Below are 57,089 nucleotides of genomic sequence, written 5' to 3'. Positions count from 1 at the left end.
GCACTAACCCCCTGCACTGTCATGGGAAGAGAGTCGAAGAATTTTGGTTTATGTTTTAAATCACCACAATACAAAGACATAAATATAAATCAAAGTCATAATTGGCATTATTTTAATAAAAGAAACAATCAAAATTTCTACAATGGGCAAGTCCAAGTTGTTTCTCATCCCATTCCACTAAAAGAGCTCATGTGTTCTTTCTCACATTTAGTATGTGAAGATCTTTATAAATTTCCCCAATAAAATTTATGGTCACAGTAGGAATGCTGAAAAAGGAGCAGATTTTAGAAACACCTTACGGTGAAAATTTGGAATATCTACATTAACAGGAGTTTGGAAGAAGTTGATTCCAACCCTCATGGATGACTTTGAGGGGTTTAAGATTTCAATGGAGGAAGTGACTGCAGATGTGGTAGAAATAGCAATAGAGACTTAGAATTCCTGTGAATCATGAATGTTCTTAATGGCATTTAGAATGGTGAATCCTTTCTAGAAGGTTTTCCACTTACTTTGCCCAGATCCATCAGAGGAATCACAATCTACAGCAGCTATAGCCTTACAAAATGTATTTCTTAAATAGTAGGACTTAAAAGTCGGAATGACTCCTTGATCCATGAACTACAGAGATCCATGAACTGCACGTCTTAGCAGGCGTGAAAACAACATTCATCTCATCGTACATCTCCGTCAGAGCTCTTGGGTGATCGGGTGCCTTGTCAATGAGCAGTAATATTTTGAAGGAATCTTTTTTCCTGAGCAATAGTTCTCCACAGTAGGCTTAAAATATTCAGTAAGCCATGTTGTAATTAGATGTCCTGTCACCTGTTGTTGTTCCATTTAGAGAGCACAGACAGAGTATATTCAGCATAATTCTTAAGATCCCAAGGATTTTCAGAATGGTAAATGAGCACTGGCTTCAACTCAAAGTCACCAGCTGTATTAGTCCCTAATAAGAGAGTTAACCTGTCCTTTGAAGCTTTGAAGCCATGCATTGACTTCTCCTCTCTAGCTATGAAAGTCCTAGATGGCATCTTCTTCCAACAGAAGGCTGTTGTGTCTACACTGAAAATCTGTTGATGAGTGTAGCCCCCTTCATTAATTATCTTAGCTAGATCTTCTGGATAACTTGCTTTAGAGATGGCTTATTTTCTTAAACTTCATGAACCAAGCTCTATGAGCTTCTAACTTTTCTTCTGTGGCTTCCTCACCTCTCTCAGTCTTCATAAAATTGGGGAGTTAGGGCCTTACTCTGGATTAGGCTTTTGCTTAAGGGAATGTTGTGGGTGGTTCAATCTTCTATTCAGACCACTAAAACTTTCTCCATATCAGCAACAAGGCTATCTCACTTTCTTATTTGTGTGCTCACTGAAGTAGTACTTTTAATTTCCTTTAAAAACTTTTCCTTGCACTCACAACTTGGCTGTTTGGCACAAGAGGCCTCGCTTTTGGCTTTTGACATGCCTTCCTCACTAAGCTTAATCATTTCTAGCTTTTGACTTAAAGTGAGAGACATGAGACTATTCCTTTCACTTGAACACTTAGAGGCCACTGTTGGGTTAATAATTGGCCTAATTTCAATATTGTTATGTCTCTGGGAATAGGGAGGCCAGAGGAGAGGGAGAGAGATGGTGGAACAGCTGGTCAGTGAGCCATCAGAACATACACAGCATTTATCTATGAAGTTTGCCATCTTATATAGGCACTGTTCATGGGGCCCTAAAACAATTACAATAATAACATCAAAGATCACTGATCACAGGGACTTCCCTGGTGGCGCAGTGGTTAAGGATCCACCTGCCAATGCAGGGGACACGGGTTCGAGCCCTAGTCCGGGAAGATCCCACATGCCGTGGAGCAACTAAGCCCATGCGCCACAACTACTCAGCCTGTGCTCTAGAGCCCGCGAGCCACAACTACTGAGCCCACGTGCCACAACTACTGAAGCCTGCGCACCTAGAGCCCATGCTCCGCAACAAGAGAAGGCACCACAATGAGAAGCCCATGCACCGCAACGAAGGGTAGCCCCCGCTCACCGCAACTAGAGAAAGCCTGTGCGCAGCAATGAAGAACCAACGCAGCCAAAAAATAAAAAATAATAGAATAAATAAATTTATAAAAAAAAAAACTGATCACAGATCACCATAACAAATATAGCAATAATGAAAGAGTTTGAAATATTGTGAGAATTACCAAAATGTGACACCGAGACACGAATTCAGCACAGTCTGTTAGAAAAATGGTTGCTGGGTACAGAGTTGCCACAAGCCTTCAATTTGTAAAAAATGCAATAAAATGAGGTATGCCTGTATACATAGGTATATGTATATGTAGATATATGCGTTACATACATTTGCAGTATATATATGCAAATATTGTAAATAAAAATGTGTCTGTATTTTGAAATGTTGGTATTAGCTTGGCAAAATGTCTGTAAGGATACTTATCAAATTGTTATACTTGGAATCTTAAGGGGTTGGGATTGGAGTAGGGAAGGCACTTCAATTTTTTTTATAGACCTCAAACTGTTAAAATACATGTATATTGCCCCTTTAGTAGTAAACAAATTCATGTCATAATTTTTTTTGAGGGAAAGCATTGGGACAAAGGAAAACTGAAAGTAAGAAGTGTAAAATGAAGCCGGGAGGCTAAACTGGGAGACGTGCAAGACATTCAAACCGGAGAAAAAAGTGCTGTGGGAACCTAAGGGAAGGATGTTATAGCTGCTTGTGAGGCTGGGAAAGGTTACTCTGCACTCTAAGAAGGGGTTCTCTGGACAGAGCGTGGTGAAGAAGCCCACACACAGGGGAGACTACTCGTGCAAAGATATGAAGGAGGAAAATAGGCTGGAATGGCCCTAGTTGTGAGACGCTTGGTGGAATAATATTTTGAAATATTATTCCATCTTCTTTCTCTTTCTTCCAATATTTTGTCTTTTATCTGCTTAGATTTTTAGTACATAGTCTGCTCTGTGTTCATTGCCTCAAGGAGAATTCTGAGACAGAAAGCTGGAATATATTGAGAAACTTCCAGCTTTTGCTTTAACTGCACAAGTTCATAGGAGAATTTAGTGGATAAAAATCACTTGTGGATACAGTGATACCCTTGAACTTCTGTATTCCATGGAAAAAATACTCCTCGTGAGCAGGGAGCAGGAAAAGGAGGGTGATGCTGTGTGCACAGAGAGCATGAGTTAGAGAGCGGAGGGCCGTGCTCTCTGTCATTGCCCCAAAGGCGAGGCTGGACCAGAGGAGCAAATATTTCTTGACTCATTATTATTTTTGTATTAACAATTTTCTTTCTCTTGCCAAATCACAAAGTTACTACAATTAGAGAGACATCCTATTTTGCAGGAGATGGCTGTCTTGTTTGATGTGATTATTATAGACTTTCTATTTCGCTCTCAAAAAATGCCATGGTTTGGGTGATAAATTATAGAGTCACTAATTATCATCAACGCATATCGAATGTATGCTCTTCTTTGTGTTCTTCCACTCTTCCTTCTCCACCTTTCTCATTTTCAAAAGAATTTGAAGCATCCTTGTAAATAAATATGATAAGACAACATGAAAAGATAAATATATTGAGTTCAAAAGACCATAAAGATAGAAAATAAACTAAAACCAAGAATAACGTGAACACACACAGTGACTAATATAAGGTTTCATGTATCTAAGCTATGAACATGTATTTACCTTTAAAATTAGCAACAGGATTCATAGTAACAGTGAGGTGAAAACATCAATAGCTCAGTGCAGAACACCAACAGGAAATATTTGAGGGCCCAAAGCAAGCTAATCTGAATGAAAAATTTTTGAGTCAGAGTTTATCAGTTTTCTCGTTGATGCCTGCTGTAAACCATGCATGAAACTGAAGTGTTGGGGTGAACAAGGCCAGGTTCTAGACCTCATGAAACTTACATTCTATTAGAGGAAACAGATAATTAACGAGTAAAATCAATAATTTTATTCTATTTAACTATAAAGGAAGTAAAACTGCTGCTAGTTTTAGATAGAGGTATCAGAAGGCAAATTTTTTTGGATCCAAGAATAAAATATAAAATATGATGAAGATAATGTGACCTCAGTATCCTTTAAACAAAGTAACACTCTCTGAGAATTAAAGACTCAATCAATAAATAAGCAATCTGTAATTTAAAACCACATTCATTAGACTTACATGTTTAAAATGAACACCTAAAAAAGTTTTTCTGATTCTCTAGTTTGATTTTACATTTTATTCATTTTTGCTTTTTTATTCATTTTTCCTTTAAGAAAATATAGCTTTTCTAGAAAGCTATATTTTAAGGTTGAAGTAACAGATATTTAAACTAGAAAATTGAATGTATGAAGAAAAAATTTATTATACATCCTTACAAATTTTTTTCTGTGTGACTAATTACTTACATTTAGCTCAGCGAAGCTACTATTCCTGTGCTTTGTAGCAACTTTTTTATTTTTATGATATATTATTATTTTAGTTTTAACAGAAAAAAACTGTATATCATCATTTTAATGGTTACATACCCCTGTATCACTGTATGAGTTGTATGGATGTAGTGTTTGATTTAAAAATGCTCTATCATTATTTCAGTTAAGAACTACTTCAAGTTTTTATAATTTAATGGTTGTGCTTAGTTCTTAGCGTGAAGAAAGTTAAAAGGATTATACTGTACTGTATTTGAAATGACATAAGATGTTATTGCAAGCAGAAAACCCTACTAAGTCATTGGCCAGTATATTTGGAAATGAAATTTCTAACTATTTGCAAATAAGGATATTAAGCATTAAAATTATTTTGGGCTAAATTTTTTTTACTCAGATTTTAATCTAGACATGTTCAAGAATAATGCACACTAATTAATCTAATAGTAAAAAAAGTTATTTTACATTGCTTACTAAATATGCACACAAAATGCCAACATGTTTGACATTTTGGTGTTTGTTGATAGTGTAAACAACTTATTTATTCTATTGTTTAGTCTAGAAGTTATAAAAAGGCATGATTATTCAAATTCTAAGATACACTTTACGTTGAATCATATATTTGTTATATGTATTAAATGCATTTTCTGTCATTTTATCTCTTTATCTTTTTAAATTATAGTAGCCAATGGTTATACAATATGTAACAAGGTGAGCAGAGAATGGCGCCTAAATATTTTTCTGTAGCTGGAAAAACTTCCTTTGGGGAAAATTTTACAGACAGATCCTGCCTCCTTGGATAGAGACAGTGCTCTGTCTTTCAGGCAAATGCTCTTTTATTCTGCAGTGGATTCCCTTGGTAGGGCCTTTAATTAGGAGTTATTACTTCCTCATTGTTCCTAGTGAATCATAATGCAGTGAAATAGCCCAAAGCAGATGTTTCAGACCAAGAAACACAAGTTAAATCAGTGCAAGGACAGGCCATATCCTGAAAACAATCATTTTTCTCCTGGGAGATAATCTTAGCTGTGTATTTTGCTCACAGCCGATCAGGGATCTTTTTCCCTCCAGCCCAGCAGACTAGAGGAAAGACTGTAAGCAGGAAAGGACTGAACTTTGAATAGAACAGCACACAATGTGGGCTGGACTGTTTGTACTGCATTAATTTTATGTGTGTGTGTTCGTGTGTGTGTGTGTGTGTGTGTGTGTGTGTACACAATAAGCCAAACTTAGATAAATGTATCATCAAATACTTTGACAGTCTTCACCGGTGCACAGGACTGGACTCTTCCTTGTGGTGAAAGCACCCACCTAAAGGGAAAGGATATGTTTTCACTGTCAAGAAACCCAGGAAGTATTTAAGAGTAGGATAGGAAATGAGAAAGGCCTTAGCATTGGGAGGTGAGAACCTGCTGTCTCCTTAGAGCATAGGTAGTTGGGCCCAGACTGTAAGGTGAGAAAATGCCTGAAGCATTCAGTAATGGATGAACTGGCTTCTCTCTTGTAGAGAATGGCCAAGAGCTAGGCCTGCTTCCGAACGACTTGTTAAAAGACTTACTGAGGGGCTTCCCTGGCGGTGCAGTGGTTGAGAATCTGCCTGCCAATGCAGGGGACACGGGTTCGAGCCCTGGTCTAGGAAGATCCCACATGCCGCGGAGCAACTGGGCCCGTGAGCCACAACTACTGAGCCTGCGCGTCTGGAGCCTGTGCTCTGCAACAAGAGAGGCCACGACAGTGAGAGGCCCGCGCACCGCGATGAAGAGTGGCCCCCGCTCGCCACTAGAGAAAGCCCTCGCACAGAAACGGAGACCCAACACAGCCATAAATAAATAAATAAGTAAATTAATTAAAAAAAAAAAAAGACTTACTGAGGTATATTAAAAATTTTACGAGTTTGAGCAAAAATTGATTGGATTCAGGCAGTGCCAAACCGGAAGTGGTTAGGAGTGCTCCATGGATAGGAGCTCTGGGAGAAACTCTTATGGAGAAAAGGGGGAAGCAAAGCAAGAAAATTATTGATTGGCAATCGCTTAAAGCCTAAGCTGTGTGTGATTGGTTGTCCTTGGGTTTTGATTTTGTAATCTTGAGGCATTTACAGGCTTAGATTTTTGGTTTGCTTACATCGGCTGCCATGGCATTAGAGCCACCTCAGTCTAATAACCTCTTTGTTTAATGAGTTTAACAGACTCTAATGCAAACTGGAAGTTGCCCTAGAAGTTATGCCTTTATTTTAACTCGACACTTCAACAAATTCTAGATGTTAAAAGTCACAGCCTATTCTCAGTTGTATTGTGTGAAATAAGAGCACACAGTGTCTTCCCTGTACCAAGGCTTGAGAGAGCATCAGCAGTGTCCCCATAGAAGGATAGCTGTGAATCTTGGATACACATGAGGCAATAGCCTGGAAAACTTAAAAAGCTAGGAAGAAGCTTAGAGCTAACTTTACTAGTTGGACTAGTGGGGTTTAGTGCTACAGTACAATATAAATAAATATCACTGTATTTTGTAATCGTAGACTAGAGTGGCCATGTACATAAGGGTTCCAAGTATTCTAATAATGCACTTTCACACCATTTATTAAAAATTCTTACCAAAAAACTATTCAGAGAAGTTGTTCAAATTGGGTGCCCCCATTTTACAGATAAGAAAACAGAGACTTGGAAAATTGAAGTTACTTGTCAAGGATATACCACAAGCAAACAACATAAAGAGCTCTCAAATCCATGAATTTTGGGCCATAAATTCCATATCCATTCTACAATAAATCAGTCATCTTCATATTCTACCTACATCTCTGTATACTTCCTTGCAGTTTCATTGAAATACTCCATATATTTCTTGATTTTTATCATTCATTTATTCACCGGAATTTATTGTGACCTAGGTGTCAGCTCTCCTGCTGTCCTCTAGCTCCTTTATCCATGGAACCCGGGTCTCAGCTCCTGTTCAAACCTCCTTTCCTAAAGAATGCAGAGGCTTCAAGCCTGTACATCAAGCCAAAGATTTTTTCGTAATAGTCTCACCCAGGAGTCAAAAGAGGGGGCCTGTATTGCACATTTCATAATAAATAACTCAGAAGTTCTTATTCATCCTTTTGGATCCTCCAGCCCTTTTCAGTTTCCTATCAAAGACTCAGCCTGGCACACTCTTCCTCCTTCTAGTTTCCTTTTGGAAGGCAAGTTCCTCTCTTGGTAGCAAAAATCCCCTTTCCTAAAAGCTTGAAAGCCAGGCAGGGCAGGCTTATAAAGGCTCAGTTTGAACCCTGTAGTAGCTTTACCAGCTCATGTCCTTCACAAAGAACAAAGAGAAGCTCTCTCTTCAAGGGGTCTTCTCACCAACAGAGAGTGAGGTGCTTCCTACATGTGAATGGGAATTATCTCCCTGTGGGAAGATAACCATTGTTCAAGATGAAGGGAGAAAATAAGAGAAAGAGGTGGTGTGAGGAGATGGTTCTTTTGTGTCTGGAAACTTGTGGAAACTTGGAGGAATATGAGCTCTGCAGCACTCCCCTGGAGATGGGGCTTTGTGTCTTCGTTTGCTCAAGATGCTCTAACAAAATACCATAGACTTGGTGGCTTCAACAACAAACATGTGTTTCTGACAGTTCTGGAGCCTGAGAAGTCCATGATCAAGGTACCAGCAGATTCAGTGTCTGGTGAGGGCTTTCATCCTGGTTTGTAGAGGGACTTCTTCTTGATGTGTCCTAACATGGCAAAGAAAGAGAAAGCAAACTCTGCTGTCTCTTCCTTTAAAGGCATTAATCTCCTCATGAGGACCCCAGCTTCATGGCCTAATCTAGACCTAACTACCTCCCAAAGGCCCCACCTTCTAAACCACCACATTGGGGGTTAGGATTTCAACATAAGAAATGGAGGCACAAACGTTTAGAACACAATAGCCTTTAACCCCAGTTACCCCTCACCTCTCTCCACAGGAGGTCTGTGTGGACAAGAAGAGACCAAAGAAGGAAGAGGGGAAGGAGGAATCCTGAGGCAGTCACTCAAATGTCTGTCCACAGATCGCGCAAACAGGATAAGACATGCAAGACAATAGACAAGGAATAAGCTGTTTCCCTCAGAAAACAGTGCTCTGTAAGATTAAATATTTAGCGCATATCACATGATTTTTGTTCAGCTTCTTTTTATTTTTTCATGCATTTAAAATTAACATTGTAATGAATTAGTTAATTCTAGGGCCTGGCATGTAGTAAATATTCCATCGTGTAAATTTAATATCAGTCGAACCGTGCTTATGAGAACAAAGATAGTTTTCATTTTGCCTGTGCTTGAGCCAAGTTCTTGAAAATTGCAACTTTAGTTTCTTAAATAAAAGCAGTACTTTTCAATGTAGAAAATGAATCTAAGCAATGCCAAAAGAATGTATATTTTAAAAACCACCCATAATCCTGCCATACAAAGATGACTAACTAACATTTTTGATGCAAACTTTCTTTTTGAGGGTTGGGAAGGGAAATTTAAAGGGATTTAAACAAAGAGAAAGAAACCTATCTCCCCAGAGGCTGATTGTGGTGATAGCATCAGGAATCAAGTCAGAAAGCCATAAAAAAAAAAGTTGTTGGACCACTTTTTCCTAAAGATTGTCCTTTTGGAGTCCTTCCTTGTAAAATTCTCAAGGGGGAGAAACAGGTTTTATGAGGCCTACAGTTTATATAATCTGGGCCCTTTTTATTTAAAAAAATACAAAATTAGGCACACAAAATCAGATATAAAAGTGAGAATTATTTAGAAAGAGAAATTACAACATATTACATATTTTAAAAAGCTGGCAAATACCATAAGCATCACAAAATGCAAACAAAATGCATACTTTTATTAATAACTGCCTCACTTCTAAAATACATTTTCCTACATTTTTTGGCTGCATAGTCTTTGAGTGCCTCCTCACATAAAGCAATACTATAACACTTTAAAAAGAGACTAGGAAGATAATTCAGTCTTTTAGCACAGTTGCTTGAAATATTTTATTATTAATAATAATTTAGAAAAATTTCAGAGTCACTGTTTACAACTAGTGCTATCATGTAAAGTTTTAGGGTTGTTGTTTCCTTTGTTTATAGGCTATAAGGCTAGGACACATTTTTACAGACTAGCTTTTGAATATGTTTATTTTTAGACCAATTTTTTCTCCATTTCTATACTTATACTGTTAGATGTTGTTGGACATGTTTATAAAGTAATATGCTTCTGACTCAGGTGCTAACATCTTTGTGACATGATGTAACAGAGAAGAACAAACCAGACTCCGTATCAGATCTGTTCTTTTAGGTCTAACCCTTGTGATCTGTTGCCTGTGCTTAGTCATGCTGGCTCTGCACCTCTGTAAAACAATGTTGCCTATAACCTGAAATATGCATGATAGCCTATTCTCAAGGCTCTGACCTTTAAAGCTATAATGCTTTTCCATTCATAGAGATAAAAAGTTGCAGAAGAGAAAATACCAATTGTCTTATTGGTGTTTTACAGGAACATTGTGACCAAACCTACATGGACAGCTGCAGGAGCAAAGGATTCTGGCATCAAGAACCAGCCATACCTCCTACCCTTTTAGTATAAAAGAAGCCTGAATTCTAACTGGGTAAGATGGTTCTTTGGGACACCAGTCTACCATCTTCTCGGTCTGCAAGCTTTCCAAATAAAGTTACTATTCCTTGCCCCAGCAACTCTATTTACTGGCCTGTCATGTAGGAAGCAGTAGGAGCTTGGACTCGTAACAATGACACCCAGCCGAATTGGTATGATGGATGGTCAAAAGCCATTCCTGCACAGAGACAGCTATGTCTCTAGCTATTATGTAATAATAATATGTAACTATCCACGTAAGAGACTGTGAACCACATAACTGTATCATATTAAACTTAATCTCAATGTATCACCAACTCAACTTCCTTTTAGACAAATCTCACAAATTGCTGCAATCATTCCAATCCCACTTAACGTGAGGAAAGTACAAAGAGAACAAAGTGAAGAGAGAGCAGTCTTAGCAAATTTCAGATAAAATATTTTACTTTTGCAAATATTACAAAAAAATATTTGGCTATGGTCCCTTACAAGGCCTTGGCCAGTGGTAATAAGAGGCCCTGAAGCTTCTGCTTCATTAGCTTCTTGATAAATCCACCTCTGCCTGGAAAGTTGTGTTTTATTTTACCAAAAGCTGGTGTCCTGAAATTCCTCCCTCACCCAAAGTTGTTAACTCTTCATAGACATAGAGGTGTGTGGCACAAAGCATCCATATATCTTCATGAGTATTTGCTCAGCTAAGGAGATCTCTTTCCATACCAAAGATTATTTCAGTATTTCGGCTTATTGGACTAGTAAATTTAATAATGGATTTAAATTATGATTACATGTTTATATTATGAGGGCAAACAACAATAATAATAGTTAACTCATCTATAATAATGCTTCCCTATGTTTATATGGTGTTTTTAACTTTTCAAAGTACATTTCCATAAAGCACCATGGCTATTAACAAGTTTTACTGTCACCAGTGAAAATCTGGATAATACATGTAAATATGTATTAGTAAAAAGACCCAGCATCTCACTTATTTACATAAAACAAAACCTGCATTTACCTACACTGTGGTGATTTAATGTCTAAGCAGACTCAGCAGGAACTACAACCCCTCCCCCATGTAAATATGTGTCATTCTGTATATACAAACTACCTTGATAACAAAATGAAGACTAGATAAATAGGATTAAAAACCATAGTACATGATTTTATCTTTAGAAATATGCCATTTAAGCAATTTCAAGTATTACTTAATTAGTAATCTCTTTTATTACTTCACAGATTTAGTTATTTTATGACCTAGTTACTAATGATAAAAGTTAAAATAGTGTTATTGTATTAGTTATGAAAGAAGAACAATACAATAATTAATTATAAAAATATCTGTATTTTGACAATGGATTATGACCCCAAAAATCTAAATGGTAAGAAAATATGTGTTTTTGCCTTTCTATCTGTATCCTAAAAATTATTATAACTAGAAAGTTTTCTTTCAAAAATGTAGAAGAAATATGAAAATGAGATTTCTTATAAACAAAGACATACAATAAGTATTCTGATTTTTAAGTGAAGTTCACAATAGATCAATAATATGTTAGTTAACCAGAAAAAAACAATCAAGATACCACATTAACTGGGGGAACAGTAAATCCACTGTGTCACACTGCTTGTTGACCATGATAAATATTCTGAATCTACATTATATGACACCAAAAAGCTGTTTGTTTTTTTTATAATCAAATAGTGGACATCATTGTGTCTAGATGATTTCCTATTCAAAAAACTGATTTGAAAAGGTATTCCCTAGAAGCCAGTCTTGTATTCTAACAAGAATGTAACGCCTTTTTAAGTAAAGACTTTTTTTACCAATACACCAAAGAAAATGCTATAAACATATCTCATTCAAGTAAATTAATTAGAGTCTCACAAACTTTTTTGAAATTAAAATTAAACTTGAAAATAAGTAAATGCACTCTGACCAAAGGAGTTTTGGATTGACCCACCAATGCTTTGGGCTCAAATTTTCATTGAACTTTATTTATTGTAATTTTTAAAAAGATAAATCTCGTAGATAAATGACCAAATCTTTATTACCATCCTCTATGTGTTAAAATCCAGTTGTTTTCAATGTTAGCTATTATAACCTCCCAATACATGTATCTTTTTTTCCTCAGGATAAGGATCTTAATCTGGGTCTATAACTCACGAATCAGCCTCAGATTCTGTGAAACTTCTAAGAAAGTGGTTTATAGAGTTCATCAGATTCTTCAAATAGTCTGTGATCCACAAGGTCTCAATACCTAATGGACATCACTGGCATCTGCAATGTAAGAAAGTGAAAAACTAGAATCTAACTGTCTGTATCTAACTGAATTTTCATATTAAGTTAATTTTATGTATAGCTATTACTTGCTTCACTCAAGATAGATTTCCCTCTTCCTTCGCTGCAAACCAATCACGAATCACAGAAAACACTTAAATGAAGTATTCAGAAATTTTCACTTAGTACTTCTGAAAACTACTAAACTCTAAGGATACATATTTTTCTTTCAGTTCCAAATAACTGTGTAACAAGAGCTGTAATTTCCATTCAAAGTAAATAAAAAAAGAGTCCCAAACTGGTTTATTCATTTTTTTATACTTAACAGGCTACTTAAAAAATAAGAAACAAACACTGCTTTCTGTTTCTGTGTCATGTGTGTCATTTGCTAAAGAAGAGCCTACCTAAATATATAGTCTACCTTCATTTTTTCAACTTAACATTTCATCACTCTGTTACCTATTTCCTAAAAAGTCATTATAATTTTCTCTACATCCTCTTCTCAGCACATTAACTGTTGGTGTTCATTGATATTTAACTTTTTAAAACTGACAATTCGGAAACCACCAATGAAGTCCTTCAGGCAGGACTTCATCTTTTATGATATTATTTTTAGAGATTCACTTTAAAAGCAAAAACTTCCTATGTTACATTTTAATCTTCCTATTTGAAGATGGTACTGCCCTTCACTATGTTTTTTTGTTTTGTCTTGCTTATTCCTAAATGAATAAGGCATCTTTTGTATTTTCTTTATCACATTGAACAATATATGATTTTAGTATTGTGAAATTATCTGAACTCTGCTATATGAGAGGACTGATTAAAACCAGTTGAAATAGCTTAGAGCAGTTTATAATTTCTCTGTAACTTATTCATAAGTCCACTGTCTGGAATGACTAGAGAATATTCAGATGGCTTAATTCAGTAAGTTCCTAACGTGACATATTTCAAAAGACCAGCCTGAAAGGAGTTCTTTTTAATAAAGTCCATAGAGAAATGAGAATTTATTTGCAAATTTTAAAAAAACAGATTTTTTTTAAAAAATTATTTATTTATTTATTTATTTATTTATTTATTTATTTATTTATTTATTTATTTATGGCTGTGTTGGGTCTTTGTTTCTGTGCGAGGGCTTTCTCTAGTTGTGGCAAGTGCAGGCCACTCTTCATCGCGGTGCGCAGGCCTCTCACTATCGCGGCCTCTCTTGTTGTGGAGCACAGGCTCCAGACGCGCAGGCTCAGTAATTGTGGCTCACGGGCCTAGTTGCTCCGCGGCATGTGGGATCTTCCCAGACCAGGGCTCGAACCGGTGTCCCCTGCATTGGCAGGCAGATTCTCAACCACTGCGCCACTTGGGAAGCCCAAAAAACCAGATTTTTGACATGCATTTTATTGTATATACAAGGTGTTCAGTTCACTCAGTTTCTAGTGATATGTATGTAGATTACTTCACTGCCTCTCCTAAGATTTTCATTTGATCTCCATTCTGACTGACCTGCAGCATGGTTTTCTGAAAAGGAAATTAGTCCTTGGGGAAGAAAATCCCCTCCACTACCACCAACAGAAGAGCGTCTTCCCTTGGGATCCAGGGTCTCAGCTCTGCACTTCAAAGGTGAAATATCTCTCACCCACCACAAAACACACTAAATATCAACAGGCACTTTGCGCAAAGTTGTATCTTTTTTTTTTTTAATTCAAGAGAAATACAGAAACTGATAAATTAAAAAAATGTGGCTTAATTAGACACTCTTTTCACCTAGCAATGATAAACTATTGATTTAATATAAGAGGAATTTAATGAAATCTATAGATAATTCAAGAAACAATTTTAGATACTGATTTGAAGATTTTTTTCCTCACCCAAGGGACCAGCAGTACAGGGAAATAAAATGAATTACACCTTTTAAAAATAAACTCTATTCTCTATTAACAAACAGTGAAATGCACATGAGGGAACTGGATGAAACACTGCTTACGTCATCAGTCTATAACATTCTAGGTAAATGTGGCCCAAATAAGCAAAAGGAGCTTAAACTCTTGGCAGAATATGTTACCAATCTTAAGTGTCTCTCTCATACTCACCAGATTTCCAGAGTACTCGGGGCTCCATCTGTAGATGATGTATTAAAAGGTATCAAAACAGATTAAAAAGTAAATTGCATAATAGCTAAAGAGTTCCTATTAGAAGTACTTTTACAAATGATGCAAGAAGTTATAAATATATAATGACTTTTAGTTACATATAAAGAATTGTTTGCCTTTCTGATTAGGTAATTGTTTAAAGCATAAAGATGAAAGGAAGTTCCCCTTTCCCTCAATTTAAAATAAAAAAGGCAGTGGATATAAATAGGTGAGTCACGGAAGAGAAAAGTGGAGAATCCATATATCTAAAAAAGTTCAATCACAATTCTACTACAAATGCAAATTAAAATTAAATGCCATTTTCTCCATCAAATTAGAAAATACATTTTTGCATAAAATGCTGGGAGATGTATAGTAAAGAGAAACTCTCATATTCTGCTGATGGGATGTAAACTGGTACAATTTCTCTGGAAACAATATGGCAATATATATTATGAACTTAAAAATAGTCACATACTTTGATCCATTATTACATCCCCATCTAAGGAGATAATGAGAAATGAAATCAAAAGCAAAGATGTCCTAGTTAATGTTATTTATGTTATCAAAAATTAGGAAAGGGACACATAGTTTTTGACGGCAGGAGCCTGCTGTGTCCCCCTTTGCCTGCAAAGCATGAAGCTATTCTTTTCTACTTCACCCAAAACTATGTCTCCAAGATTTGATTCGGCACCGGTGTATAGAAGCTGAGCTTTTGGCATCACCACTCAAATATTTTTGTCTTTAGTTGATGATGGTGTTTAAGTTGGTGGTGGCTTGGGCCGTCTCTGAAAGTTACTCAGTTTCATTGGTTATCTCCTATGTATACGTGAAATATGCATGTTAATGTACTTCTGTTTGTTTTTCTCTTGTTAATCTGTCTTATGTTTGAGGGATGGAAGTCACGAACTCAGAAGGGTAGAAAGAAAATTATCTTTTCTCTCCCTCTTGCGAGAACACTGGAATCACAACTAACTGCTGAACAGTCATCGAAAGGAAGACACTGGAACTCAACAAAAAAATACCCCACATCCAAAGACAAAGGAGAAGCCACAATGAGACGGTAGGAGGAGCACAATCAAAATAAAATCAAATCCCATAACAGCTGGGTGGGTGACTCACAAACTGGAGAACACTTATACCACAGAAGTCCACCCACTGGAGTGAAGGTTCTGAGCCCCACGTCAGGCTTCTGAACCTGGAGGTCCGGCAACAGGAGGAGGAATTCCTAGAGAATCACACTTTGAAGGCTAGCGGGATTTGATTGCAGGACTTCAACTCTTGGAGTCTCCACTCTTGGCACACACAAAGTACTGTGTACATCAGGACCCAGGGGAAGAAGCAGTGACCCCATAGCAGACTGAACCAGACCTACCTGCTAGTGTTGGAGACCTGCTAGGGTCTCCTGCAGAGGTGGATGGTGGCTGTGTGTCACCGTGAGGACAAGGACACTGGCAGCAGAAGTTCTGGGAAGTACTCCTTGGTGTGAGCCCCCCCAGAGACCTCCGTTAGCCCCACCAAAGAGCCCTGGTAGGCTCCAGTGTTGGGTCACCTCAGGCCAAACAACCAACAAGGAGGGAACCCAGCCCCACCCATCAGCAGACAAGTGGATTAAAGTTTTACTGAGCTCTGCCCACCAGAGCAACAGTCAGCTCTACCCACCACCAGTCCCTCCCATCAGGAAACTTGCAGAAGCCTCTTAGGTAGCCTCATCCACCAGAGGACAGACAGCAGAAGCAAGAAGAACTACAATCCTGCAGCCTGTGGAACAAAAACCACATTCATAGAAAGATAGACAAGATGAAAAGGCAGAGGGCTATGTACCAGATGAAGGAACAAGATAAAACCCCAGAAAAACAAGTAAATGAAGTGGAGATAGGCAACCTTCCAGAAAAAGAATTCAGAATAATGATAGTGAAGATGATCCAGGATCCTCGGAAAAAGAATGGAGGCAAAGATCGAGAAGATGCAAGAAATGTTTAACAAAGAACTAGAAGAATTAAAGAACAAACAAACAGAGATGACCAATACAATAACTGAAATGAAAACTACACTAGAAGGAATCAATAGCAGAATAACTGAGGCAGAAGAATGGATAAGTGACCTGGAAGACAGAATGGTGGAATTCACGGCTGCAGAACAGACTAAAGAAAAAAGAATGAAAAGAAATGAAGACAGCCTAAGAGACCTCTGGGACAACATTAAACGCAACAACATTCGCATTATAGGGGTCCCAGAAAGAGAAGAGAGAGAGAAAGGACCCGAGAAAATATGTGAGGAGATTACAGTCAAAAACTTCCCTAACATGGGAAAGGAAATAGCCACCCAAGTCCAGGAAGCACAGAGAGTCCCATACAGGATAAACTCAGGAGAAACATGCTGAGACACATAGTAATCAAATTGGCAAAAATTAAAGACAAAGAAAAATTACTGAAAGCAGCAAGGGAAAAATGACAAATAACATACAAGGGAACTCCCATAAGGTTAACAGCTGATTTCTCAGCAGAAACTCTACAAGCCAGAAGGGAGTGGCATGATAAACTTAAAGCGATGAAAGGGAAGAACGTACAACCAAGATTACTCTACCCTGCAAGGATCTCATTCAGATTCGATGGAGAAATCAAAAGCTTTACAGAGAAGCCAAAGCTAAGAGAATTCAGCACCACCAAACCAGCTCTACAACAAATGCTAAAGGAACTTCTCTAAGTGGGAAACACAAGAGAAGAAAAGGACCTACAAAAACAAACCCAAACCAATTAAGAAAATGGTAATAGGAACATACATATTGATAGTTACCTTAAACGTGAATGAATTAAATGCTCCAACCAAAAGGCACAGGCTCGCTGAATGGATACAAAAACAAGACCCATCTATATGCTGTCTACAAGAGACCCACTTCAGACCTAGGGACACATACAGACTGAAAGTGAGGGGATGGAAAAAGATATTCCATGCAAATGGAAATCAAAAGAAAGCTAGAGTAGCAATTCTCATATCAGATAAAATCGACTTTAAAATAAAGAATGTTATAAGAGACAAGAAAGGATGGTACATAATGATCAAGGGATCAATCCAAGAAGAAGATATAACAATTATAAATATATATGCACCCAACATAGGAGCACCTCAATACATAAGGCAACTTCTAACAGCTATAAAAGAGGAAATTGACAGTAACACAGTAATAGTGGGGGACTTTAAAAACTATATGGTCATCTCATTAGATGCAGAGAAAGCTTTTGACAGAATTCAACACCCATTTATGATAAAAACTCTCCAGAAAGTGACCATAGAGGGAACCTACCTCAACATAATAAAGGCCATATACGACAAACCCACAGCAAACATCGTTCTCAATGGTGAAAAACTGAAACCATTTCCTCTAAGATCAGGAACAAGACAAGGATGTCCACTTTCACCACTGTTATTCAACATAGTTTTGGAAGTCCTAGCCATGGCAATCAGCGAAGAAAAAGAAATGAAAAGAATACAAATCGGAAAAGAAGTAAAACTGTCACTGTTAGCAGTTAACATGATATTATACATAGAGAATCCTAAAGATGCCACCAGAAAACTACTAGGGCTAATCAATGAATTTGGTAAAGTTGCAGGATACAAAATTAATGCACAGAAATCTCTTGCATTCCTATACACTAATGATGAAAAATCTGAAAGAGAAATTAGGGAATCACTCCCATTTACCATTGCAACAAAAAGAATAAAACACCTAGGAATAAACCTACCTAGGGAGACAAAAGACCTGTATGCAGAAAACTATAAGACACTGATGAAAGAAATTAAAGATGATACCAACAGATGGAAAGATATACCGTGTTCTTGAACTGGAAGAATCAATATTGTTAAAATGACTATAATGCCCAAAGCAATCTACAGATTCAATGCAATCCCTATCAAATTACCAATGGCATTTTTTACAGAACTAGAACAAAAAATCTTAAAATTTGTATGGAGACACAAAAGACCCCGAATAGCCAAAGCAGTCTTGAAGGAAAAAAACGGAGCTGGAGGAATCAGACTCCATGACTTCAGACTATACTGCAAAGCTACAGTAATCAAGACAATATGGTACTGGCACAAAAACAAAAATACATATCAATAGAACAAGATAGAAAGCCCAGAGATAAACCCACACACCTATGGTCAACTAATATATGACAAAGGAGGCAACAATATACAATGGAGAAAAGACAGTCTCTTCAATAAGTGGTGCTGGGAAAACTGGACAGCTACATGGAAAAGAATGAAATTAGAGCACTCCCTAACACCATACAGAAAAATAAACTCAAAATGGATTAGAGACCTAAATGTAAGACTGGACACTATAAAACTCTTAGAGGAAAACATAGGCAGAACACTCTTTGACATAAATCACAGCAAGATCTTTTTTGACCCACCTCCTAGAGTAATGGAAATAAAAACAAAAATAAACAAATGGGACCTAATGAAACTTCAAAGCTTTTGCACAGCAAAGGAAACCATAAACAAGACAAAAAGACAACCCTCAGAATGGGAGAAAATATTTGCAAACGAATCAATGGACAAAGGATTAATCTCCAAAATATATAAACAGCTCATGCAGCTCAATATTAAAGAAACAAACAACCCAATCCAAAAATGGGCAGAAGACCTAAATAGACATTTCTCCAAAGAAGATATACCGCTGGCCAAGAAGCACATGAAAAGCTGCTCAGCATCACTAATTATTAGAGAAATGCAAATCAAAACTACAATGAGGTATCACCTCACACCAGTTAGAATGGGCATCATCACAAAATCTACAAACAGCAAATGCTGGAAAAGGTGTGGAGAAAAGGGAACCCTCTTGCACTGTTGGTGGGAATGTAAATTCATACAGCCACTATGGAGAAACGTATGGAGGTTCCTTAAAAAACTAAAAATAGAATTACCTTAAGACCTAGCAATCCCACTACTGGGCATATACCCAGAGAAAACCAAAATTCAAAAAGACACATGCACCCCAATGTTCATTGCAACACTATTTACAATAACCAGGTCATGCAAGCAACCTAAATGCCCATCGACAGATGAATGGATAAAGAAGATGTGGTACATATATACAATGGAATGTTACTCCACCATAAAAAGGAAAGAAATTGGGTCATTTGTAGAGATGTGGTTGGATCTAGAGACTGTCATACAGAGTGAAGTAACTGAGAAAGGGAAAAACAAATACCGTTTATTAACACATATATGTGGAACCTAGAAAAATGGTACAGATGAACCGGTTTGCAGGGCAGAAATAGAGACACAGATGTAGAGAACAAATGTATGGACACCAAGGGAGGAAAGCGGTGGGGAGTGGGGGTGGTGGTGTGATGAATTGGGCGATTGGGATTGACATGTATATACTGATGAGTATAAAATGGATGACTAATAAGAACCTGCTGTATAAAAATATATATAAAATAAAATTCAAAAAAACCCATAAAAATTAGGAAAAACTTAAACATCTAACAAATTAATAATAATTAATTACTGTATGAATGTACTATAAAATTTTATTTACCTATTGGAGGTAATGTTTTGGAAGATTATTTACCAATATGAGAAGGTACTCACAATATAATGGGATGAAAAATAAGCTGCTGCATCAATGAGTTGTCAATTAATGCTACGTATACACATGGAACCCCTGTGTGTATTCAATGATTATAACAACTTCATTCTTTTCAAAAGAAAAACAATGTAAAATTATTGAAAGTTATGCAACTGTGATTCTAGACCTAGATTAATCATTCATCTATATATGACAAAAAATATTTAACGACAATAGGGCTTACATTTTTAGAACTATGCCCAGCCGTCACTGAAGATTTTAGTATTCATTTGGGATACTGCCAGCTAGAAAATTTTTTAAGTGTTCTCTTGATCTATGCCAAAATACTGAGAAGATTTATTCATAAGTAATTTGTCGATGTCAGGGATCACTCATGAGACAGAGCAGGGTAGAAGGGAATCTGATTTGAACTCTAGAAAGCACTAGGACAGGCTGATACCAGTTCACATGCTGATACCTGCTGAACTGCATAAAGGATATCATAGGTTTAGATTCTTATTTCTCAAGCTAAATGTGATGTTAACCTTAATCCAAAATGTGATGATTAGATGCAGACCTTTGCAAAGCTACAAACGTGACAACAGGGATAATATTTAAGATGCCAACGGCCATATAATTAATACAAAGGATAGAGAACGAGACACTCACCGTAGACTCCGCTTTCACTTTTATGGAAGAATTGTGTGATAGAATCCATGGTTATACTGAGTTACCTTTTTAACAGATATTCTTAAACTTCGTAGGAAAAATAGGCTCACTTTATAATTTGTCATATTTATTTTATTGGCTACTGCTAACTATTGACTGATTTGATACAAAATGGTCGTTGTATGTTAACTTGCAAGATTTACAGTGAATGGGCATATACTCCTCTTCACTTAGAGACAGAACTGCTCTAGCATTAATACATAAAAGTCTCTCAAGAATTTCCCCCCCATTTTCCTCTACCTGTTACCAGTGATAGCCAAATGTTAGAGAATCAGAATATATGCACTTAAAAGAAGCAACACATATCTAGCCCAAATGAAAAATTCAATTCCAAAAATCCGGTATTCAAACTTTAGAATCAGCTGGTTAACCTGTTTCCTAGAATCTATGTTACATTTCCAAGGGGCAGAACCAGCAGAATGTAAGTACACATATTACTGTACACACACACACACAAATGTACTATGCATGTAATCTTAGAAGAGGAAACATTTCTATTATATTCACTAGTTTTTGGATGTCACAGTCATACATATACTAGGTTGATATTTTGGGTTCAGAAGAAATAATGTCTCCTAGAAGTGCTGACATTTTTATATGTGGATACCTTTTAGGGTAAAGCTGAATTTATACATACTGCTTTGAACATAATCTGTTTTTCTGTTTTTTCTCTGAGTTAGCACAGACGGCCCACATGATCACATCCATATGTAAATCAAGGAAAGTTTGTGCTACATTTTTGTTCACTGTGGATGGATTGCTTCATATGATCTTCTGAAAGGTTCGTATATTGCCACTTCAGTTCATTAGGAGTTCTTCTGAAATGTCAGTATCACCAAAATTGAGCACAGAGCTTTTTATTTTCTACAAATGTTGTCTCAAGGTAGCATCAGCTGGATCTCAGACAAGGAAAAATATTGTTTGATTAAGCTTTGATATCTCTCATAAACAAAGGACATGAAAAAAAAAAAACCCAAAGGACAGAAATTGATCTTGTATCATGGACAGCCTGAACTGTCATAGTAAAGCTAAAGAAGATAAATGATGGTGTTGGAGTTTTAACTCATTGCTGATTGGTTTCTAGCTGCTATAAATCTTTCCTTTTAAGAATTTATCCTCGGAAAGATCAGGAAAATAGTAACAAATATATCATTCTCCAACAAATTGCTACCTATTTTCATTTTGAGTCCACAGTGCCTCCAGAAATATAAAGGTATAGAGGGGTCTTGTGTTGGAATAGGATCACTTTGTATGTGAAATAGATATTGAAAAAAATGGATATTGGAAAAAAAAAACCCTGAAGAAGGCACAGATCACTGTCAAAATATCTAAACACTGTAAATGTTTACTTAAATGTATTGAAACAATTTGGTCTTCAAAATTGGCTAAATAATATCAGGTTTTCATGATTTTTTTATTGTTATTATGTGTGTTCTGAACTATGATTTGGAGTTGTATTCTTTTTATATTTCAGAATAAGAAATTGCTCAACTATGTAGAAAGTGTGACTAAGTGTGTCTGAAGTGTATCAGTTTGTGTATATGGAGATCAAAACATATTTCTACCTTTGTCATGCATTGTCTGGTTAAATTTAGGTAAGTTATCTTAACATCTCAAGACATATTTTCCTATCTCTACAATAGAGAGCGTTCTATCTTCTTAAAAATATTAGAAAATTTTAAGACATTAAATGAGCTTTTTGAACTCGGTATTTTGGTAAAAGTGTATTATTTAGTTACACCCCACTTACTTATAAATTATTTTATAATATCTCAATTTGGGGGAATACATTTATTTTTATTTCCACATTTTCTGCTGTCAGCTACTTTTCCTGATTACATGCATGTTACAAGGAATGTTATACATCTGAAGGTGGGCTACATCCATTTCAGGATGGGGATAGAATGCATGTGTCTTACTTTTATTAGTACACCATTCTAATTACTTCTCTCTGACTCTTGGACTATAAGCCTTTCTTCTTTGGTCTGCTTCTGTTACTTAATTTAACATTTACTCAATTGCAATGAAAAAATTAAAATGTCCCTTTCCCAAATTTGCCTCTATTCTATTTTCTTAGATACATATATGTCATATTCAGCCAGTTCAGAGCAGTTATTTACATTTTGCAGCTTTATGCAATTTTCAAAAGTTTTGCATCCTTAATTTCCTGTTGGTTTAAACTGCTCCATGGTACAATGAAAGCTGAATTTTAGTGATGTGGTAAGGAGATAGTGAAGTCCTCAATTATACAGTCTCTTTGAGAAACTGAGCTCTCCTCTTCCTCCTCATTCACTGATTGTCTGAGACACAAATTATAATTTGCACATGGAAAGACCTTCAAAGTAGAATTATAATAAACATTATTACTCAGCTGGGGTGGGAGAAGTTGAGAACAGTTGTCTCAAAAACAGGATATTAATCCAATATATTAATCAGTGGGTCATGAAATCTTATCCTCTGTCTGTCCTACATGGGACATAGCTCATGCAAAGGCAGCTCAACTAATTCAAGGTTTTGGAAGAAACTTTCAAGATTTTGGCAGAAGATGAGTCTGAAAATGTTGACAAAATCAAAATTGTAGATAATTCATTTTTTCCTATTCACTTGTTTTGCTTATGAGGAAATGTAAGATCAGAAAATTGAAATGATCTACACAAGTTCTGCCAGTTTTTACTCACTTAAACCTTGAATAAGTCACTTAGTCTTTAGGATTCTAAAATATCCTTCTCTATAAAATGGGGATTTTTGTGATGGAATCTGATTCACTTCTTCTACCAATAAGGTTTTTGTGAATCCTAAGAAATTCTATACCTTTCCAGAACTGAGTTGTGTCTCATTTTCCACATAAAAATTCAGTAACAATATTTACTGAATGCTTACGACTAAGTTTTATTTGCTGCTTGCTGCCTTAGTCCCATGACATCCAGATGCAGTCAGATATGATAACAGTCCAGTTATCATATCCTTTTAAATGCCATCACTCAATAAATATAACCCAGTCTCAGAGAGGTAATTTAGGACACTAAGCTGTGTACTGTACAAATCCCATTTCTTCTCCTTCACCCCAGGATCATGACACTGCTTTAGAGTCTGGAATTGAGATGAAGCTTCTTCACCTGTACCTAGAATTGGGAATAGACCCTAGAGGTGATGGGGCAAGGCAAATACCATTCACTGGACAAAGTCATGGTTTGTAGACAAGGAAGATGGCAAGTCCAGGCACCAAAGGCAAACTGATGTACAGGTCACAAAACAAGCATTTTAGAAGAGATAGAGATGGGATAAATCTTAATACATTTTGGATATCTGTGATGTATAGAAAATGGGTGGGGAGGTCACCTGATGGTGGCAGGGGAATGCTACACAGGTGGCACTGACATGTCCTTTCATGGGCTAGTAGGCTTTAAAAACCATGAATGGTGTGGACAGTGGGTGGCAAGTCCAGTTCTTTGCTTTTCTATTTTCTGTACTCTTACAATCTTATTTCTTATTGAAAACATTTCACCTGTCTTATCGAAAATGTTAACAGAATCAATATTTTCTTGCTGAGGTAAATAAAAGAAGACATTTAATAGTATTAATAAGTAGTTACCATGTGTTGAGTGCTTAGTATGACCTAGCCACTGACCTAAACAGTTTGAGCACCATATATTAGTTATGAAGTAGTAATGATTTATTTACACTTTACACGTGATGTAACTAATTTTTGGCAAGGTTATATGAACATCTCTTTGTAATAAAGGGAGGAAAATCATTTTAATGCCTATGTAATTACACCCTCTGTTTGTGGTTTGAAGTTTCTGTACCATCTACCTTTTGAAGGGATATTCTTCAGCATGAGCAGGCATGATGTAAGCATGTGGATTGAATATGCACTACCTTTATCACTGGGGTTTGCTGACCCTTAGGTCAAAATTTTACCAAGAAGACTGAAAATATGAGAGATCATTTAGGGTAATGAAGGATTCTTATACCAAGTTAGGTCACAGGGGCTTCCCTGGTGGCGCAGCGGTTAAGAATCCACCTGCCAATGCAGGGGACACGGGTTCGAGCCCTGGTCCAGGAAGATCCCACATGCCACGGAGCAACTAAGCCTGTGCGCCACAACTACTGAGCCTGTGCTCTAGAGCCCACGAGCCACACTACTGAAGCCCGCGTGCTACAACTCCTGAAGCCCGTGCGCCTAGAGCCTGTGCTCTGCAACAAGAGAAGCCACCACAGTGAGAAGCCCGCGCACCGCATCGAAGAGTAGCCCCCGCTTGCAGCAACTAGAGGAAAGCCCTCGCACAGCAATGAAGACCCAACGCAGCCAAAAATAAATAAATTAAATAAATAAATAAATAAATAAAAGTTAGGTCCCAGGAAATGATTTTCAAGTCTGGAGAAAAAAATTGTCTTTTGTGGGGCTGGGGTGGGGGTGGAGGAGCAGGAAGGATTCATTTAAAGTGTCTTGGAATGATTATTATGAGGGAAAAAAAGAAACAGTCACATCTGAGACTGGATACTTGTGCCAATAATAAGAAATAGCTGTCTGTCCCAAGAATATGGCATTTGTCATTAGGAAAAAACAAAAGACAAAAAGGAAATGGTATTAACCTAAATAAAAAATATTTATAATCAAATGTTTGGCATAATTGAGTAAGCGTGAGAACTGAATAAAATTGCCAATATGGCAGTTTTTACTGGGATGTAATTGGAAGACTTAACCATCCTTCAAATCTTTGGATTTGCATTCCCACAGTTTCAAATTCAGGGCACCAGATTAAAAAAGTACTCCCTCTGTTTTTCTTCCTTAAGGAAAAAGTCTAGTGTTAGACTCTACTTACGATCCAGAAGTTGGCAGAAGGTCAGATTTCTCAGTGCTGTATGTTTCTATCTGCAACATCATCTGGAGGAGGTATTTGACACCATCCACAAGGAAAAGCTAAGATTTGTGGTAGGCAACATGGCCTCCTCTTTGTCAGCTTGTCTTCATGTTATCCTCATGTCAGCAGAATTTATCACAGGGATTACAGTAAATGGATTTCTTATAATCATCAACTGTAATGAATTGGTCAAAAGCAGAAAGCTAACACCAATGCAACTCCTTTTCATATGCATAGAGATGTCTAGATTTGGTTTGCAGATGGTGTTAATGGTAAAGTTTTTTCTCATGTTCTTTCCACTCTTTTTTTTTTTTTAAGGATTGATTGATTGATTGATTGCTATGTTGGGTCTTCGTTTCTGTGCGAGGGCTTTCTCTAGCTGCGGCAAGCGGGGGCCACTCTTCATCGCGGTGCGCGGGCCTCTCACTATCGCGGCCTCTCTTGTTACGGAGTACAGGCTCCAGACGCGCAGGCTCAGTAGTTGTGGCTCATGGGCCTAGTTGCTCCGTGGCATGTGGGATCTTCCCAGACCAGGGCGCGAACCTGTGTCCCCTGCATTAGCAGGCAGACTCCCAACCACTGCGCCACCAGGGAAGCCCCTTTCCACTCTTTTATAGAGTAAAAATTTATGGTACAGCGATGATTTTTTTTGGATGTTTTTCAGCTCTGTCAGTCTCTGGTTTGCCACCTGTCTCTCTGTATTTTACTGCCTCAAGATAACACACTTCACCCAGTACTGTTTTCTTTGGCTGAAATTCAGGATCTCAAAGTTAATGCCTTGGCTGCTTCTGGGAAGCCTGTTGACCTCCGTGAGCATTGCAGCTCTGTGTGTCAAGGTGGATTACCCTAAAAATGTGGATATTGATGTCCTCAGGGATGCCATGCTAAAGCGGACTAAACTCAAGACAAAGCAGATTAATGAAGTGCTTCTTGTCAACTTGGCATTAATATTTCCTCTGGCCATATCTGTGATGTGAACCGTTATGTTATTCATTTCTCTCTATAAGCACGCTCATCGGATGCAAAATGGACCTCTTGGTTTTAGAAGCGCCAGCACTGAAGCCCATATTAATACATTAAGATCAGTGATAACATTCTTTTGCTTCTTTATTTCTTATTTTGCTGGCTTCATGGCAAATATGACATTCAGTATTCCTTATGGGAGTCAGTGCTTCTTTGTGGTTAAGGACTTAATGGCAGCATATATCCCTCTGGCCATTCGGTTATAATGATCTTGAGTAATTCTAAGTTCCAACAACCAATCAGGAGACTTCTGTGCCTCAGAAAGAATCAATGAAGAGGAGGATCAATGTAAAATATTTTGTACTTCCTTGTCATGGTTTCAATGGACTTGTGTTTTGTTTTTGTTTATTTATGTGTTTCGTGTGCTCTCTCTCTCTCCCCTGGAAGCACGAATTTTGATGTTGGATGGATAAGATATATCTTTTTCCAGGACTTGTGTACTTAAAAATATTATGACAGTAACACATATAGATAACTAGTACTTGCATTGGAGTGCCAGTTGTGTTAGAAATCAGAAAAAAATACTAAGACTTCACTTGGCTGACCAAAGTAATTCTGTTATCTGTCTTCCCAGGTCATTGAGAATCTTCTGGTTTAGATGAGCAACATCACGTTGATTTAGTCTAAGACTTGAAACAGTATAGTAATTTGGCTATTTGATTGCACATAACTATTTTCCAAAGAGAGTCATTAGTGTAATTATTTTAAAATGCAAATTATACGTTGAAAGTGTATGTATGTCAGGGCTGTACTCAGGTATACAGATGAAAGTCTTATTTTGCTTTTGATTTTAGTTACTAGTTCAGGTTGGTAAATGATAAGGTGCAAATAGAGCTGGCATATAAATACACAATGTAGGGTCTCCATTTTTTTATGAGTTGAGGAAACATTTTTCAACCCCCTGAAGTGTGAAAGTCATACCCAAATAGGACGTGAGGGAGGTTGCTGACAATGAAGTCCCAGCAGGAAATCATCCAACTGGTGTTTTAACTTCCCTCCTACTAGGAATATTGTCTGAGGTATGGCTGCAGCAAATGACTTGAGGATCTAAAGTAAAAGCTTTGAAATCTGTTGCTAGATTTGAATTGATTCTGCTCTTTTAAAATCTTCCATTCTGTTGCTTTGGGGAAGAAAATATTTTTTGTAATATCTTACATCTCAGGATATCTGTTTGAATCTGTGAAATCCTCACTGGCTCTTAAACAAACAAATAAAAAGCTAGGTAGTCATTTTAATTGTAAATAAATTGTAATTTAAATGGATTAAAAGTTGCCAGGGTGGGGAAAAAAGAAACTAGATATGTGTGTGAATATGTGCACGTGTATGTGTGAATTTTTTTACTTTACAAAATATTTCCACACACAATTCTTTATTTCATTCTCAGAACACTTTGTAAAGTAGGCAGTAGAATTATCTCAGTTTTACAGTTGAGAAATTAAGGTTTGGAGAGGTCATTATACATGTCTAAATCCACTCAACTACAGTCAAGTGGTATAATTGGAATTCAAACCTGGTTCTTCTGTCACTAAAGTCAGTACCCTCTCTGTTTGGTTTTCTTTCCATTATTCTTTTTTTTTTTAAAATAAATTTATTTATTTTATTTATTTATCTTTGGCTGTGTTGGGTCTTCGTTGCTGCGCGCGGACTTTCTCTAGTTGCAGTGTGCGCGCGGACTTTCTCTAGTTGCAGTGAGCAGGGTCTACTCTTCATTTCGGTGCACGGGCTTGTCACTGCAGTGGCTTCTCTTGCTGCGGAGCATGGGCTCTAGGCGTTCAGGCTTCAGTAGTTGTGGCATGTAGGCTCAGTAGTTGTGGCTCGCAGGCTCTAGAGCACAGGCTCAGTAGTTTTGGCGCATCGGCTTAGTTGCTCCGGGGCATGTGGGATTTTCCCGGACCAGGGCTCGAACCCGTGTCCCCTGCATTGCAGGCAGATTCTTAACCGCTGCGCCACCAGAGAGGTCCCTTTCCGGTATTCTTTACAGGCAACTTTAGATTCTGAAAGTCAGGACAAGAAATGACATTCAACCTATTACCTATGACATCCTGTGACATTTCTCTGTTATGTCCCTACAAAGTCAATTAAAAAATATTTCACAAATGTCTGAATTATTCTATTATTGGGTGAAATTATTTATTATCTATTTCATCTCATATTTGGTTTACTAACAGTCTGAAATGATGTACACATAGGTGCTCAATTTACATTTTAGCATCCCTTGACTCTTATATGGTCGGGAAATTGCTGTACCAGTCTCACTTGTTATAGGTCAGGTGGGAGTAACCTCTCTGCTGGGAAAACGGGTATTTACTATGTTTACATCTTGAGTTTTGGCTAATTGTGTAACTGGAAACTACTCCTCAGATTATAGAACCGACTTACAAGCTTTTGCATCATCCTGGGGGAGCCCACACCCCCTGGTCTCCGAGGCCAAGCTGAAAGTCTTATTTATGCTAGTGCCTGAATTACGCAGGGAATCGTGGCAGATATTTACATGGCGAGATCTGATATCATTTGGCCATTTATATCCTCTACTATGCTCATCTATTTTTTTAATTCAAGAAATAATTTTAGTAATTTTTTAAAAATTGTAAAATAATACACAGTCAATGTAAAAAATTGGGAAAATACAGGGGAATTCCCTGGCGGTCCAGTGGTTAGGACTCCTTTCTTTCACTGCCGAAGGCCCGGGTTCCACAAGCCACGCAGCGCAGCGAAAAAAAAAAAAAAAATTGGGAAAATACATATTAGAAGTGAACCTGATACAATCACAGGTAAAATTTTCATATACATTCTTTCAGGATTTGAAATATACATCATATAGACATATATAAGTATATATATATGTATGGGATGGGTATAATTTATTACATTATGAGGATCCTGCTGTATATATACTTTATACTACCTTTGCATTTAAATTACATGTGAGAAATTTGCATATTTTAACAGCTTAATAATGTTTTATTTTATGGTTGTAACTTTGTTTTTAACCACTTTTCTATAATTAACCAGTATCTCCATTAACAAAGAGAACTATAGAGTTGAAAATAATGTTTACATTATTGAAGAAAAAAAGGAAGGAGCTCACCCAAACAAAACAAAACACATAAAAGGTGAAATAAAAATTTACAATTAGGGCTTCCCTGGTGGCGCAGTGGTTGAGAATCTGCCTGCCAATGCAGGGGACACGGGTTCGAGCCCTGGTCTGGGAAGATCCCACATGCCGCGGAGCAACTGGGCCCGTGAGCCACAACTACTGAGCCTGCGCATCTGGAGCCTGTGCTCCGCAACAAGAGAGGCCGCGATAGTGAGAGGCCCAGGCACCGCGATGAAGAGTGGCCCCCGCTTGCCGCAACTAGAGAAAGCCCTCGCACAGAAACGAAGACCCAACACAGCCAAAAATAAATAAATAAATAAATTTAAAAAAAAGTTTACAATTAAAAAAAGGAGAATCTTTTATTATTAATAGTATTTATACATAAGCAAATTGGTATTAATGCCTTGAAAACTTCTGGCATGGGAATCTCTTGGCATGAGGCCTGTTGGCATGGGAACCTTTTGTAATGATGCTATGGGCTGGGAATTCCTTGGAATGGGGCTGTGGCATAGCAAGCATTCTAAGATTTCATAAAGTCTGTATAAAAAGGCATCAATGCCTTTAAAATGAATTTCAGTAGTTAGGTAATTAATTTTCTATTTCAGAATTGCGTTTTTTTTGTGTATGTTATTTCAGGGATCCTAACAACCCTGACAGAGGATATTATCATCTGTGTTAAAGATGAAGAAATCTACACTTGAAGAGACAATAGAATTGGTCTAGAATTATCTAGACCTGAGTCTCACCTTCTAAATCTAAATTCTATATTTTTTTTCCTAAACTTAATTGTGCATCAAAGTCACCTGGGAAACATTTTATCATTGTAGATTCCCAGGCTTATCCTAGACATGCTGAATATAGTCTCTGGAGATGGAGCCCAAGATTCTGGATAATAAACCACCCCAGGAAATTCTGATACAGCTCTTTATGGACCAAGGTTTGTGACTCACTGCATCACAGTATAATAATGCTACTAATTGGAGCCTAAGAAATATATTCATTTAGAAATAAAGTCTTTCTTAGGAGAAGTTTTAATGGCATTTAAATAATATTATTTTCCATTACAAAACATTCAAGTTATAACTCACCCTGGCTTGGATTAGCTCACCTAAGAATTTGCAAAGACTGATAGGTTATCTTTTCTAGTGTAATGTAACTGTCGACCAGTTATTTATCTTTTATGGCGAAATAGCCCTATGACCAATTAATCGTGCAGCGAAACTGCTTGAGGTAAAGAGGTTTACGGCAGAAATACAGGACTCGACTTTTTCAGGACTGAGGTAAGACAAGGAATTCCCATAGATGCCATAAAGACTTTTCATGTCACTGGGAGTTTGAAATCTGCAAATAGGAGTTTGGCTTATTTTCCCAATATGTTCTTGATAATTTTGTATCCAGGAAGATTTTGTTATGGGTGGATGAGATCTTTTACTGTAGAGGACCGCATATACACTTATTCAGTAAATAAGTAAATACTGAGAGGTAAGAATGTTCATGTTTCCAGTTCTTGGGCACGCCACAGCTGATTCAAACCTAAAAATGAATTTGAGGACGTCTGTATTTATTCTGACTCTTCTGGCTTCTCCCTCAATAGACACCGCTTCCTCTTCCTCTTATCAACACTACAGAATTTATATTTAATTCATTAGTAAAAAGTTTTAGTTTTAGCCATTGGAGTTAAGTTACTACAGAGAAAACTTTTACTAGTTAAGCCCCCAAATCTTGTGCCTCTTCTGTGTGACACTGCTTAAATAGTAAATCTTCTGAAAATTAAAAGCTTCCTTCCCACATACACACACATATCTATCCAAACTTCTGAAAGAATAAGAATTACAAAATTGTATTAAGAACTCCTTCCCTTTTATAAGGCAAGCTTCCTGGATTTTACTGAGGGGATAGATAGGGAAATTACCAATAAGTTTCACATAAGTAATCTCAGGATGAAGAGACATAGGCAGTTTTTCTATGATTGGGGTTATGAATGTGCCACTCACACTACTAGTGACACCAAATGTTGATTTGTTATCAAAAGGGGGTACTCTGATTGTAGCAGGGATTAACTGTGGATTAGTTACTTGACCCCTGATCCATGGAGTAAAGAGAGGAGGTCATTTTCAATAAGGGGGTGCCTTCTGAAAAATAAACTCTGCATGTTTGACTTGGATGGGATGAATCTCAGTATGAGAGCCAGTAAGGCGTGGAATGAGAAAAAGGCCAATGGGAAGTAAATGTGTATCATATCAACGTTGCAGTTTTTTTCTAGGGCTCTTCTCTGTGTCACAGATTCCTCTGAACAGAGGATCCCTGACACATGAAAAATGATACCCAAATTATATACTTCAAGTTGAGGGGAATGAGTCATTAATGGAATCCTTCTTGTGACACTGTCTAGGAGCCCATTCTATATATAAAAGACAAATGAAAGAAAATATTTAAATGTTATAACTCTGGGAAATTTTAACAAGAGTTGCCATACAGCATCCACTGAGCACAAAGTATTTCATGCTTAAAGTGCGTAACTCGGGTTATATCAATAACTGCTCTTTCACTATTATGCCAAATATTGTTCTCCAGTTTCTCTAGGGGTATATATTTTCACAGAAATGATAAAGACAATGGAAATGGTACTCTATGGAAAATTATGAGAATTAGAGAGGATGGAGCTTTATGGACCCAGTTTTCTATGCTATGATTCTTTCAAATTTAAGTTTGCATTTTCAGAGACCCTTAGTTTTTGCAATATGTTTTAGTGCATAATTTTAAAAGTTGCTAAGTCTATGCTTATGTCCCTTTTTAAAAAAATCTTACTTCCCCATTATGGTCCACTATAGTTTTTTCAATACCTAGTTTCACAGAAGTAAAATTTTTTTTCTTTAAATCATCTTAAAATCATTAATAGATTCTGGTTTGCTTTTTATTTATTTTTACTATTATTATTATTATTATTTTGGCCACGCTGTGTGGCTTGCGGGATCTTAGTTCCCCAACCAGGGATTGAACCCGCACCCTCGGCAGTGAAAGCATGGTGTCCTAACCACTGGACCGTCAGGGAATTCCTGGTTTTGCTTTTTAAATGTACACTAAGTTTTCTAAAAATTTTCTATAGCTCTATCAGTGTTCACAAGTGTTCTAACATGTGCACTGCAGTGTGTTAAAGCTTCTCTGATTTCAGTCATAAAATCACATAAAGAAAAAGCAGATAAAAAAAGTTTTAGAATCTGTACTAGCAATTCCCTCAGTAACCTCTAAAGCAGAGGTTCTCAAATTTGAATGGACATCAGAATTGCCTGGAGGGTGTGTTAAAACACAGATTGCCGCACCCCATCTCCAGAGTTTCTGACTCAATAGGTTTTTGGGTAGGGCCTGAGAATTAGTATTTCTAACACATTCTCAAATGATACTTATGCTAGTGGTCTCAGGACCCCACTTTGTGAACCACTGATTTAGAGTTATTGTACTGCAGAGGCTGAAAACCAGGCCTCTGAGGCCATATTGGACGGATTTTCATTCTGGCCCCATTGCTTATTAGCTCTATAACCTTGAGCAAGTCACTAGACTCTTTCCTTCTGTTTCCTCATCTGTCAAATGAGATAATAAAAGTACTTACTTCCAAAGGTTGCTGTGAGATTGAGTGTATTAACAAGTGTAAAGCACCTAGAACAGTGTCTGGCACACAGCAAAGATCAGTTAGTCAGTATTTTATTAAGTCAAGAAAAATTTTCAGTTGCCACTCTGTGGAAGACATGTAGATTATTTATTATTCTTAAATACATTTCTCTACTGTTTTGAAGTTGGACAAATAGAACTAAAATTTTTTATCAGTACTTTGAGAAAAGAGGTAAAGTATACTAAGTTTAGAAATGATGAACAGGGTTAGTATTTTTATTAGGCATAAAAGAGAGTAAACATGTATTTTAGAATGCTATTAAAGGCAACAGACTAAATGAGGTGGTAAAACAAGAATTCTCAACCACCAGAGGATGACAAAAGGACAGCAGTATGTGACATGGGAGTGAAGGAAGGCACCAAGAGGCTGAAGGGTGTGGTAGAAAGAGGTGAGAAGGCAATGTTTGCCATTTTGCCTAGGTCCTTAGGAGAGGTCACTGATACACCGGTTTCAGATGTGGGACAGTGTTGTGCACTGTAGTGCTTGACCTGGTGAGTGAATGTGGAATGGATAAGTCCTTCTTTGAAACATCACTCACACTCTGTCAAGGGGGCATGTTTTAATTGGTGTGACTTGAACATGGATAACTGAAGGGGCAGTTCTCTAACCATGGTAAATTTGAGCAATCCCCTGGGAGGAAGGAAAGAAAACAGCACAAATCAACAGACAAGCTATGAACATCAATAACAATGGCCCAGGCAGTCTCAGACTCAGTGCAGAGCAGCCAAATTTATGTACAGGGTGAAAGCATCACATATGATTGGGCCTATTTTATTCATACACAGCCCCGCTTTGTAGATAAATCTATGGTGAATTGATCTCCATTTCTAATAGTGAAAAGAAAGCCCCACTTCCCTAGAGTACTCACCAATTGCCTGTTAGAAAACCTATTGTAGAATTTATTGAGGTTCTGTAGTGCAATAAGCACGACTGTCCTAAGATGCTCCAGGCAGCTCACCTTGATCTGCCTGGACAATGAGACAACTAGAATCGGGAGGTCTTCCCTCTTCTGATGAGAGGTGTTGCTTCTAATCTCAGCTTCCCCCTGCATTGTTAGCTTTTTTCCTCGAAATATAGGAATGCAACTTTGCACAGGTCCCCAAAGTCACCAAACGCTGGCTTTCCCAGACACTCCTGTGAACAGCTGGCATCCAAACTCAGTAAGGCTGGTGCCCAGATAACTTGTTAGTCAGTGTACTCTGCTCCCCACATCCCCACTGATAAAGGCGCTCTCAGACTTGCTCTGTAAACAGGAGAGCAACAGGAGGAGGAGTTCCTGTCACCCGGAATGTTCATGCACCTTGTGTTCAACTGTGTGCCCCTGTCCTCATTCCCCACCTAGAGGGTATTAGGAGATCTGAGAACTCAAGTCCTCTTTTTTCTGATCTTTGGTTGTAAAACTGTTACCCCAATAAAATCCATTCCTTAACCCACACTGTGTGGCATGTTAGGTGGTGCTCACAAAGAGGCCCACCTTGTGTCAGGGTAAACTCAAGTGTGTCTAACCTCCAATATCCACTCATATAACTCTGTCCTCTCAACAAGATTTCACAGGGTACCACCTCATTTCCCACTGCCAGTTCTCTCATTGTTCTGAAGTGTAACTCCTATGGTTTCATGGACCTGAATTCATGTAAATAAGTATAGTATCTTGTCTCCTCATCTAACTCAAGCTTCAATTTGTTCCTCTTCATGTTTGCTATTTTCAGTGTGGAAATTGTTCTCTTTCGTAAGGGAGGAGATAAAACAGAAGCAAAACTGTTTAGCTACATAATGGCATTCATTAATATTATTCCTTCTGCCCAAGAAACTCCCTCATTCTTATTTTCTTATTCTGAGCATAATTGAAAACCTATTTTACTTCCTTGTTAATTCATAGAGTATTTCAAACTACAGTTATGTGATAAGATGATTACTACAGTACACTATAAGTTAATTCATTTGTATAAACATGTTATTCAAGTGGCTTTTTCAAAAATGTGCGCATTCAATGCCTTCCAACTAGAAGCTATTAAATTCTTAGTGGTGGGTAATAAAAAATAAAAACTCTTCTAATTTCCAGAATTTTACTTTAAATTAAGTGTGGCTCATAATTCAGGTGAACAAACATGTGAGAGGTGGTGTGGGATAACTTATGTGACTGACCCTTAAGAGACAATTAATAAAAAGTTTCCCCAAAATGGAGCCAAGGAATTCAGCTTAAGAGATTAGCTGGAAAGGAAGAGAAAACACTATAGGACATTTTCTTTTTCTTTTAAATGGTGATCACTCTCATGCTTTAATTTTCTTCCCCTCATCTCTGCACAGAAAAATAAGAGATACTAATTTGCAGAGGTAAGATGATGCTTTGTTACTTTTTATGATACCCAAAATTCCAAAGACCAGAGGGCAAATATCTAACTTGTTATGTTTAAAAGAAAAAAACCCTAGATATTGGAGATGATAATAAAATTATATTAAAGTAAAAAAAAAAATGTGTGTATTCCTTAATACCAGGAGACATAAAAGTCAGAGTGTGGAGGTTTTTATTTTCCACAACAGGGTGCCTTCCTAAATTTGTGGAAGCTGAGCAACAGATCCTTGCACATCTCACACATATTCATGTGCAGTAAAAATTTATTATACACTCAAAGTATCTACTTAAGAGGAGATTTTTGGATGCTTCTATATATAACTTGAGTCACTTAACCATGAAATAGTATTTCCCTAACAGAAACTTCTTGAAAAGCATTCATGAAAACATTAAAGAGAATTAAAGTAGCTTTTATGCTGTCCACCCATCTAAATCATCTTCCCTTCCTCTCCTTTTTATTAAGAACTTTGCTGTTGTCAAGAATTAGAATAGATCTTAGTTGCTCTGAGAAATTTTCAGAGACGTTCTTAAACTTCAAGGACCTACCCCTCATTAACTTCCCAGGAGAGTAACTGTCAGGACGGATCATTTGACATTTAGTACCTGTCTTGAGATGTATTCCTATAGGTTTGTATCTTTTCTAGCCAATTATTTATAATTTTCTTGAAATCTGTGGCCACATCATATGTATTTTGGCATCGCAAACAATAGTAGTGAACTAAATATAAAAGGCACTTTGAACATACGCTTTTGAGAAAGAATCATATGCATCTCTATGCAAAGAGAGAGAGAGAAATACAGTCAGCATAAAGATAGGTTAATTTTATATCAAAACTGTAAGAAATTGAGTAAACCCAACTCTACTGTCATTTCCCCAAGGAAAAAACACAGTGAAATTGAATACTGGGGAAAACAGTACAGGCAAATTTATCTTTGAGTCTCAGTTTACAAACTGGGATAAAATTATAAGTAATACACTGCCACCCAGTGGCGAACTTTCACTTCAGACGAAACAATAGTTAAGCTAGTCAAAAGACTCCAGACATTAGAGATCTTCGTTCAGGAAATTTTACACCTCATTAGAAAAATATGAGGAAAAGAGAAGTTAATGCTCAGGTCACGGGAATTTTTTGGACCAAATGAGAGTGAATAACTAGCTCAAATCACAAACAAACTGTAAAGAAAAAAGCAAAACCAAAAATATTTGACTTTTGTGAGTTAATTAGAAACTTGAATTTTGCCTGGCTATTCAATATCAATGAATTGATGTTCCTTTTTTTACATGTCGTAGTGGTCATAGTGGTGCTATGCATATGCTTTTAAAATAAAAGTGTTTTTTAGTGGAAACATTCTAAAATAATTACTGATAAGTTGATATGATGTATCAAAATAATATGAGGAATGGAGGGAGATAAGTTGGAGGTATATTTAAAGCAATTTGAGCTATAAGTTGATAAATTTTTTAGCCGGGTGATGGTTACATGAAGGTTCATTATACAATTCTGTCTACTTTGGCACATATCTGAAATTTTCTATGACAAGTTTTTTTTTTTAAATCTCACCAAGATATATATTATCATTGAGTGTAGAATTTGATCAATAAAAATAGAAAGCTTTCTCCATAAATTATTTTGCGGAAATCAGTAGGTTAAGCCATAAGTTAGGAAGAGGAACTTGTAATCTTCATTTGCCTTATAAAGTGAACATTAAGGAAATTAACTCAAACCTTCTTCAACCCAAGGTAATAAAAGAGTTGAAACTGCTTTTCAAATTGTGTTTATATTAAATGTCAACTCACGTTGACTTACAAAAGAGATTACTAAACAAATACGAAAAGTAAATTGTCAAGACATTTAGGAAAACTGCACTGGAGTGGAATTATTTTCTCTCTTTTTTTCTCTTGACATTTACTGAGTATTGAGTTTTGTAGTATGTTGATTTTCTAACCTTTCAAAAAAGAGCTCGGAGTTATTGCTTTGTTGCTAGGTTTTAGGCAACATTAGAGGTCCTGCTTTCACTCTTTTTTCCTACTCTGACTTCACTCCTTTAGAAAATTAATCCTGTTTCTTAGCAACCCGGGTGGGTAACACTTAAATATACTTCAAGTTCTTTTGTAAAGCAAAGGCTAAATGTTTCCCTTATAAACTATCTGTTTGCTTAGTCTCATTTGGCTTTGCAGAAAAGATCTGCTGAGACATACTGCCGTAAACATTTTTATTAAAACTCTCAGTTTTAAATGGTGAGTGAAGTTACTGATTTTCTAATGAATACTTCTGTTTTTTGTGTTTATTTGGAATTATTCCAGTTTGTCTATTTGTCTAAGTCTTTGGAATCTGTGTGTTTTATGTTAAGATATATGAGATGAATTAATTTAAGAAACAATCTCTTTATATATAATATAATACATAGGAGATCATGAAATATGTTAAGAAGGAGAAAGCCCAGCTGGAAGAAAGTGTTGAGTTTCTTTATAAACCTACAAACGTGCATGAATTCGTGGTCTAAGGAGTTCACTGTGATCTTAATAGCAGAATATTTTACAATGCTCTTTTCTTATGTTGGCATCATTCAGGTATCAGGTATATATCTATATCAATCTATCTCTCTATCTCCCCAAATACTTAAGGTTACAAAATTAAACTCAGAAAGAAGCTTAAATTTGCGTACATTTGCTAACCTAAGAAATGCATTTCTCTTAATTAGCTGATTGTAAAAGCAGATAACAAAAATATTTTGTGACGTTCCAGTAGAAAATATTTGAGGAAGAAATTAAAATGAAAGTCTACTTTTTATATTGCCACTATTAGAAGCTTTCATTATTTAGAAAAAAATATAATTAGATATTTGAGCTTTTAGATACAGTTTCAAAAAAGGAGCATCTGTAATTTCCAGAATTTGGCAACCAATTGCTTGCCAAATGGTTCAAACCGTTGAACCATTTAAAGTTTGCATTTTTGTAAGGTAGAAAAATCTTTGAATAAAAGGAATTTCACATGGCTCACCCTAAAATATGCAGAACCCTACATAGTGTTTGTAAAGATAGAAATCTTCGTTCCAATTTTATATTCTAATTTGGGGGCAGATGTTGTAAACAACTAACTTTAATACAAGGTACAAGCCAAAATGTAGCTTCAAGTTCCATTGCTGTATTCAGAAGGAAGTATGAATCCTGATAGATCTGGGAATGCTTTTATTGGAGGTGGCATTTAAACTGATCCTTGAGACCAGTGTAATTTCATAGATGGAGAATAACTGTGCTTACTTAATGCAGATTAAGCCATTCTTTTATTTCCAATGAGACATCTTGGCCCAAATATAGCTTCTGTAATATCAACAATTACCACTAAATCTTTGACTGAATGAGAATATTGCTGGTTTACTTTTTCTGACTTTCTCAGCTGCACATCTTATGACTTTGTATTTCTCTGTGCCTTAGCTTTTTCCATGTAAAGTGAGGATTATAATGTGATATTGCCATCACAGGCTTCAATCTTTCAACTAGATCTCCAGTTGATTTCTTTCTGCTGGGGTGTCTTGGGACTACAATGACATATGCTAATGCATGATTCATGTATTATACTATAGAAGCTTAATTTTACATACATATTATTCAGAGGAATAATATGTAACAATAAATTCATAATATAAGGACAAAATAAAGTATCATGCAAAATTAAAGCTAATTTCTCACTAGTTTAAATATCGCATAGTAGCAATTTTTGGTAGCCAGGAAGACCCAGGCATATACAGAGAGAGACAGATGGGAGCTTTAGTGGCAACAAGGTGACAAATGAGCATGTTCATTCCCAGCTACCTAGTCAAAAAGAGGGCCAGACCAGCACTGTATTCTCTAATCACAGCTTCTTAGCCTGATGGCTGTCTAGCTCTCTTACTGCCATGATACTTGTTTTTTATGTCAATTAGACTTCTGAGGTCTTGATCTATTCTTATTCTTCCAGTTTATAACCCTCCTCATCAGTTTCTTCATAGCTGTATGTCCTGGTGGGACACTTCATTGTCTCACCAACACCATCAATCTTCATGTCTTTTCATGGCAGGAGATTACAAAACCCTGACCATGAATCAGTCTACTCGTGCTTTCTTTGCTCATGTAACCAGATTTCAGAGCCCTGCAGGAGATAGGTATATTTACAATTTTAGTCAAGGCTGAGCCTTCAGTGCTTCTCAGAAGTTTAAAAATATGTTTCTACAGAAATGTGAAGGGTCATAAATGAGGCAAGAGAGTTATAAAATAAGGCATATACTGGGAGCAAATTAACAACTGACTGTCAAGGGCTTGATTTTCATCAGCTCCAGGTCAGTACGTAGGTCAGGGCTGATGTCACATTAACCAGGTTCAGAAGAGTCCAACACGAAAAACAGAACATGCAGATTTATTAGTTTATGAGAAAAATAAACCAAACTAACTCATATTTTTTTTCTAGCTCATTGTCTTCCAGTAGACTACTGTACATGCAAAGCCAAATGATCATCTGAGGGTGATTTGGTGACAGTTAGATGAGACTAAGAATTAATTAATGCTTTATATGTTAAATGGCCCAGGTTATGAAAAGTTATGCATCAGTCTTCTAAGTTTAGATAGATATGATAATGAAAATAAAAATATCAAATATGGGCCAGCATGCTCTCCCCTCTGGATGAATCTTGGAAGAGTACAGCCAAACTTCAAACTCTCACCCTTTCTTTTTTAAAATCTTTTATTTATAAACCCTTTTAATTTCTATGCAGACGTTCCTATTGTTTACTGTATAATGTAGAAACATGAAATTAACATATTTTAATTATTTCATTTATATTTTTTGCATTGCTTAGGAAATAGTAATCCTAAGTAATCCTATTTCCACATATTTTGTTAACTGGTGTGTTATTTTAGTGATTAACTTTATTTTATAGTAACTTTGTAGAGATTGTAAGTGGCTCCCTATTCATCAACTCTCCTTTATTTATTTATTTATTTTTAAAAATTTATTTGTTTTATTTATTTATTTTTGGCTGTGTTGGGTCTTCGTTGCTGCGTGCGGGCTTTCTTTAGTTGTGTTGAGTGGGGGCTACTCTTCGTTGCGGTGCGCGGGCTTCTCATTGCGGTGGCTTCTCGTTGCGGAACACGGGCTCTAGGCACGTGGGCTTCAGTAGTTGTGGCTCACGGGCTCTAGAGCGCAGGCTCAGTAGTTGTGGCTCATGGGCTTAGTTGCTCCGCGGCATGTGGGATCTTCCCGGACCAGGGCTCGAACCCGTGTCCCCTGCATTGGCAGGCAGATTCTTAACCACTGCACCACCAGGGAAGCCCTCTCCTTTATTTTTAATGTATTAATGAGCAACAGAGGATAACATATTTTTGAACACTTGGGAATTTCTAATCTTCTTACTCAGATATTAAGCACCACTCTTTTTTTGTCTCTATTCGGCTTTTTAAAAAAGTGTATAAGAATACTTAACATGAGATTTAGCCTCCTAACAGATTTTCAAGTGCACAACACAGTATTGTTAATATAGGTACACCATAGTACAGCAGAGCTCTAGAATTTATTCATCTTGTATAACTGAAACTTTATACCTTTTGAATAGCAGTTCCTCATCTCTCCTCCCCCTCAGGCCCTGGCAACCACCATTCTACTCTCTGTTTCTATGAGTTTGACTATTTTAGATTTCTTTATGTAAGTGGAATCATACAGTATTTGTCCTTCTGTGACTGGCTTATTTCACTTAGCATAATGTCCTCCAACTTCATTCATATTGGTGTATATGGCAGAATTGCCTTCATTTTTAAGGCTGAATACTATTCCATTTTGTGTATATACAACATTTTCTTTATCCATTTGTTAGTTTGCAACCGCCTCAGGAGCTGCACAAGTGTAATCTGAAACTGGCCCCTGTACGTGGAGGGCAGGGAGAGATGGAAGACAGAGGCAGACCATTCCAGATTGGGAGGTAGGCAGGTTTAAGAAGCAAAGGAACTTACACACGTGGCTTGTCTTGGGCGGCTGCCAAGATGAGTAGATATCCGAGCTCCCCGCCCCCCCAATTTAAAAAGTTTATAGAGAGGACTTCACTGGGTAAAGTCATGTATACAGTCCAGATAGTCTCGGCACCATATTACTATCTCAAGGCTGTGTGCTTGGGCAGCTTCTAGAGCAGGAAAGGCAAGTGATGCACACATTCTAAGGACAGGGTAGGGGGTAAGGGACGTCTGATTGCCTAGGTCCAGCTCACGGGTCAACTGGTGGTCACTTCCTCATGATGACCTCATCCAACACCATTCATCCAGCAATGAGTATTTAGATAGCTTCTGTATCTTAACTGTTGTGAATAATGCTGCAATTAATATGGGAGTGCAGATATCTCTTTGAGATTCTGATTTCAATTTTTTGGATAAATACTCGGAAGTGTGATTATTGGATCATATGGCAGTTCTATTTTTAAACTTTTGAGGAGCCACCACACTGTCTTCCTTAGTGGCTGCATCATTTTACATTCTCACCAGTAGTGTACAAGTGTTCCAGTTTTTCTACATCCTCACCAACACTTAATGTCTTTAATTTTTTTGATTATAGTTATTCTGACAGGTGTGAAATGATGTCTCATTGTGGTTTTGATTTGCATTTCCCTGATGGTTAGTGATGTTGAGCATCTTTCCATACACCTGTTGGCCATTTGTATATCTTCTTTGGAGAAATGTCTATTCAAGTCTTTAGCTCATTTTTCAGTCAGGTTATTTGTTTTTGTTGCTATTGAGTTGAAGGAGTTCTTAAATATTTTGGATATTAACCCCTTATCAGATAAACAGTTTGCAAATATTTTCTTCCATTCCATAGGTTGCCTTTTCACTCTGTTGATTGCTTCTTTTGCTGTGCAGAGCTTTCATGTTCCCTTTGACTATTTTTTGCAAAATTTAAGTGGACTCAATTAGATAACACCTATAGTCTTGTTCTTTCTATTTCCCAGAAAAAAGTTTGTCTTTTATGTTTACTGAAATTTATCCAACATGATTTAATGATTAATTTGTTTTTTCTAATTGAGATACAATTTATATAACATAATTTCACTACTTGCCATTTTAGAATGAACAATTTAGTGGTTTTTAGTGTATTCACAATGTTGTGAAACTATCATCACTATCTAATTCCAGAACATGTCTATCACCCCCAAAAGAAATCTTGTACTTGTTATCAGTCAATCCTAATTCCCTCTTCCCCACACCCTGTGGCAAAAATTTTTTCTTAATTTATTTTGGCACTGAGTTTGTGGGCAGTTTGTTAGACAGCATTATTGCAGCAAAAGCTGACTTAGCCACAGGCCTATACTTCCAGTTATATAGTGGACATATATTTTATTTAAATCTACTTATTATTATGCTCTTTTTCCATAAACTGATCCTCCTCTTGTGTTTCTTATCTTGGTTAAGAAATTTTGTATTATCTTTGATTCATTAAAATTCCTTGGTGTGTCATTAAAGACCTTTGCTAATATAACCCCAACTGATTTTTCTATCTTTATATTCCACTGCTTCCTCATATACATATGCTAAGCTCCTGCCACACATGCTTCTTGCTTTTTCTCTCAATGGGCCGTAGTCATTAAAAAAATATATTCATATTAGAAGTTGAAAAACAATTCATCATTTTATATTACGAAGTATTTATTATTAATTTTTTCAAGTTGACATTTTCAGTGTTTCTCCAAAGTAGTTTCTCTTTATACACAACTTTGAATTACTGCATAATAACATTTAGAATCTTGAAAAGCCTCTATTTTGATGTTATTGTCAAACAACACAAGATTCTAGCATAAGAGAAGGAAATTCATCCCCACCTCAGATCCTTATTTCCCAGGAACCAGCATTGTTTTATTTCCACTTAGCCAAATATATTTTAATTGATTATTATTCCTCTTTCCATGGAGATTTTAAATTCATTGGCATTGTCTAGTAACATACTAACACATTCATTAAATCCTAGAAGTGTGCCGACCATATCCTTGTCACAGATCAACAAAGAGCAAATCCATGATTCTTATCCATAGATCCCAATCGTAGAAGCTACAATGCACTTATTATGGTTTAGGTGGCCATAGAAATCCTAGAAATAGCTTATGACAAATTTTACATACTTTCTGTGCCTCAGTGAAATGTTTCCTTCCTTTACCCCCTGGCATATTTCTACTTATTCTTCAAGATCAGTTCAAATGATAACCTTTCTTTTGATGTCACTTCTATTTTCCTGATAGAATTAGCTGAGCACTCTCCTTGCTTCTCATAACACTACTGTAGTATCTGTCACGTTACACAGGTTTGGTTTTTGTTTTCATGCCTTTCTCCCAATAGCCTCTCAGTTACTTAAGGACATGGATTTCAAGTTAATCATTTTGAATCCCTAGCCTCTAGTGTGGTGACTACTGTGACAAAGATGCTGAATAAAATACTCGCAGCAGCCGTGATACTTTCATCCCTTCTACACACACTCCTTGTCATTTCTGAGCTTTTTTTCCAGCTTCATAAATCTTTTAGAGATTACCCTGGCCCAGAGAGAAAATATTCAATACACAGTTCTACAGTAGCATACTTCACCAATTTCCATATCTGTTGCAGATTCCAACATGTGAACACGCCCTTGAGTCCCGGAAAGGCAGGAGAGGCAGGATTATCGCAAAGGGGCTGCAGCAGGGCCCCACACTAGATCTCAACTCCAAATAGAACAAAAATGTCCTGCAAGCACCACAATCTGAAATAAAAGTCAACATATGGGAAATAAAGCCTCCTGATTTTAGTTATAAACTGTATACATCTTTGAGACTTCCAGAAAAGCCATCAAGGACCATTAAGGAAGAAGAAAGGAGAAAAAAAAAGCATTTTTCCAGGAACAATGCTTCACTTTCCCAGCATAAGGAATCATCCCAACAAGGCCATGTCTCCTAAATTTATAACTACATTTCCTCATCTGGATTCACATAAAGTGAAGTTAATATTTGTGGAAAGTGGAAAATATCCAAATGGTGTATACCTCAATCCAAAACCACATAACTTTCAACAGGTACAAAAAGAACATCTGATTCTAAATAACTTAAAAGAGATAAGGGGGAAATATATTGTTTTTATTCATTTCTTAATTATAACAACTATTACATGAGCAAAAAAAGTATATGTGAATATAATGTGTATAAAGTTGCATCTTTATTTCTCACGGAACAATACAACTCAAATTCAGCAATAAATGAATGAGAAAGGAGAGGTAAGACTCTGGTTAATGTTTCTGATGGGGTTTTATCTGCCAGTTGGAATGACCAACTAGGGATGGCTTTTCTAGGGCTCAAGAAGAGTTTGGACTGAGGTGTAATTGGAGAACAGACCTCAGTTTCCAGGAGATTACAGTCTAGTAATAATGAAATCAAATCATGGAACAAATGGATGAGTGAATGAAAATTGACAAAGAGGGGGTATTGTATTATTTAAATGAGTCTGACAATTAATAATTTAAATAATATATGAGTAAGAATTTCTAATTTAAAGTGGTGGTGGTGAATATATATTTATGGAGATGCAAATGAAGTCAAAATATAATTCCACTAGAATATGAATATATCCTATACTTAGGTCTATAATTTAACTTATAAATATGATTCTTGTTAGGTAAAGAGTGAAGCAATAGGAATGATAATACCAAAAAGAAATTCTAGAAAAAGGAAAAAATTTATTCCATTGGGAAAATATAGGGAAGCAGTTAAGAGCATGGCCTCTGGGATCAGTGTATCCCAGTTCTCTTGTTTTCTAATAATTTTGTACAAGTTATTAAGCCTCTTTCCTTATTTATACTTTAGGATAACAATACTATATGTTTTATATGGTTATTTTAAGTAATGAAGGAGACAATTATATACAAATTTCTTACAATAGGGTTTGGAATATTGAGATATTCAATAAAAGTGAACTCTTAGGAGCTATTAGGATAAAAGTTGGGAAATTCAAGATGCCTTGATCCATAACCTTCTCTACTTGTCCAGGGCATCTAAACACTTTTATATGTAGTGAATGAAATATGTTACCATTTGGAGATGAGGGGAGGTCAATTAAATATCAAATGCCATTGGTTTATTTAAATATTTCACTAGTTACAGTTAGAATTACATGACTTGGGTAAGTAAAAGTTCAAGAAATAGGGGACTTTGAAAAAATTTTTATTGGAGTATAGTTGATTTACAATGTTGTATTAGTTTCAGGTGTACAACAAAGTGAATCAGTTATACGTATATGTATATCCACTCTTTTTAAGATTCTTTTCTTATATAGGTCATTAGAGAGTATTCAGTAGAGTTCCTTATGCTACACAGTAGGTTCTTATTAGCTGTCTATTTTATATATAGTAGTGTGTATATGTCAATGCCAAGCTGGGACTTTTCAGTTAACCATGTTAAAAAAAACTTTTATAGTTTACTAAAAACAGTCAACATTTATTCTATTCCAGCCTCAGCAAATTATTTTAGCTTTGTTCAATATTTTTCCTATTGCCTGAAATAAATTCAGCTCTAGAAATAAAACATGTAACTCTATTTGCATTTAAGATTACTTTACCAAGTTCTGAATAGATTCCTTTAATTTCATTAGTCACAGAAGGATGATCGAAGTCCTCGCTCCACCATAAATTAATTGCTTATACACTGTCTTGAATCTTAGATTATTCTATCAAATGTTAATAGGCAAGTTTTTTTTTTTTTTAAGATTTGGGCTTTTACTCTGAGGTAGGGACTGGATGGTTTTGTGCAGAAGAGTGAGTGATCTGCCTTATGTTTTTTTGTTTTTATTTATTTATTTATTTTTGGCTGTGTTGGGTCTTCGTTTCTGTGCGAGGGCTTTCTCTAGTTGCGGCAAGCGGGGGCCGCTCTTCATCGCGGCGCGCGGGCCTTTCACTATCGCGGCCTCTCTTGTCGCGGAGCACAGGCTCCAGACGCGCAGGCTCAGTAGTTGTGGCACATGGGCCTAGTTGCTCCGCGGCATGTGGGATCTTCCCAGACCAGGGCTCGAACCCGTGTCCCCTGCATTGGCAGGCAGATTCTCAACCACTGCGCCACCTGGGAAGCCCTATAGGCAAGTTTTAAATGCTATAACAAAATCCTCAAAATTGCATTTTACTGGTGAAATATTTAATATTTGGAATTCCAAATATTAAATTGAATTCCAAATTCCAAATTGAATGTTAGCAATATGAAACAATATTTGTTAGTAATAACACAATCTTCTCTTTACATATCTAGTACCAACATAATTTACCAAATTTTGTGACAACTTAGAAAAGGGACCAAAATGATTAAAGTTTAAGTCACAACACTTAACTACAGGTAAGTTATTATAATAAAGTTATGAATATGGCAAAAAAATAAATTTTCTGCATTATATCTTGATAGTAATACATAAAAAGGCAAATAATTTAAAAAGTATTTTTTTACTTATCACCTTTAATGATACAGTAAATTTTTTAAATGCCCAGTTAATTAATGGCAACAATCCATATGCTTTCTTAGCCACAACTTGTAATATACTATTAAAGATTGAGTTTGTAACTCAATGTGTTCTGTGTAGAGAAACAATGAGTTAAAATATAGATTTCAGAAGCAAGCTGCATAGCTTTGAATCTTGGCTTCATTGCCCTAAATTACCTAAACTGTCTATATCTTGGTTTCCTCATCTGTAAATGGGAATGATAATAGTTGAATCTTCATCATAGAATTACTGTGACCATTAAATCTGTTATACATATGTAAAGCACTTAGTTAATAATGTATGTAAAGCATGTGTTGTCTAACACATGGTAAATATACATACCATTATTATTATTATGGTGCCATTTGTATAGTGTTTATGCAGACTTAATTTGTATAATCCAGCATTTTTTATTTGGATAGGGGTGAATAATACATACTGTATTTACATATTATAATTACATATCAATTATAAACAAAACAATAAGGTGTTAACGGTGGCTGATTTTGGATAGTGGGATAATGATTGAATTTTGTTTTCTTCTTTTCAAAATGAGTAGCAAATAATTTTATAATTGGAAAATTAAGATAATGTATTTGCAAACAATGTATACATTTTGGTATGGATTAAATTTAAAAGGTCTTCTCTAGGTGTGTAATTAAATTGGTACACCTCAAGTTTCCTGATATATAAGTCACTATGGAGAAAATACCAAGAATATTTTGTAGACCAATAAGACCAAGCCTTTGATGTTAAGAAACGTCTAAGTCAAATATAAGATAGAATACACAATATGCCATTCGAGTCACAAAGCACTAATGTGAAAAAGTTTTAAAAAGAGGTTTCCAAGGAAATAAACTAAGGTAGGATTTGAATTGAAGTTGGAAGAAGGACAAAATTAATTCCAGCAGAAAGGGTGGAAAGGAGAAGCAAATTTTTATTTAGATTAGCATTTATAAATTGCCCAGCAATTTACTACTCCTGGGTTCTTATCTCCAAAAATGAGACCATATTCTGAGAGACATCATGAACAAAGACTAATGTGATTGCTAAGTTTCTCATTTGTCTTCCTATCTCTAGTAAGTGGATGCCCTTTGCTGAAGGAAGGTCAGCAGAACACTACAGAAAGATTTATCACCTACAAGCCTCATGAATGCACCTGGGATTCAACGCTAATTTTACCAAAAGCCCTGTGGCCTATTAAATCTGTGTCACACACAGTGAGTTTGCCTCTTTCTCTATGGCTGTTGCGGTTTGTCTCCTGCACTGTCGTTAATGATTGCTTTAATGAAGGAGTTTTTCATTTATTGGAGTGAAAGCTACTTCTATCTTTAAAAGTAAAGCATGCAGATTTCTGATTTTTCTTAAAATGCAAATAGTGGATTATCTAGAATTTTGGATTTTTTTTTTCTTATTACAAAGATAGTTGGCATGGTGGATTGAGGTCTGAAGATTGTGAGGAATCTTACCCAGGTTTACTCCCACTTTATTTGGAGCAGCCCATTTTGAGTGAATTGCACTCAAGTAAGAAGGACCGACAAGAAGACTCTGTCATACACTCAGAAAAAAGATGCTGAAACACATACTTCATGGCTCAAATTCCCCCCTGGACAAATAAGGCTGCTTTGAACAGCCCTGTATGTCCAAGCAGAACAAGATGTGCATTTGGCATGCAAAGCAAGCTTTTAAAGCAAAGATTATTAAATAGCAATTTTAAAAAGATAAATGAAAAAGTCGATACACATTTGCTTTTGCTAACTTCCTCTGTACCATCTTCCTTAAGAGACACAGAAGGTGGCCAGATGCATACAGGGCATTTATGGATCATTGTGGAAGAAAAGTTTACTAAGACATGCAAGAACAGTGGGCAAAATTTTTTTTTTTTTAAATTATTATTATTTATTTTTATTTTTGGCTGTGTTGGGTCTTCGTTTCTGTGCGAGGGCTTTCTCTAGTTGTGGCAGGCGGGGGCCACTCTTCATCGCGGTGCGCGGGGCTCTCACTGTCGTGGCCTCTCTTGTTGCGGAGCACAGGCTCCAGACGCGCAGGCTCAGTAATTGTGGCTCACGGGCCCAGTTGCTCCGCGGCATGTGGGATCTTCCCAGACCAGGGCTCGAACCCGTGTACCCTGCATTGGCAGGCAGATTCTCAACCACTAGCGCCACCAGGGAAGCCCCAAAAATTTTAAGATTTGTTGTTGAACACTTAGATTAACTCTTGAGAATGACTACTCAAATGACTTTTTTTTTACTACTGTGTACTTTATCCTATGGAACCTCTACTATCCTAGGAATTATAAGTGAAGTATTTGCATGGTGCTTAAACCATTTTAAGTGGAGTCTGAAAGAATCCAGTCCCTTGATCAGATAATTATTATTTTTCTTAGATTTCAGCTGAATTCTGGAAAACTACCAGTGACCATGTCACCATTCCACATTCTTTTGCCTCCTTTCAAGAAAACAGGAAACATCCTATTTCCACGCACTGTTAACACTTGTATTCCTTGCCTCAGTAACGCTATCTCCTGTCATCTGAGAAGGCTGGTGTACCAACTCACTAACTCCTCACGTGCCTTTGGCCATTTCCTGGGAGTCATCCTCCCAACAGCCTTCTTCTGGCCTTCCCTACTCACCGATCTTGTTTGAATACCCTTGTCCATCCAGGCACGAACACCACCCAGAGCATACCTAGCATAGCTTTTTTTTTTCTTTTCTTTTTTTTAAATTAAGTTATAGTTGATGTACACTATTATATGTTTCGGGTGTACAACATAGTGACACAATTTTTAAAGGTTATAGTTCATTTATAGTTATTATAAAATATTGGCTATATTCCCTGTGTTGTACAATATAACGTTGTACAATAGCTTATTTATTTTATACATAGTAGTTAGTACCTCTTAATCTCCTACCCCTATGATGTCCCTCCCCCATCCCTCACCCACTGGTAACCACTAGTTTGTTCTCTTTATCTGTGAATGTGTTTCTTTTTTGTTATATTCACTAGTTTGTTTTATTTTTTAGATTCCACATATAAGTGATATCATACAGTAATTGTCTTCCTCTGACATATTTCTTTTTTTTTAAAATTTATTTACTTTTGGCTGCATTGGGTCTTCGTTGCTGCGCACAGGCTTTCTCTAGTCGTGGTGAGTGCAGGCTACTCTTCGTTGTGGTGCGGTGGCTTCTATGTTGCGGAGCACGGGCTCTAGGTGCGCAGGCTTCAGTAGTTGTCAGTTGCGGGCTCTAGAGCGCAGGCTCAGTAGTTGCGGCGCACAGGCTTAGTTGCCCTGCAGCATGTGGGATCTTTGTTCCCCGACCAGGGATGGAACCCACGTCCCCTGCATTGGCAGGCGATTCTTAACCACTGTGCCACCAAGGAAGCCCCTGTCTGACATATTTCACTTAGCATAATATCCACCAAGGCCATCCATGTTGTTGTAAATGGGAAAATTTTCTTCTTTTTTATGGCTGAGTAGTATTTCATTACATTCACCATTCAGTATATTCGTATTTACTGTTGCACTGGGGCATGAGGGGAATATTGTAGGCATTTGGTTTATTTTTAAATTAATGTTCATTTCATATTGGAGCATAGTTGACTTACAATGGTGTGTTGGTTTTAGGTGTACAGCAACTTGATTCTGGTATACATAGATGTATATCTACTCTTTTTCCCATTCCTTGCCCCTGTAGGCGCTGTTGAGTAGAGTTCCCTGTACTATATACAGTAGGTCCTTGTGTTCATTTCAGCGCATTCCACTCTCATTTCCAACCCAGGAACAGGACCGGCACTAAGGCTCTGGGGCCCCAGTAACCAGAGTGGTGTGTGTTATATAAATTAGGGTGTATATGTGAATCCCAAACTGCTGATTATCCCTGCCCTGGGGTTTTTCCCCTTTGGCAACCCTAAATTGGTTTTCTAATTCTGTGAGTCTGTTTCTGGTTGGTAAATGAGTTCATTTGTATTAGTTTTAAGATTCCACTTATAAGTGATACCCTATGATATTTGTCTTTCTGTCTCTGACTTACTTTCCTTAGTATGATCATCCCTAGGTCCATCTATGTTGCTGCACGTGGTGTCATTTCTTCTTTTTCGATGGCTGAGTAATATGCCCTTGTGTATAGGTACCACAGTGTCTTTATCCATTTTTCTGTCGATGGACTTTATGTCTGATTCCAAGTCATGACATTGTCAGTAGTGCTGCAATGAACATTGGGGTGCATGTGTCTTTTCCAAGTACAGTTTTCTCCGATATACTCCCAGGAGTGGGATTGCCAGATTATAGGCTACCTCTGTTTTTAGGTTTTTCAGGAACCCCCATCCTGTGCTCCCAGTGGCTGTACTAATTTACATTCCCACCAAGAGTGTAGGAGGGTTGCCATTTCTCCACACCCTCGCCAGCATGTAGCTTTTGTAGACTTTTTGATGACGGCCATTCTGACTGTTGCGAGGTGATACCTCCTTGTAATTTCGATTTGTACTTCTCTAATAGTGTGTGATGTTGAGAAATTTTCATGTGCTTTTTTTTTTAAATGGTGTGAGCAAAATTGACCTCTTGAAAGTGCTTCTCTGAAAGCCTGCGCTGTTTTGAAATCGTAGTCGGTTGCCTACCGCAGGCCATTTCTGAGGGAGGTGTCTTCTACAACCCCACAGGCCTTGTGAGTATTAAATGCCAATAAGTACTGGTTTTAAAGTTGTTGTTATTAGAAACGGCCACAAGGCGGGAGGATTTCTTCCTGCCCCGCTCTGGTTGCTGGGGCCCCAGAGCCTTAGTGTCGGTCCTGTTCCTGGGTTGGAAATGAGAGTGGAATGTGCCGAAATGAACACTTTTTCCCTATTTCCCTTCACCCTCTCCCTGCCCCAAATCCCAGCCCCTGCAAGCCTGCTATGCTGGGGATGCTGTTGTCAGTAGGTGGGGTGAATCTGCGGAAGGAGATAGGAGGTGGGAACCCCAGCACCAGGAGGCTTGGAGACCAGGCGACTTTTCAAAGCTCTTCCAGACCAAAGGGTCCACCATCCTTGGGTGCGCTCGGCTTGGATTAGCTGTGGAGGGCCGGCCTGGGTCTGGAGATTGTGCTTTTGTGCAGAGGCGATAGTCACTACAGGTCCAGTGAGGGCTCATTTCCTGGCACATCCTTCCCAACTCCCTCAGCCCCAGGACAGTCCAGCCTTGGGAGCCAAGGCTGCCCGGGTTCCAGGGATGTTAGAGCAGCCGGGTCACCGGGGCCTGAGGGGAATATTGTAGGCATTTCGTTTTATTTTTTAAAATAATGTTCATTTCATTTTGGAGCATAGTTGACTTACAATGGTGTGTTGGTTTCAGTGTGCAGCAACTTGATTCTGGTATACATAGATGTATGTCTCCTCTTTTTCACATTCCTTGCCCCTATAGGTTATTACAGGCTGTTGAGTAGACTTCTCTGTGCTATACAGTACGTCCTTTTGGGTGGTATGTTTTATATATATTAGTGTGTATATGTGAATCCGGAACTGCTGATTAACCCTGATCCCCAATGTTTCCCCTTTGTCAACCCTAAATTGGTTTTCTAGTTCTGTGAGTCTGTTTCTGGTTGGCAAATGAGTTCATTTGTATCAGTTTTAAGATTCCACCTATAAGTAATACCCTATGATATTTGTCTTTCTCTCTCTGACTTAGGTAGTATATCATCCGTAGGTCCATCTTAGTATGGTCATCCGTAGGTCCATCTATGTTGCTGCACATGGTATTATTTCCTTCTTTTTTGATGGCTAATATGCCCTTGTTTATAGGTACCACGTCGTCTTTATCCATTTTTCTTTTGATGGGCTTTTGTTTGAATCCCATTCTTGGCTATTGTCAGTAGTGCTGCAATGAACATTGGGGTGCATGTGAGTTTTCCAAGTATAGTTTTCTCCGGATATACTCCCAGCAGTGGCATTGCATAACATAACAATGTTGTGTTAGTTTCAGGTGTACAACGAAGTGAATCAGTTGTACATATACATATATCCACTCTTTTTTAGATTTGTTTCCCATATAGGTCATTACAGAGTATTGAGTAGAGTTCCTTGTGCTATACAGTAGGTCCTTATTAGTTATCTATTTTATATATAGTAGTGTGTATATCTCAATCCTAATCTCCCAATCTATTCCTCTCTGGCCCCCCCAAAAGCTCTTTTCTTAATGATTTTTAAAAGATGTCTTCTTGAGAAAATGTGGCCAAGGAAAATTAATGTGGACTCATAACAATAGCTTGGCGTTTTTCCCCTTTTCCTATTTTTTGGTTCAATTTGTAGAAATAGGGATTAGCACTGTTCCCTGAATATGTGGTAGGAATTACCTATAAACTTTTCCTTGTCTAGAGCTTTCTAAGAGAAAACTTACCATTAGTAATACGATATATTTTGTGGCTATTAGTCTATTTAAGTTGTTTTTTCATCTTTTACTAATTTTGTCACTACATTTTTACATTTTCCATTTAATGTGGTTTTCTGATGTACTGTTAAAATATTATTCACAGCATAATTTGATAAGTTTCAATATGTCTTTTATATCTTTAGTTATTTCCCTTCATTCTGTATGTTGTTTGCATTCACACTCTTAGTGATGATCAATTTTTTCAAATGTATGTCTGACTTACTGATCTTTAAAAAAACAGCTTTCAGTTTTGTAAATCATATTTCTGTCTTCCATTTCATTTAATGACATTATCTTTATTATTCCCTTGTTTAGTTTTTTGCTGTCGCCTGTTTATTCTGTTAACCCTTTTCTGTCTTCTTTATTTGAAGGCTTAGATATTTAATATTCTTTTTTACTCTCTAAATAATGTTTTCAAAAACGTACGTTAATCTCTATTCACTGCTGTATTAGCTTTGAATTGTCTCCTAGGTTGAGAAGTACACATTCTATAACAGTTCATTTTGTTTTCTTAGCTCCACTTGCTGCATTGGTCTGGTATCCTTTATTTTTTTCAAATACTTGTCCCCTCACAGGGAAAATTTTCTCAGTAACCTTAATTTGATACAGAGCTTATTCATTTCATCCCAGGTTCCTGTTGAAGCAAAATACTATGGTCCCTTTTTAAAATATCTATTTATTTATTTATTTGGCTGCGTCGGGTCTTAGTTGTGGCAGGTAGGATCTTCATTGCGGCGCGTGGGCTTCTCTAGTTGCCGCGCGCGGGCTTCTCTCTAGTTGTGGTGCACAGGCTCCAGAGTGCACGGGCTCAGTATTTGCGTGCAGAAGGTATTTGCGACCTTCTTAGACAATTTGGCTATTATATTTACTTAGTTTTCTCAAAGAGGGAGGAACAAAATATTAAGGTTAAGAATTGAGAAAAGCTTTAAAAATTAACATCATGTAAAAGGGATACCTTCTCCCCAAGGACAACAGCAGATTATAAATTGAGCTGCCACAAATCTTCCCAGATTTTAATGTTAAATCTCATAATTTTCAAATGCTATTTTAAATAATGAATGTAAATCTCAAAAAGAAAAATCATGTTCAATATGATATTAATTTTGCTCAAAATATCACATTTATATACACAAAAGATTAGAAAGTATATATGAAAATATTTAAAGTGATTACACAGAGTAGAATTTTTTAATATTTTATACATTTTCTAAATTTTCTTCAGTTTATGCATTACTTTAGCAAGTAGAAAAAAAAAATAAGAGCTAATAAGTAATGCTAATAAAAATTAAAACCAAGCTAAAATCATCCCTCTCAAAAACAAACAAATTTGTACCACAAATTGTCCCTTTAAAATTTTTGTCCCTTTAAAATTTTGTTTCCATAGTTTAAGAATCAAGTTATATGTTTCCTACCTGGGTCTGGCCTAGAACAGTGAATATTTTCATGTCTGGTAGATATTTATAGGTGGAATATTAAACTTTATTATTTTCAGAAGGGTTGAGCCAAATCAAAAGTTGGCTCTCTCAGTAAGACCTTTGAAAAAAAAAATTATGTTGAAAGAAAAAGGGTTCAAAAATAATTTCTATCTACCTGAAATAATGCTATAAAGGACTATGATTTCAGAGACGGAGAAGCTAAACATGAGAGTACTACCAGCTAAATTGCTTAATACAGACCCGTGTGGCAGGAAATGTCATGGGAAGAGATGCTCTGGTCATATGAAGCAATTTCAGATCAAGCCTTAACATTCAAATCATGTTACCCTTAGTGCTGCAGTAAATGACTTCTTTTTCTCATACTGGGCTTTAATCATCTGACTAGCAAGATGGGACTATGGGCTGAATAATCTTTAAAGTCCCATCCATCTCTCAGTTTCTATCTCTGATTTCACATTTATTTAATTATGAGGAAATTCGCTACCAACATATTTAAGCTATTTATTTACCACCAAAATAATGCAAAACTATTTTATATGCAGATAAAATATCTAAAGAGCAAAAACAAAGCTATAAGATTATTAGAAGACAGTAGGAGCGAATATTTTAAGGTCAGTGTGGAAAGGCCCACTTAAAAAGGAGAAATGTCTAGATACAACCCCCAACAGGCTTGGAGAAAATATTTGTAACACATATATGAGACAAGGAGTTAATATTCCTGATATACACAATGATGAAAGAAATAGAAGAAAAGAAACCATAAATATAAAAATATATAAATAATATGAACCTAAAAGTCATAGAATACCTATAGACAGCCAATAAATATAAGGAAATATGCTATCTTCACTATTAGCAGGGAAATGTAAATGAAAACCAAATGCAATACAATATCATATGCATTGGATTTGCAATAATTAAATTAATAGCATTAAATGCTGGTTAGGGTCTGTGGAAATGGATAGTATTCTACAGTTTTTGGAAGTATAAAATAGGCATAATATACTTGGAGAATAGAGTATCAATCAATTTTTAAAAAATAGATATATAATTTGATCCATCACTTTTACTTCTTGGAATCTATTCTTCAGAAAGAGTGCTATTTATATGCAAAGTTATGTATAGAACATTGCAGCTTTAAGTATTATTTGTAAAGCAAAAAGCCTGGAAGGAAAAACTAAAGGTACACCAATGTAAGAATAGTACATCAATATAATGTGTTACAACACAGCAATTATTTAATGAAATAAATCTACATGTACTCACCTGAAAAAGTAGTCCATGGTAAGTGAATATCGCAAGACAAATCCAAAAGACATACTATTTTGGCTCATACTGCATATTTATATGTATGTATGTGCATGTGTGCATATATGTAGTTATGTATTTCTGTCTATATGGGATTTAGCCTGGGTATTTATAATGATGGTGATGATGATGATAGCTAATATTTACTAGGCCCTTACCTTGGGCTAGGCACTATCCTAAGCACTTTACATGGATTGATTTAACTAATCCTCAGAACTACCCTATGAACTAGAGATTAGTATTCTCCTTTTTTAAAGAGACCACAGACAGTTAGCCCAAATCACACAGTAAGTGACAGAGCTAGAATTGATTTCAACAGTTGTTCTCCAGAACCTGCATCTCTTAAACCTTTAATTAAAATTCCCTGAACAGGTCCGGCCTGAAACAGGACAGTAGACCAAATGGCCTGGCCTGGTTAATGTCATCAAGCTCCCAGGATCCCAAGGGTCCTAGCCTCTCTTCTCTGAGTCATCCATGAGCAGTTTGAGAGCTCTTGTGCATTTTTTAAAGGCTTGGGCACCTTTTTTTTTCCAACAATAGGTAGCTGAATTCTGTCTGATCTCTCAATTTATATCTCTATGGAATAAAATGGAGGATTAGTGAATTTAAAATATTAAGGTCCTATTAGGTAAGAAATAGATTTTGGGGAAAATACTGTCACTTGTATGATGAGAAGCTTTTTATTGGTGCCACAATAATATTGATTTAATTCTGAGGTTGGTGAGAATATTGATAATTAAGAGTTGAAAG

The 57,089-nt window shown here is 36.7% G+C and overlaps 1 protein-coding gene and 1 pseudogene across 1 annotated transcript; both read left to right on the top strand.

Annotated features, from left to right (window-relative positions):
* Nucleotides 1–25,647: 25,647 nt before the first annotated feature.
* On the top strand, nucleotides 25,648–26,864 carry LOC137768085 (taste receptor type 2 member 7-like; annotated as a pseudogene).
* A 3,693-nt stretch (nucleotides 26,865–30,557) lies between these two features.
* C8H7orf78 (chromosome 8 C7orf78 homolog) lies at nucleotides 30,558–56,817 on the top strand. Its single transcript, XM_068549804.1, is given in 11 exon segments — nucleotides 30,558–30,624; nucleotides 30,904–30,967; nucleotides 41,552–41,600; nucleotides 44,313–44,561; nucleotides 44,563–44,754; nucleotides 46,970–47,000; nucleotides 47,003–47,053; nucleotides 48,276–48,415; nucleotides 48,979–49,023; nucleotides 49,025–49,062; nucleotides 56,712–56,817. Coding segments are annotated over 11 exon segments (1,032 nt in total).
* Nucleotides 56,818–57,089: the final 272 nt, after the last annotated feature.

The sequence above is a fragment of the Eschrichtius robustus genome, chromosome 8 (assembly GCF_028021215.1).
Source record: "Eschrichtius robustus isolate mEscRob2 chromosome 8, mEscRob2.pri, whole genome shotgun sequence".
NCBI classification, from domain to species: Eukaryota; Metazoa; Chordata; class Mammalia; order Artiodactyla; family Eschrichtiidae; genus Eschrichtius; species Eschrichtius robustus.
The sequence above is the reverse complement of the archived record's forward strand: the minus strand, read 5'-3'. Positions and strand labels throughout refer to the sequence as shown.